The sequence below is a fragment of the Hyposmocoma kahamanoa genome, unplaced genomic scaffold, assembly GCF_003589595.1.
Source record: "Hyposmocoma kahamanoa isolate Upper Pololo Valley unplaced genomic scaffold, ASM358959v1 100021, whole genome shotgun sequence".
Lineage (NCBI taxonomy): Eukaryota > Metazoa > Arthropoda > Insecta > Lepidoptera > Cosmopterigidae > Hyposmocoma > Hyposmocoma kahamanoa.
Window position 1 is genome coordinate 18,595,349 of NW_020653200.1, and position 60,948 is coordinate 18,656,296.

Below are 60,948 nucleotides of genomic sequence, written 5' to 3' on the forward strand. Positions count from 1 at the left end.
ATTACTTGCAAGTAATTTGTTAAAACGTCAGTGGGTGCCTGTGAATTACAACTATCATCACTTTTTGAAAGACATTTAAAAAAGTCGGCCTCAATCGGAAGTTTCGGGAGGATACAGGACTGACTTTATTGATGTATCTTCGGGAATTCCGCAAGGTCCCACCTTGGACTATTATTCTACAATGTGTACATATTTGACATATACTAATGTAAATCGCATTCGAGACGCTCACTATATGCATATGATAAAAAGATGCAAATAAAAACTTCATCTGTTACAGAATGCGCACTTTTCCAACAAGATTTAAACAATCTTCATAAATATTACATTGATAACATTACCGTAAAAATCAACAAGTGTCAATGCATTAGTTTCATACTTAAGAGCAAACCACTTATTTTTCCCTATGATTTTAATGGTGTCGTGATTGGTAGGGTTAACGAAGTCCGAGACGTTGGTGTCCAACTTAAACCAAATTAACCCAAAATACCAAATTAAAAGACGCACGTTGCAAGTGAGGCTTCATACTTGACGTTGTCTTTTAATTTGGTCGCATATTACTTATTTGACAATTATTTTTTCGGACGGACGTCAGACGGAGAACGAGAGTAGACCCCCTGCTCGATTCCAAAATGGCCATGTCCGGCCACGTGGATGCGATAAGTTGGCAAGGCGTACCGTAATTTAGTGTTTATGATGCGCACATGTCAACCCTTCTAGAACTCGACTAGTTTAAAAGTAGTATATTTCGCTTTCGTTATATGTATATTAGAATATATCTGTTCGATTTGGTCACATCACCTTGATCGTATTCAGATAAAAATGTGATCGTACTTAAACTTTAAATTTTCTAGAACAGATGGGTTCTTTTTGACATTGAGTGATTGCCCTGAAATCCTGTCAAAGATCTCGCTGTCCAGGTCGAAGCGCCGGCCCAAGCATTCACCGCAATTCTGTTCCTATTTATTGCACTAGTTATGGCATGAATATTCTCTTTACGCGCATTATGTCTACTTTTAATCAAAAATTTTATGCACTGGATATGGTAGTAGGATCTAAGCTCACCTTTAGAAAGAAGTTGGAAACAGTCTTATTTGAAAATAACTTCATTGATATTATAAAAAAACTTATTTGAAAATAAGTGAAATTTGAATACAGTGCTTATAAAATTGCGTGCATTAAAATAAAAATGTTAATTAATAAACACAAAACATGAAAAATAATCCAATTTGTAAGTGATGGACTCTCACTCGTCACTTACAAATTGGATTATTTCATTTTTATTTTAATGCATGTTATTGTCAAGTTAAGTCAGGATTGCACTTACTTCACGTCGCTTTACTCATTTTACTATGCTTCACAATGTAGGTAGATGTTTGCTTTTTCTTTTTGATGTGTTAATTTTTACGATAATTTAGCTATATGATAATGAGAATATGGACAACTGTAATTGGCACTGGCTAGAATTACCTACAAGTTCCGAATAAAAGAAAATCAACTTAAAACAGGAACAGGACGCATTAACGGCAATAAATACAATAAGAGTATTATACAAACGTTAGAGATAGCATTTTGAGTTCACTCATTAATTAGTGCTTTTATATAATATACTAATAATGCCTACACTACTTGCTGACTTTCCAACCATGATTCAGTTTTTAATGGAAATCACCCAATTTGTAAGACAAACCCAACTAAAATGATTGTCTGAGATTTTTTACTGTGACAGGATGTTTAATCTTTATATACTTTCAACCTTTTGATGACATGGTGCTGTACCTTCCACAACTGATATAATTTAAGCAACCACACAATTTTTTTATAAGTGTGATAATTTATTCAGTAGGTGAATATAGATTTTAAAGTGTTACATTTTTACTATGTGTTATAAGTATACGTGTTGTGTCTATAAATCTGTGTACAATAGTCTTAAGTAGCAAAATGGTATATTTAAATTTAAATTGTACGCAGTAACATTACCTGTACATATAAATTATTGTATGCTCTTATCCTTGTGCCTCTGTTTTGGTGTTCAGGTGTCAAGTTGTAGAATAATACTTTGACAACTTGCGTCCAATTTAGTAGCCTATTAAAATAATGAAATTGTATGAAATACATCGTATTTATAAAAAAAGCAACTGAAACACCTGAAAATCACCCGTCTTTGTCAATGTCAAAGAACAATCATATCACGTTTCCCTTCCATTCAATTAGATTGTACGTTACTGATTCATGTAGTTCACTGAAAATAGAATACAATCAATGTCCATCAACTGTATTCGTTTAAATCTTTGAAGCGGTTGATTGACGTATTGGAAGCCGCAATGCTATAAATATATAATGAATACAATTAGTCTGATAGAAGGTCACGCTTTCACTTATAAATAACTAAGCTTTTAGTGGTTCTGTACGTGGGGTAATGGAGTGGCTGTAATGTTCATCCGACAGATGGCACCAAAATTAACCCGTCCGCATCGAGTATAAACCAGAAATAGAGACCAAATAAGTGCCATCTATCCCTGTCAACTCATCAGTCAAATGGTACTGATATCACTTTTAAATATCAAGTCTCGTTTGAGCTGAAATCATATATTAGAAAGCTGATATTACATCTAGTACATCGCCAACAACTGACCTATATTCCAAAAATATTCTGTATTTATTGTAATAAAGATAATAACTCTAACAATCGGAGCTATTCCACTCGGTGGTGTAGAAAAAACAGCAAAACATCTAATTACAAAGCAAACGGAATCACATTTCGGTAATTAAATATTAAATATGTAGTTTTGCAATTTTCGTAATTATAGTTACGAAAATAGCAAAGCTCAAGTTAAACTGGTCGATTTGATGTTAAACAATTGACGACGCCAATCAATTGTTTCGAATTCGGACTGGCCAATCGGAGCACAATTGTCACAGTAATGATTTGGCAGAATAGTTTACAAACAAATTAAATGACATTTCCTCTCTATTTCTGGTTGTATACCCGATGTCTAATACGAAAGCTTGTACTCTCTCATATTGTACTTACTCTCACAATACTCGTAGATTAGAAGTCTGCAGAAGAAGAAGAACTTTATGATATTTATGAGATGACAGCTGTCATCAGAATCAGTATATGCCAGGTTATATGTCACGTTATATGTCATTGCGCCATAAAACGAAAAGAATTTTTAAACTAATAGCGATAATGACAATCATAATGTAATGGACCCGAGTAATTCAGTATTAAGGGAATACGAATAAATAATCTTCTTATATTGCAACAATAAATATCTCACTGTAAAATATAATGTAATACTGATTTTTTTGAGAAATTTGTTGTCACCAACGTTTGTATCACATTATTAAAATCCTTGTAATATTACTTTGTTTTAATTGGGTATACATATTAGCTTTACGACTATTTGTTTGAGACGTAGTCATGAATGACACGTGAAATTAATGAAAACAATATCGTTGTGGTGGATTTGAGTGGAAAAACTTCACACTGCATGTTGTAATTTCCTTCTTAATAAAGGTGTACCGTTATGTGGTAAATTTACATTAATTTGTTGATATTAAATGCTGAAAAAAATGTTGTAATTGACTGTTGTTTATTAATTTGTTATTATCGATATAAGTAAGTAAATATACTGTTAATGTAACAAATAAAACGATGTTTTTGTGTTAAGAATTAACGTTTCAAAATTGTAGTCATTGATTTTATAGTACCTCAAAAATGTAAATAATTTCTGAATCATTTAAAAAGTATATAATCGCTGATAAACGTGTACATGTATTAGATTTACTTATTTATTATAATTTCATAATGAAGCAACGTAGAACAAAGTAATGCTGTTGGCGGAAACTCACAAGGTGTAATGATAATAATTATAGCTTATTTTGTAAAATTGTTTCATTTATTGAGTTACCTGTCCCCATCATGCCAGTATCACATCAGCCTAAAACAGTCCACATATAGATCGCTACCATAGAATAATTAAAAGGTAATAATGAGGTAAATTTTAGAATATGCGCGGCTTTACAATATAATTTAAATTCAACTCTATACGCTTGCCGTAAAAACGTTTCTTACTGTACCTATGTGAACGAATCGCAAAAAAGTTTCATACACAGTATCAGAGTACTTTCTCGTCACTTAAAATATTGAATATCCATATATCCATTTTCTAATGGATATATAACCTACATTAGAAAATGGATAAATAATATGCACTAAGCAAAGGTTGTGATGAACTAAATATGCTTAAATAAAGTGGTGGAAGATTTTACCAAGGGCAGTGCTGTGGTGCATAATAGACTATTGCAGATACTACAATTCATTTATTTCAGTAGCACTCGACTAGTGAATCAGTGCGTCCAGGGAACAATAATAATAATAATAATGCACACACTCATAGCCCCGCAGGGTTTCCCTAACCCTGTTTCGCGGGTGCCTGGACACACAAACACATGCTGGCAGGCAGTTAGTACTGCCACCTTACCTATTTTTGCTGCCAAGCAGTAATGTGACCATTAAAGCATTTCAGTTTTAAAGAATAAGGGTGCTGGTAAAATTATAGGCACATGGGAATTTTCAACTTATGTCTCAGGGTGACGGGCGGAGCGGCAGGACCCCTTAGATCTTTGCGATTTTAAACTCGGAGCGGCATGTGGCACTGCAACTGTTATGGGTAGGCGTTTTGCTTACCACCAGTTGCTTAGCACGACTTGTTCGTCCCGTCACTTTGTATCATAAAAAAATATATTGTGCTTACATGCCACAATTTCCTAAACAAAAATCTAAAATTAATTGGAAGTGATCATTAACTTTAACCTAATCGTAATTTCGTGAAAAGTCACCATTTCAAAAGAACGTTACAGTGCTAAAGCCTCTTGTACTACTACTAGAGAAAGCGGTGGCATATTCTACAAGATGGTCTTTAAAATATTACACTCCGTCGTATTGGTTTGGGAACTCCTTAAAATTGTACTTAAAATTAATACTTATGCATTAAAAAGTGTGAACTATATGGTTAACTCGACGCCGACTTTGCACAAATTACCAGATCAATAAGTAAGCAATTATTGCATTAGAGCATTGCAGTATGCTACACTATGACCTAAACGGGTTATATGAATGGTAACTTCAGGAGTTTGAGGACATTTTTAGAGGGCGATTCCACACGTTTATACGGACAATTATTACTAAGGAGATGCCTCTGAAATCGCTAAAACAAGTTCAAATGTTCCATACACGAGTAAAATACAAACGTTTCTGTAGGTGAGAGGGAAAAAGCTTGATAGTAATTCTTACATTTTTTTTAATAAAATGTAAGTGCGCATTTGACCTCCGTCTCACCTGATGGAAAGTGATGATGAGGTCGACGATGGAGCATGCACACCTAAATAATGCCTATTCACTCTCGCCTTCAAAAGGGTCAAGTTATAACGTTCAGGGCGGTGTTCAAGGCTCGGCAGCTTCGCCTCTACTAATTCCGAGTCGCCTATAAGCCTCTTGGCACGGGTGTCAATTGAATCCAATGTAGTCAGTTGGTAGGAAGTAGAGCCATCCCAAAGGTGGAAGCAGTACTCCGTGCACGACTGCAGAGCGTTTTAAACATAATAAGACTCTTAACGAGGCAGTTAAACCCAATGTTAAGATCAAATTAATATCTGTTAAATAAAAGACACACGACAATAGAACATCATATCTTTTACCATTGCGTGATTTTTAGTATTCTAAAGCAATGTTTGTAATAATATCTATATTTCAAAATATAAAATTAAGATTATTTACGTTTCACCAACAGATTTAGTGAGAAAAAAATGTGTTTAACTCCCCTGGAAGATGTACCATGACGAATTGAGCAACTTTCAATATGCTCGCAGACCTTTCGGGGTCCTCTGTACATCCACAAAAGTATATTTACTTCGAAGACCGAAAACAAACCAGCTGTTCTTATTTTGGTCGAGAGTCAGTAGTTTCATAGAGAAATTTTGTATAAACAACTGACGAACGTTACGCCAAATTGGTAACGCCAAAGTAACCCTTTTGAATTTTTATATTTAGTAAACATGATGTTATGAAATGGACTGCAAACTATTAAAGAGATTGTATACAATATATTAGATCACTTTGAAATTGGTTTTGTGAATTGACGAAAATAATAAAATTTGTTCCTTTTCATATGCGTTTTCATATCCAAAAGTAATTTAAAAGCTAATTCTAGCTGATGTCGTATTTATTCATATGGTAGTACAACCTTTCGTTATGGAGTAACCCTGAAAGAATCGCACAACGCTTGAACGGGTTGAATGACCGAACTTGCCCCGTAGCCTGCGTTTCACTGCATTGCCGTAAACAATATTAATTTTTAATAGTATCAAAACTTTACTATTTGCTATTTTTGTTCTCTTATATTATATAATTATCAGTAATGATAATAAAGCGTTATAAAAGTGATCACACTCATGAAAATATAACTTTTGCAAATTTCAACCATTCAGATGCTAACAAAAGTAATTTATAAGAATAACAGCCTCCAATGTTTCAATAATTTACCAAATGAAATTAAATTTCTTTATGGACGAGTGATCTTATCTGTATAAGGCTTTAAAAAAAATTACAACATGGCTTTTGGCTTCTATGATATAATATATCATATATATTATATATATATATATATATATATATATTAACACAGGACAGTTGGCTGCAGCTAGAATAATATACCAAAATTTTACTCAAGATTTTTAGTTGTATTTTTTTAACTACATTTGAATTCCTTTTTTATTCTTCCATACAAAAAAAAAGACGAATTCAATGGTGATTAGAATTAAAACTCCACGGGACCGTTTCCCCAAAGAATTTAAAAGAAAATATGTTTTTTGTAAACTATTTCTGCTTTAGGTTTTTTATTGTTTTTGTGACACCAAGTGATGAGACGAACAAGTCAGAGCTTTAAATCGCAAAGATCTGAGGGGCGCTCCCATTCCGCCTGTCACTCTGAGACATAAGTTGACATGTCCCATGTGCCCGTAATTTCACCAGCACCTTTATACTTCAAAATCGGAACGCAGTAATGTAAGCATTACTGCTTGGTGGCAGAAATAGGTATGGTGGCAGTACTTCCTTGTAAGAACTGTTTCACAAGGAACTCTACTGCTACTAAAAAAAGGTGTTGTTTGTTATACCTGCAAAGTTAATTTTAACGCTGGAATTTATAGTACGAGGAGTTATCGTAGTTTGTATTTAGTGTAATTATCTGGCCCCAGGTCATTAATATTGATATTTATAAAAATTCCACAAATCGTAAAAGTAGTAAAGTGTCTGTCCTTAACATTTCTATAAGATATTATGGGTTAAGCCTAACGGATAACACCATAATTTTCAAAGAATCTATATCATTACCTCTGATTCAGGCTTGAGTGCCACTTTGTACCGATATTAAGCAGAACTAGGTTGATAAGCTAGCTCTTACGACTAGGCATAAATAGGTCACGGTAGACCTTTACAATTAGAACTTTTACTACAATATATGTAAGCACGTCATTGTAATTACAACATGGCGTTAGCGTTTTACTTGGAATTGTATTAAAATGCACATACATTATTTGAAAAAAGGTACCTGTATTCTGTTTTATAGCTCATATCATTATTAAAGCTAATATATTCTAAGGAATCTCCAAACAAAGTTTGCAGGGTATAGAACAAGGGTAGAAGCTAATGAGACAATTAGGCTCAATTTACATTGCGGCGGAGTGGAATGGACGCAAATGTAACGAAATCGCACATCGCGTATTGATCTTTTCATCAATTCTCTAACGTATAAAATAGATACGATACGGTAGCTGAGGGAATTCCCGAATAAAAATTCTCTGGAAAAGGCGCGACCTATTTTTTTTATTTTTTTTATAATACTCAGTGACAAGACGAACAAGTCGATAGTCTAGTAGTAAGCGACACGCCTATCCATAACAGTTGCAGTGCCACTCAAAGCTTTAAATCACAAAGATCAGCCACTGCTACTGTGTATTTTATCGTTTGCACTTAATATTCAAATTCAACTCTATGCGACTTACGATAGAGTGTCTATCGTATTACATCTTACTTTTGACAATACAATGTAACCATTTTGTTGAAGATATCATAGTATTATTATACTATGTTATTACACTTACATCGAAACTAATGTACTTCCTGTTCTGTGTGATTATGGAGACAGCTTCTTACATTACTAACTTACTAACTTGTAACGACTACATTGTCTGAAATAAATTATATTTATTTTATTTTACTTTTTTATAACAAACAGTATTTAATATGAAATTATGTGAAATTTTTGCGTGACACGAGAAGGGTTAATAATAAGTGTAAAGGCTTAATCAAATGTGTACTAACGTACCTACAACGTCAAATAAAAGTGACAAAATGATTTATTTAATGTATTCCTTGTGGCCCTTGAATTACGTCAAAAAATAATATATCGATATAGATTAGAATGTAAATGAATATCGTCTTTACTAATTTATTTATGGTTTAATTTTACACTTTTCTATGTCTGCCATGTCGATCATCGTTAAATTACATACAACACTATGTGAAACATCCAGTCGGTAAAACATGGTGTTCGACATGCGTTAAGTAAATTTCTTTATTACAGGGTTTGTAAACTATTCCTTGGAAAATTGCAGGCAATGTAAATAAAACACACAGAATAAACTCAATAAAGGTCTGTGTATACATGATTGGCATACAATATGATACATTAGATAACGAAGGTAAGGAAAATGTTAAAAAACGTAGGTATTTTGCTTAAATAAATAAAATTCAACAAAGCCATATGTTACTTCAGTAACAAAAACATTATTCTGTGATCGGGGACAAAGCGCACATGAAGAATCGTCGACCGAAAAATATTTTTTGTATTTTGTAGCTTTCGAAACGGATGTAAACTTTTTGCATTCAGTAGGGTAATGAGAGACGATTGAGTAAATGAAAGACAGTGTGAGTAATAGTGTATGAGAGAAACACGGAATTGTAAAACAAGAAAGACTGTCTGTCGCCATATAGTGGCGTAGCACATGACTGGCTGTATCGACCCGACTAGGTCGACGCGCGCACTCAAATTAGCGTATGTGCGGCCGTGAAAGTAAAATAATTTAATTTGCAACGATTTGCATGATATATTATTTTTTAATTACAGTATTTGTGGCTGCTTTTTATTCTGAAGCTCCTGTATTTTTTTTGTAATTTTTAGACCAGTTTAACATGTATTAATAAAAATTCCTGATTTTCAAAAAAAAAGTTACGTTAAAGATAGTTTCGACTTTATTTTAGTTATTCTACTTCTTGACAACCACGATTGTGCTAAAATTTTTAGGCTGTGTAGTGGTGAACGTGTACATAGAGGGTTTTGAAGTGCCAATACGGCCGTCACGATAAAGCCTGCGCCCAGTAGTTACCGAGTCGCGGGATCGCGTGGACGTCTCATGAAATACAGACGTTTTTTCAAAAGAAAGCCCATTTTCAAGACGTGTTTGAAACGAGAATGGTCTAATTGTTCACTACACGAGGTGCCACATTAATTTCTCGTTAAACTAGAACTGTGCACGTACCTGATATCATGGACAGACGCTTTTAGGAGGCTGGTTTACTTAACTCATAGTCAATTATTTTTGTTTCTCACCACACATTTCAAATAGAATCATACCATTTACATTTCATTTTCATTATTAGTTTTTTGTTAACTATTTTTACAACACGCCCGTATCTTTTCCATATGGAAATTTCTGACAACACCTCGTAACCACAGCTGCATTATGCTGCGATGCATAACCATTTCATGTTTTATCAGTTTTATTAATAATATTTTATGGCAGTTGCTGATACCATCGTTGCAAATACTAGATACGAATTTAAATTAAAGTAAAAAAAATACGATCAATACGTACCTAACCTTATAATTGCTGTTTGCGTCCCTAACTTTGAATTACGTAAAAGTAGTTATTTTTCAATTTGTTATGTATGCCTGGAGTGAGATTAGAAAATACAGTGAATATTTTTGAAAATTTAATATAACTAGTGTCTGTGACGTCAGAAGGGTTTCCACGCTTAGGTTAGGTTATGTAATAGTGGTATAAAATACGTAGAGCTACTAGGACCTTAGATTTTGGGGTTCAAAAAGAAACTGTAAGGAATTGGTTTTGGGTTAGTTATTTGTTTTTCTACTTATTTATATGCGTTGAATGAGACCGTCATCGGAGAGCATGATCCCTAATGTATTTTGTGCTGTTGGCCCCATTCGCAACTCGTGTTCTTTACGTATGTAAAATATTTTAGTATTGTTAGTAAGATGAAAATACTTGACTTTTTTAAATACCTGTGACTTGTTTTATCAATTCGGAAGTAGTGATGTCAGTTATTGGTCGTATTTAATTTAAGTAATGGCTTTGGCAAATTCCTTGTAATGACATACATATAATTACAAGGAATTTGACAAAGTAAATAACAATTGCACCGAGAGGACACTACAGGTCTTTCTCAAGGAACAATGGTTTGTAAGGACGAAATATTAAAAACAATGTTTTTAGGAAGTCTTGCGTTAAATAAAATAAATGTTTTTTTTTGCGTAATTTGTATCAAAACGTTTATTGTTTTCATTGAAAAAATTGTAAGAAGTTTACTTGTTTTTCTGAACAGATTTGAGAAAACTAAAGAGATATAGGTTATTTACTTTAGCATTTACCTTGAAAATATTTTAAACTGCATACGATCTTAGAAATGTATTGAGAATGTGAAGTGAAATAAAAAAATACCATATGTTTATATATATATATACATACTAAAAAATTTTCGTTTTTTTCACACACAAATGTATAGGTATTAAGAAATATATAAGAATATGTAATCCATTGTACCCAGTATATAATTTAAAATCATGTGCAAAAGAAAGTATCTGCAATTTCTATCTCTTCAGTTAAGCGGTAACACCGCTTGGCAAGATGTGAGAATATAAAACTTTTACAAGTTTCTCTTATAACTTTGTTGGTTATTTATTGTTGATGAGGTTGTCAATTAATATTTCCGTAATAATATCAAACAAATGATTTTTTAAGGCCAAAAAAGACATTACGTACGGGTATCCATCTTCAAGGACTAATCTGCCTAATCGTTTACGGAATACGGTAAAGATTCGATCTTCAGTCACACCAATCTACGTGACATCTATCTATCTAGAGACACAATTGCATTTTGAACTCAAGGCTTACTTCCTAGGTGGATCTTGACTGTCGTGGTGAATGTTCACCAGCCCCACGGCGCCGACTCAAACGGCGAGAGGTAAACCCGGGGGGGGGGGGGGGGTCAGTGGGGTAGGCCCTCCAGTCTGGAGGGACAGTCCCCACATAACCCCTGAGCTCAAGGGTAAGAGATCATGTGTACCTTCTATGATAGGAACTTTTCATCACGATAATTTCATTCATCGTTAAAACTTGTAAATGTAGTAGTAAGCGAATCAAAAATAATCAGTACTGTATTTCCCTTCGATGGTAATCGATCTTAGGATCTCCTCTTTCACCTTTTAGCAAGGCAATATCACATTCAAGGCCCTGCACTTTTTTGGTTTTAAGAAGCGTAAATAATAAGTACATTTAAAAAAAAAAGAAAGTGACGGGCCTAACATATCGTGCTTGTCGCAGTAGTAAGCAACACACTTGTCCATAACAGTTGCAGTGCTACTAGAGCTTTAACTCGCAAAGATCAGCCACTGCCACTGCGCCAATCATCCTGAGACATAAGTCCCATGTGTCTGTAATTTTAGCAGCACCCATATCCTTCGCAGTAATGCTCACATTTATGCTTGGCGGCAGAAATGGGTAATGTGGCAATACTGCGTTCAGATCATACTCAGATTACTGCGTATTTTGCAGGTTTTGAAGGGTAGGGATGCTTGTGAAATTACAAACACATGGGACCTGTGCCTCAGGGTGGCGGGTCCAGTGGCAGCGCTACTCAGAACTTTGCGATTTTAAGCTCTGAGTAGCACTGTAACTGTTATGGGTAGGCGTGTCGCTTACCATCAGGTAAAAAATTACATACAAAAAAATACAAAAACTTTATTGACTTAACTTAATCTAGGTTACACATATTGTTGCAGGTGAACTCCTTTTAAGTATACAAATACTTATGTCAGAAGTCACCGCTCCTCCACACCGGTAACAATCAACTGATTAATTATTAAATATTTAAAAATATCATAACTTATTGAAAGATAGTACGGATGAATGTTGAAAAAAAAAATTGCATTGTGAATCGCGTGCACATGTGTGCATGCGTGCATGTGTGTGTGTGTGTGTGTCTATGTGTGTGTATGTGTGTGTATGTGTGTTGTGTGTGTGGGTGTATGTTTTCTTAAATCGAGAATTGCAAAATGTTTTCAATTTCGTTATAATCTTTGGATTTTAACCATTTAGTCACCCTTCTATTACACTCGTATGCAATTAATGGATACACATTTAGCAGCTTATTAATGTGGTTATAAAGATTACTGGATTGGTTTTTGTATTGTCTGGATGCAAAAGTTGTTTTTACAATACATTTAGGGGCAATATTGTGTTTTCTTCTTTTCTGAAGGAAGGCGGCATTAAAACACGTATTTTTGTGGGTTCTAAGAACTACATGCAGTACATACAGTTTTCGTACATATTGTGTGTTTACAAACTACAATTACCTAAACAAAAATCGAAAATAAATTGTAAGTGATTATTAAGTTTAACCTAATCATAATATCGCGCAAAATCACCATTTTATAAGAACGTTACATAGAAAAAAAAAAATGGCTTCTTTAGATTCCGTTGAGCTGACGTATTAGACCGAGGATCGAATAACTACGCTGTCCTATTATTTCTGGACCAACGAAGGCTAAAGATGGCCTGCTTTGCAAGTGTTCAGGATGTGCTCATACTTTCTGGCAGAAAGCCCGAAGAAGGCAATCGTCTCAACTCTATGTTTGAAAAGGAGTCGAAATGTTATCTACAGTAACTACCTTCGATCGGACCATCTTACTAAACAGTATTTCCCTTTTATTAGCTGTCTGCCTTCAAAAGGGCGCAAAGACAGTGCATCCGCACTAATAGACATCTGATGACGAATAAAGTGCTGGTCGAAATTTCCGATATGCATCACTTAATAACTTATCCTCGAAGCGTTTATCTTCGAGCCCATTGGCAACTGTTACAGAGACGTTAAAAGCCATAACAGTATAAACCCAATGGAAACTGGGCAATATTGTGTTGGATGAAATCAATATAGGCCTGCTTTCATGTCCATGTAGGCATGAAGCACGGGTGGCGTAAGTAATAACTGAAAGTAATGAACTAAAATAGTATACTTGTAGAAGTGTTATAATTGTAAAAGTGCCAAAAGTAAAAGCGTTCAATAAATATTGTCTCAATTGAAGCGAAATTTTACTTTACATTAAAAATTCGATTTCAATTCAAACGGAACGATGAATAATTTTTAAAACAAATAATAAACCATATTCAGCGAATGCATGCAATAGCGCAACTATTAAAGGGAAATGGGGCGTTATGAATTTTTTTTTTCGAATGTTCGAGATATACATACATGTCGAATCAAAAATTCCGCAATATCGCTCAATGCAATGTTCGCTATGCTAATTTTAGACTAAATCAATACAATGAGGCAGCATCTGGTCCAGACTGTCTGGCGCCTAAATACATGTTTGTCCACGTATCGTGGTGTCAAATATAAGGAAAGAGACATAGCATTAAGATTATAAGCATATTTCATTAATTCGTTTTGTGTTTCATAAACAACTATCTTAATAATATTTCGTTCTTACAAACAACTCTTTCTCTCTCCCCGGCTCTCCGTCTCTCTTGATTCTATTAGGTCATAAATACACCACGCATTGTACAACGCCAAGAATTTTATGGTACAAAAATAACTGAGCTATCAATCTTTGTTCTGAATAAATGGCACTTTTTTGCGCGTTTATTAGTAGGACGGCGTCAAGTTGCAAGATACAATGTACCTAAGGGATTATCGTTAGTTTCCCATGATTAATGGCTATCTCTCGCATTTAAGAGAAGTAACTAGATTAATTGTAAAAGAAAATAAAATCCGTAACATTGGTAGCGACTATGTAGATGGAATCGTATCAGCCAAACAAAAGTTACATTATTTTTTTAGTTAGATAAATCTCACCTCCCTAAAGCTGACGTGTTCTCAGGTTCTTGCAGCAAAAATATAAATGAAGGAATACAAAAATACACAAGCTTTTTCTTCAACGACATTCACATTTGCAAAAAGTGGCATGGGACTTTAGATGAAATGACACAGCCGAGCTGAAACAAGCGCTATGGTCGCTACTAGCGTACCCTCGCCAACATGGCCGAAGAAGAAAAACTGCCGATACCCCCCACATTTCTCGAGAAGCTACTGTTCTACACTACAGCAACATTTGTATTACTTGCCACCTTCAGCCTATTTGCCTTCTTATTCTTAGTCCCCTTCGTGATAGAGCCTGCATTTACCACTATATTCATGCAATTCGATCCAGTGGGGGCATTATGCGTCACCGCCCAAGTGAAGCACTTGGTGGGCGCCAGTAACTGCACTTGGGCATCATGCAGAGAAGGATGCACCAAGGATCTTTATGAGTGCACGCAGATCAGAGTTAACTACAAACTTGGAAACGCGACTAATTTAACTGACTCCGAATATGAGAATCTTGTGAGGGAGGAGCGGTCTCTAAGAAAGGACTACGATTATAACTACGAGATATCGGCAGATAAAACATATTCTGAGATGGAGGAGCCGGATCTACCCGAAGCGTTACCGACTGGTTTGCAAGGAAATGATTCAGAATGGTACTTTACTGGAGCTCGCCTCTTCCCGAACGTGAAAGGCTGTGGTTATCCTCCTATTTTGAATTGCACAATATTTCTTGGCAAGTATCGAGCTCTAGGCACTAACTACACTTGCTACTACAGTCGCGTTGATCCCGGCTTAGTCATCACAGATTTGGATATGTGGCAAAATACCCTAAATCTGGTGTACGCAATGGCGATACCGATTCCATCCTTTATTATTTCTGTCATTTACTTGACATTTGCTTACTTTAAAATCTATAATACCGAGGAGGAGTCTGAACAGGCTCCGTTACAGAGTGACGCAGAAGGCATGGCGACGGGAGACGACGAGAAGCCGACCACGCCAGGATCGGACACATTTAGAGAAGATCTAGCTTGCTTCGGACACCAGCTAAAGATGCAATTGGCGAATGAGAAGCCTAAAGAAGGCTTCGAATCCAATAGTCCACCGATTTCCAATTCGGCCTCGTTATCTGGGTAAGACTTTTAAATCATTCCGCTGTGTGTTTACGTAGAGTATTAATAAATAATTACATAAATCAAAGCTGAAGAATAACTTAATAATTTTATATAATTTACAAACTAAATTATTACTTAACAATATCAGTGTATTATGTTAGGTTTTCAATCTACGGTATTTATGTCTAAAACATAAATACACATTTTACATTCAAGCATTCGTAGCAATCGCGTTAATTACACATATATTGAAAAATCACAATTTATTGTAATTAAGCAATCAAAGATTTTAAATATTATGTCATAATTAAACACATTTTCATTACATTCAAAATTCATTGCCATAATGTTAGTTCATTACTCGATAAGTCAATTATATACATATGTATGGTAAATATATACCGCCATGGTTATTCATAGCATTATTTAAAAAGGAATTTAATTTGTATTTTAACCATTTTTGAAAATGTTTGGAGTACCGAACAATTTTCTATAATGTAAAAGGTTGTTAAGAAATGTTGTTGTCAATCCGACAGGACCAAGTCATCGTTCGTGAACGCCTAATGTGACACTTACCAGCTTTAGAGAGGTATGTCTGAAGGCTTCAGCTTCGTTATATCGCTTCCCCACATTATAGAAGGCAAAGCTAAATAACAAAAACTACACGCAATTTTCTAGTACTGCACAAGAAAAATCAATATCGAGGTGCGATATTGTACAACAGCATTTCATCTGAAGCGATTTATTAAAAGGAATGCTTTTTAAGATCGTAATTATTTATGCATTCAAAAATACCAAAACCATCTAAGTATGCCCAATCTGAAGTATTTTGAAGCTTTATAACACAGTAGGTAAACAATGTATCGAGTAAATAGACTAATTATAAACTAGCTTAAAAACTCAAAAATGTACTTTTTCTTGTCAGTTGTATTTTTTTAGTACAATGTCATGCTCAGAATACTTACAAATTAAATTTGTGAATCGATTTTCTTATGACTATATAGGAATAATAGCTTACTAATTTACGCACATTGCATTTTTTTTACTAGTAGTACCTATTCAAAAAATATACTTACTTTTTGTTGTACGTAACCAGAATATGCAATGAATATGTACATAGTAATTTAAATTCAATAATATATTATGTAATGTTATACCAACATTAAAATATTAGAAGTTCTTCAAAAATATCTTTTGAAAACTTCCGAGGAATATAGACATACAGATGTTTTGAGAAATAGTTATTTTGAATTCAGAGGAAGGTAAAGGTCACAATCAAGAAGGTAAATGATACAATGAGAAATAGTGACAAAGAGCCATGATTTATGAAATATATTGCAAAACTAGTATTAGTAACTAGTATTAGAAATAGGTACTAATTAAGTGGTGACATGACAAAGTACTGAACGAGAAACTCTCTCTTTTGCAGATGACAGGACTCCTGAAGAGGCGGCATCGGCTATAAAGTGCATCACGAAAATATAACGTGAAGAATAAACATTTAGGAAGAAATTGTGCTCGATATGTGATTTTGTAAAAAAAATAGCAGTTTCCATTCTCAATGATAAAATTGTTGCGTAACAAAGCAGAGACGATGGGAGCGATACAACAGGAGTGGGCGAAAGAAATTTTTATAACGCGTTGTGAAAATAAAAAGAAATGTTTCGTGACAGTGTTTTTCATTTTAAATAATAATTTTCATAGCAATATAATCAAGAGAACATAAACTTTAATACTAATGTTACCTGTATAAAGTCGTTATATAAATATAAACACACGAGTTCATGAATTTTGCTCAAATTAAAAAGTTATCAATGCATTTGTTTTGTAATGAAAAATAGTGTCACGAAAATAAATATATATATATTTAGGCATATAAAAGATTTTGTCTCCTATAATAATTAAATATATATATACACATATATATAAGATTTTATTATGCTCGTATGCTAATGGTGTCAAATTGCACGCGTGCTGATATATAAATTTAAAAAAATTAAGCAACGTGTAAATTATCATTTGCGTTTACTGTTACCGTATGCGTCCGTCTGTCAAATTTTGTATATTGTGATTAGATTAGATTTTATTATTAATCAACTGATTAAATGAATTCAGAGGATATGCACACGTTAAATTTAATAGTTATTTGTTAAGGCTGCAAAGTTGTTGTTTGACGCGAGTGCTTGTTTTGAAATTTGAGCAAGCGTAGGTGCCTAAGATTGATTCGAAAATAGAATCCTGAGCGCAGCGAGGTTTTAAGGCACGAGACGCAAAACAACTTTGCTACCGAGCGAAACACACTACTTTTCACCTCACTATAGCGAGGAAAATGGTAGATGACAGAAAAAGAATTGAACCATAACAAATCAGTTTTAATAAATAAAATTAGTTATTATTGTCAATTTAATGTCAACAATAATAAGAATAAAATATACCAACGGATTTATATTACATAAATAATGTACGCCACATTGCGTAGTTGAATATGTCATTACGTTTTTTTTTTTCATTGAAAGAAAAAGTTAGGTGCACCACAGTCCATCGTCAAGTTCGAATTTCAAAAACTTTTTCCACGCTAGCGTGGAAGAAACGCTTTTGCGCGCAGATTTCTAACGAGAAAGGAAGGAAGCCTTTCCGAGCTAGTGAGGTGAAAATATATACTTATATATAAATGTCATGTAAAAGCTGTATCCAGTGTAGTCGCCCGGCGATCCCGCCTAATTCCCAATGGAATCTCAAGACTGTATAATTGCTGACACGAACTATAATCTCGGTGTTATGTATTTAATTGGTAAGACGCTCGTATAGCAATAACCTTTACAAACAAATTGCCTGAATGAATTCCCTTAATGATATTATATAGTAAGTGTTTAAAGTAAATGGTATTTTGAAACGTTATACGTCGACGATATTTATTGTACATTGAAGAAATTATTTGTAAGATAATCCGTAAACATACGCCGACATTATAGGATAATCCATAGTTCATTTTGAAGAGCTCAGTAACATACCTGCAGACATAGAAAGTGAGAATATACATATATTATAATTTATAAAAAAGAAACTACGTATTATATTTAATGACGACAATTACGCATATAAAATTGTACATCGACAAGGTACTATATTAAACAAAATATTTATAATACTAAATTTCATCCGCAGTACAATTCACGATATCATTTTAGTTTGTAAGTAGTAATGTAATATTTTTTTTATTGTGAGCATTTAGATGTTAAAAGTTGGTTCGCTTAAGACATTTTTTTCATATATTCAAATTTACAAACGCTAGATTTGTTCATAAAATTATAATAAGTCCCAAGTACATGACGCTTAGTGCATGCGGTCAGTAAAATAATTATTAGATAGTAGTAAAGTTAACACGTTCAAGAATAATAAGTAAACAACCTAATACATTTTCACGTTATAAAACTTTTTCGAAGCTACATAAGAAACTTGAATATGATAATATCGCGTTTAATATGCAAATAATAGTACCTGCCAAGTTATTTATTAGTCAGTATCGATTCTTCCGTCCTGTGCCTCAAGTTTTAAAAAATTCATCAATACTCGCTCACTGTTCAAACTAATACAAACAAATGAGATTCATGGTACACATCCAAAATAGAGCTGAACAAGTAATCAATGTTCCGAACGAACATGTTTAGCTTTGCGACGTTTTATTAAGTTTGAATTTCTAGATTTAGCGTGACATTATAGTGGTTGCTAAAAAGGCATTCTAACGGTTGTCTAGTGTACTAAATGGTTGCGTATTTTTTAAACATTAATAAATAAAGGCTTGTGAATAATGCGTTAATGATGAAATAATTACCACATTTACGATTATGAAATTCTCGCTGATTTCGATATCTGATGTATCGACAATTTAGTTTCTACTTTGGGACCATAAGATAGGTTCCAACTTGTGTAAATATATAAAAATTTCAAAGATTTATTGACATTACTATTTAAATAGCTGCATAAAGTTTATTTTTAAAATTTATTCATTTTGTTAATTAGCAAAATTTATATTCTTGTTGAGCCATGGAAACAGATATAATTTTATAAATTATGTGAGTAAAAGTTATAAAAAACACGTTGACTGGAAGAAGAAAAAGTAATAGTTAGATATTGCTAAAACTCTACGCACATATTTAGATTAAAAATTTTATTGATCACGAGTCCGCCTGCACCGTAAGTGGGGTTGTTGGGCTCGATATCGAGTAAGATTAAACAAGTTCATGGAAACAGTAGGATTTGGGTTTATTATTGCTGCATACAGTAATCAACTCAACGTGGGACATGCAGGTTGCCGTTAACACATTACTATTATCAGATGGCACAAAGTCAGTTAGCTTATATTTATCTATCACGGAATAATGGATTATAAAAGTACCTGCAAACATAGGGCAAAATTGTAATATCAATAGGTCAATAAGTGGATTTGGACAATCGCCGAAGGGTGCCTATTGAAACTATCGATCTTGCGCCATCTACTGAAGTGTCCTTGGTAATCGTTATGATAATGTCGCTGCTGCAATAAATTGTGTGTAAGGTGCATCACTGCAAAAAATCTATCTCATGAATCAAACGCTGTAGCCAAAAATGAGTGCATTAAATATACAACACTTACGCTTCAGGGTGTAGTCATGGGAGCACATCGATTGCATCTGCAACTGTAATATAGTAGTTGGAGTGCAGATGGAAAGCAGTTTGTATGAAATCTACTATCAGCATAGTTGAAACTTGACAAGATTTACTTTCTACCGGACATCGTATTTTTTTGTGAAAACAGCTTTTTCACGAGTTTAGTCAATTTCTTCTGGCACATAGATCTTGGAAGTCGTCATAAACGTGAGTTCATCGACTACAGTAGCAATAATTTTAAACAGGAATTCATCCGTACAGTAGTGGCAAACATGTGTTCTATATTGGAATAAGCGTGTGCTCGCTATATCCAAACTGCATTCCAATTGCCATTTTGCAATCAGAATGCAGCCCATGTGATTATGATCTTACTAATCTATAAATATTGTGATGACTAGTAAAACTTTGGCGGATGTGAAAAAGTGTTTCAGGGGCTAATTATCGCCCTCAGTATTTCTTCTTTATGCTCCGCTACCAGAGTGATGCAGTGCAATTAATGTGCGGTAGTAGTGTGTGACTTATGCCGTGCCACTTAAGCCGTCGCCAAAAAAGTCAATCATGTTAGCTGGTTGGGATTGATAGTTTCACAGGATCGCGTAACATTTGTCGTAGCTTGCGATCATGATACCTACACGATAAAGAAGTGATACGTCAAAGTGATACAAGTGTAGATCCGGCCTTATATAAAGCAATTAGTTTAATAGAATAATCACTGACGAAGAATATTTGGAAATAAGAACTAGCGAGGTTTTCTAGCAGTAATTTGATAGACACTTCTTGGAATGTCGGTTTGCTTAAAGTGAGATAAATTTGCAATAAGTGTAGACCTTATATAACACCAAAGTGTGTACCTGTGACTGTCGTAGGCATTCACCGATGTTTAGAATTAGAATATTTAGAAGTAATATTTGCAGAATTGTACAAAAAGATGTAGTAAAACGTTATTGTGAGGTGTATTCTGAAGTCGAAGCTGAACAATAATATTTAGTTTCGAATTTGAAATTAAATATATACATACGTTTTTTTTTAAGTTCTAACCTACATGAGATACGTATTATTACATAACCGAGCGTATTATTTATCAGACTTTTGTAAAAGAGTCCTAAAACCCATTTTTTTTGTGATACGCCAAAGTGATACAAACGTGATCAAAATACAATACTAACTACGTCTTCTTGTACGTTCTTAACGTGCTTGATTTTTAAATATTTCACAAATAGATATTGTTTTCTGGTTTTGGTGTTTATGTGTTAAGAAATGATTAACTTATTTATATTGAAAATTACATTATACATACTATATGTAAGTGTTTTAAAAGTCGTGCAATACGTTTATATACTCACTGTGTAATTCAGGACATATACATGCAGGAAAACTACTAGATCGAGCCAAAACTAAAAGGTTGATTAAGAAACTCTAGAGTTTACAAAACTAGAGATATTTCTTTAGAAAAATAGTTCCTTATTTATAACAAACCAGACAATAATGCTCCATATTAATTTGGGAATTACACTAGAATTATTTCATTACTCGGAAAGTAAAACGCGTGGCTACATAAAGATTTGTAATTTTGTATAGCTTTTGTATAGTTACGGGAGAGTACTTTTTCAAATATTATTCTAATGGAGTTTCCACATGGTCAAGAGCTTGAGGAGACTTTTCCTTAGTACATGTCATCTTTTTACTTAGCTAATTGTGAAAACAATTAAAATAAATTTTTAAATACGTTGTGTACTAAATAATAGTAATGAGATGGATGAATATATGAACTTCTTTAGTTTTGGTGACGATTATGTAGTGTATTTTAGTATTTACTTAATATAAGATAGCTTAACTAAAAGTGAGAAGCAATCTGTCAATATCATGACGTAATTCAAAGTCAAATTAATTTTTAGGTATGTTTCAGATTTTTTTACAGTTTTCGGTTATACAGAAAAAGTTGGTGTAATTTCTACGTGATCATAATTGTATCTGGCTTTGCTTCGTTATTTTCTGAGTATTGCTAATGCGAACTTCGACTGTTATTCATAATTGTAAAGATAAACTGTGAAATTTTACGTTTTTTGTTTGTGTGAAACGTCATTAGTAAGTACATTTGTATCTGTACTCGAATGAAAGTCGATATTATGAATAATAGTCTATATTATTGTATGTGTACAGTAAAATGTAAGGGACTAGACAAATACAACCATAAAAAGGTTGTATCTAAATAGGCTTGATTTACATAAGTAGAGATTGCATTTTTAAATATCACGGACTGCTAGTTTCTTATATGCAAAGCTACCGCGTACATTACAATCAGTTCACTATATTCCAAAAATATTAAATACATAAATTGTTATTTATGTAATACAGTCTTAAAATAATATATACGTCATCTTCAATAAATGGTTATACGTCTCAAGGCTGGGCAAGGGTCCCCTCTCAGGCGAGGGTTCTGAGATCACCACGCAATGCGGATTGGGGACCTCACACGTTTTCTCGGGAGTTGTGAACCATCTTCGACGTGCAGGTTTCATCAAAGTGTTGTTCTTCACCGACACTACATTGATTAAATGTACTATTTTATATGGGGTCAACCATTACCAAAAAACCGCTTGGACGTGTCCAAGTCCATTATCATTAATAACATTCTAGTTATGGTCTTGTAACAGAGATGAAACGTGATGGCTGGTTTCTCATTCTGTACAGATTGCTTAGGTTGCACAGCAATCTATGCCTATGAAAACTCTCAGGAGCTTTAAGATCTTACGCCCCGTGGCTTCGCATATACGCTAATACTTCCGTATATATATCGCAGTTAGACCATTTCTTTGCCGATTCGTGAATATATGTGAAATATTTTACTGTACAAAAACGCATACAAAAATGAAGTGTATTTTGAATGCACTACTCGCTGTAAAACTAGTTCATAAATGTCACTGCGCACTGCATCCGATTCGTATTATACAAATCTAGAAAACTCGGATGCCACTTGTCCACTTAGTCCGATCCGAATACGAGAAAATAATATGAATATCCCTTGCTTGTACACTTAGAGGTAAAATGATCGCTGTGACATTTCGGACAGTCATTGCTCGGATTCGAAACAGGGGGTCTACTCTCGATAGGACTTAAGACATCCGTCCGAAACAATTACTGTTAAATAAGTAATATTCGACTAAATTACAAGACAAGTATCAATAATGAAGCTTCATTCGCATCACGCGTCTTTTCATTTGCTCAAGCAGTGCTTATTTGGCAGTAATTGTTTCGGACGGATGTCGGACGGAGATCGACAGTAGACCCCCAGATACGAATCGGACGTAGTGCACAAATGCTCTTACGTTTTTGCCTTTCTGATCACACTCTTCAAATATTCGTCCTGCAAAGCGAATTGATTTACAAGGCTACTATTACCTACTTACTTTGCGAATAATTTAAAAATATTCCAAAATCTGTCTGCGCTTGTTTTGAAATCGATATTTGTCATAGTATAAATTTTTTGTCACGTGTTTATTAAGCCACGCTGCAATGATTGTAAAATATACGAGCTTAATACTTTACGCAAATTTCTCAAAATAAGCGTATAATTACAAAAAATGCATTGACCTTAAATCATTGACCATGCCTTAAATAAATATTTTGAAATACTTCAAGTAAGTAAACGTGGCCTGTCTAAGGAAATGTCAATGTTGAAACTCGCAAAGTTTCTAGACCAATGCACTGACATTGCAACAAGTGATTTTAACCTACATTAATGCTTTATTTGTGCCATGGGAAATAAACCTACAAAGACGTCTTATCTAATTGTTCGGTACACCTGTACGCAATGCAACAAGTGACCTTCTGCAATGCTAATGACTGATGCAATTGTAAACTTGTGTTCTACTGTTCAATACTAAGGTTGGCTTGACAATTATGTTGTTAGCAATATGACATCATTGTTGTAGGTGAACTACAATTTTATGACAAAAAACTACTATCATGAAATAAAATTACAATATAGTAAAAAAGACGATCTCCAGTAGTTACATTTTCAGTTTAGTGCGAAGTCGCCAGTGCTGCGTCAGTCGATATTAATAGCAAAATTATAGCTTTATTCTGAAAATTAATACACGTATTGCTATGTGTGTGCATTGTACCTAGTTTATTCCAAATTCAAGATTATTCTTCTTTTGTCATCAGTTTTTAACCTTAACTACGAGTAAATAAAAGACAACCGATTGAAATCGGCGTTGAGGTTTCCGACAAAGTAGCAACGTATTACATGACGTGCCATAATACCATACGAGCTTATGTTAACTTCTTTTGCACTATTATTATTATACAGGTATATATTGACTTCGAAATTTTTGAATAAATTAAACGCATCGTTGTAGTTTTAAAGCAAATGTCGAGTATTTCCTTCAAGAAGTATACATAGTTGGAAATGAGCTTAAAAAAGGACGTGAAAAAAATTGACACGTTGTTTTTTTTAGATTCATCTGCAAAATGTATTGTCTTATTCACATTTTTCAGATTGTTGTCCTTATGTATCGTTGCGGCTATTAACTTTAAGACATGGCGTGAAGCTTGAAACAATGATGATCATGGCACAAAAATAATAAAAAAATTGTTACCTAGGAATTTTGAGTACCTATATCAAAAAGAAATTATATACCTCCTACCTTATACCCGTTTAAACGGGATTGTTTACAATTTTTAGATTTTAAAACAAATCAAAAGAGTGGCTAAACAGTCTACTTATGTTTTGTAAAACAAACACAAATCACTACGATTTGAAATAATTACACATTTGTAAAAGATTTAACTTTAAGAGCAAAAACTACTTGTACTAGCTTGCGTTTACGCCGGTTGTACACGTGCTATCAATTTGTTCTGAAATTTTTGGCGATTTCCTTACGTCTTTCCGTTTTGTAAAATGCTATAAGTGGAAACAATGGTTGCATGAGAGAGCCCCAAATAATTTATTTCGTACCTCCACAATATTCAAGAATTAATAGTATCTAAGAGTGTTTTTATTGTTCGCTTAGGTAATAAAAATAGGGGCAAATTTCTTATTTAAAATTCTTACGAGACGCTAGCACTTGTGCAACAAGCCCTACATCTTTAAAGTTGAGGCATAAAATCTCTTGCTATTAAATGCGAAATGTTTGAATTAATATTAATATTCATCGTAAATGCGTTTTCATTCATTTGGAACTGTTGCCTTATGACCGTTTTGTACATAAAGAAATAAATAAAGGTAGTAGGAAATAAAATACACTTATTGGCTTCGATGCTTTGTTTTATTTATTCATGCGAATGACCTTTACGTGTGTGCCCGATATAGGAGTAGAGTGATCGATTAGCTTGAATAACTTAAGCGTGAAACACACAGAGAGCGGGTGCGGAACGGGCTTGTGGCGTGTCGGGAGCGCGGCGGGTCTAACTCCCGTGTATTTATACGGAGGATGACAAACCGAGCGCGTTTCACACTTTAAATGGGTTATAGTGACTAATTGATGTAATGCCGCTGTAATGTAAATTTCTATATTTGATACTGAATCTAAGATTATTTTCCATCCAGATTTTATTCCTTCCATCGATCGCTGCCGGATCTGTATATCTCGGCTTTAGACCCCAAAAAAAGGATCAGTCGCAAATTTACTCCCTCTTTGACGTTTAGTTCCACGCAATCGGAGTAAAAGTTCGTTACATGAATTAGTTAATAATATTATGGTTATGTTTCTAACGTTCATTTATTTGTACGTGTGATTGCTTTTGTCAAAAATATAAATTAATTGCAAACATTCAAGTATAAAATATTTAGTACGTCAAGAATGACGTGAATTTTCGAAGAACCGAACGGAACGTCTATTGTCAAACGTGTGTGACGGCCTTAGACTATGGAAACTAAACTAACTTCTTTTATTTTTTTCCATCCTCTAAGGTGACGGCCGAGGAGCTTAGAGGATGAAATCTAAGCCGAGGACGGAAAAAAATAACAAAAAATAAATAAAAGGACGGCGCGCGGCGGCGGCGAAATGCCAGGGTCAATTTAGAAAATGAAGAATAGGCTGTATAGCATTATGCCAAAGTCGTTAAAACTCTACTTAAAAAAAATGTTTTGTTATTGTTTATTCGTATTCGTGACGTGATAAATAATATAAACTATAAATATATCATTTTGATTTGAAATGGAAAATAACTAGGAAAAAAGAAAGAAGAATCAGTCAAATGCGATGAAGTTTAAATAAAAATACGTAAGTGATAACAAATAGAACATCTATACTCATTTTTGAATTTTGGAGTCGTTCCAATTTATTGAGCAGCATACAATTTAAAATAATAAACGAAGTCCAACTTTATACAATTTAAAGTTATAAACAAGGTGAAACTTGAGAACACAAGGAGAAAATGAAGTACATAGACGTACATGAACATAGACATTACTTTTCATTTTAAAAGTGATGTTGTAAGTGAGGTGAGTGATTGTAAAGGTCATAAACCGTATTATCAGTAACGGACGAGTTTAGTAATAATAGATAGATTTTTTTACAAAAAAAAAACCTACCTGAAAAGTTCGTGGAATTACATCTATTTGCAGATGTTATTGAAATCGGTTACTGGAAAGTGAGCGAAACCGGATTCATCCCCTAGTTTGCTACCCTTACAGGTGGAATATTTTCTTCAAATTTAAATGAGACCAATATTAAGGTACCCTCTTTCCAACAAAAAAAGAATGATCAAAATCGATTCACAAATTATCGCTAACATATATAAATTTTGAACTTTCTCCTTTTTGAAGTCGGTTAATTAAATAGTAATTAACACATCTTAAATTTCTCAAATATTAACAGATTTATTGTGGTTACCTTTATAATAAGGTATGTCATTGGCATCGAGTATGTAACCAGGGGGCCTACTATGAGCTCTCAGTACAATCCTATTTAAGCCTGTAAGTTGGGTTTCCTTGTCAAATTTGTACTATGACCTCACAAAAACAATTCACTGTCCATGCAGTTTACGTTCCCCATTCGAAATCCGTTCAGCTTTCCTTTCATAGCAAACTCGTAGCATGACGCGCCATTTGCCATGCAAACGGCGGTCTCATCTGTAAAAATAAGGAATTCCAAAAAGTTACTCCGTGACTAACTTTTTTAGATTTTGTTACATTTAAAAAAAATTCGTTTAAGTTTTATTATATTTTTAGCTTCCTAATTATTTATTGTCTTTCTAAGCTATATAGCCAATTGTCAGTAAATAAATATACTGCTCAAAATAATTAGGGGAACAAAACTTTAAAGTAGAACATTGTAAGTCAATGAGTAGAACTAAACTTTTTGCCTAAGGATTTAATTATAACTGGCCACTAAATAATGTAGAGGCATTTACGAAGAAATTAAAAAACAAAAGAGCATCCGCGTTTTTGTTAGTAGGTCCCAATAAAGTGGCCAAGAGTCTATAAACACCTAAAAACAAATTGACGCCATTGAGTTTTCTTTACTTTGTAATCACAGAAAACTCATTTTAAGTCATTTCTCAGGTCTTTTGAGTATTAATAGAGATTGAAATGAGTTTTTTGAGTATTGTTATTCATTGAAACAAGTGAGTTTAGGTCATAATGCCAGATCTGACTAAATTGTATGTCTCCAGAGCTGTCGCTTTGCTGGAGGAGGGTCGAACTATGCTTATGTTATCTACAGAGTTTGGAAGCGATACTGTAAGACGGGAGAACACTCACGGAGGCGTGGTCAAGGTCGAAAGAGAAAAACTATATGTTTGCAAGATTCCTACGTCGCTGTGCTTGACGTAACCGCATCACAACTGCAAGAGATCTTCAAAATACACTAAGGACGGCTACTGGTATAGAAATTTCCGACCAGACGATAAAAAATAGGTTGATGGAAGTCAATTTGAGATTACGCCGACCAGTTCGGGCTGTGCGTCTAACTATTCAATATAGACAAGCTCGCCGACGGTTCGCGCAAAATCATGGTAATAGGCACGGCAGCAACATAAAGCGCGAGATACTATGTTCTATGTCGCTCTCGCGCGAGTCGCGGCTAACCCTCCATTATACCGTACGTTATAGCAAAATCAATAGTAAACCCATTATATTGATACCAGAATAGCGGATATACCTCAAATTACCAGTTTTTATTTATTTTTACGTATATAAATCTGTAATTCCAAATACGAACAATAAACGAAAGCGTGGTCATAACCTCACTTAATGTTAAGCAACAACGTCTTCAAGTGCACGTGGTGCACGAAAGGAGTCACCCCACACGTTCCTTTCTAATACGTCTAGCGCACTCTGAGTAAAAATTGGCGAGTAGGGGCCATTGGCATATCCTTTCATCTCAATCCTTTCACCTCGTGTTGAAAGATTATGCTGTCGTCAGCAAGCATTATAGTGTTTTTTTTAATAATATCAAGTGACGGGTCGATCGAAATGAACGGTAAGCTACACGCCTGTCCATAATAGTTACACTACTACTCAGAGCTTTATATTGCAAGATCTGTGGGTCACTGCCACTGCGCCTATCACCCTGAGATATGAGTTGATCAGTCCCATGTGCCTTTAATTTCCCTAGCACCCTTACTTACCCTTCACAACCGGAACGCAGTAATGCTGACATTAAAATTGTGTAGATAGAGTGTTAATAAATATATTGTAATAATATTTATTTATTGATCCATAATAACATAAGTATTTGACACAGTTATTTTATGTATTTCATCATCAGTGTTTTTTTTAAATATATCTATACTAACAGGCAGGCCTAACTAGGCGTGTTTTAACTGATCGCTGGAACTTTCGCCAAATACTTCACTCAAACCAGCTACAGCAACAGCACGCAGAGGTCTGAAAATAGAAATCCTATAAAATACTACCCTGCGTTTTGGGTAATTACAGTTTTTGCTTTACAGTAATGATTATTAATATCTAAATGAAATGTTCTACAATGAAGCAAATAATGAATGAATGAATGAATGAATGAATTAGTTTTCTAAAGCTTTCCAGTCCTTGTTATTTTATAGATAAATAACTTACTTGAAACCAAGCTCCTGAACTGGTACTCCTATCTTGGCAAGCTTAGTTTCGTAAGTCGCTACAAGGTCGTCGTGTGCTTTACGTAACCTTGCTATTTCGTAACGAATGTCTTCCATTTGAGTCTCTCTAAGCCTAATAAGTTCCTAAAAACGGAATTACCAATAACATTATTAGGGTTATCAATATTATGTCCCTATTGACTTAACAACGCTGAACTCAAATTGCTGTGAAACAAACAATGTCTTATTGGTATAACCGTGCAGGAATACTGAGAATACTCCAAAAGCTATAGTTGATATTCTGTCACTAACAAAACCAGGTCAGCCCTAAGCTTAATTCTGAAACTTCATTCACAGCAAGTTCCTCCATAAGTTATGAAGCAAGTGACGACTTACAGCTATCTCGTGAGGATGCATATCATTACATTTCAAATCTTTGGCTTTGAATTGTAAAAGTGCGGTTTTCAGCGCAGCTTTTTGCTGCACTTCTTGTACAGCTTTCGAATATCTGCATTTCAACTGATCTCTTTCTCCTTGTATTCTGTCAAACCGCACTTGTAAAACTTCGGCCTCCCACTTCAGAACTTCAAATTGTTGTTCAAGCGATGCGAGCTCTTTTGTTTTGATCTGGACAAAAATTCAATATTAGCTGTATTATATAGAAAAAATATATAATGTGTACGGAAAATGTCAAATCAAAATTTCTGTCTTAACTGTGACTGAGAGCTAATAATGTATGGTTATTCGAATATAGGACATAATGAGCAGGAATAGACAAAATTAAATAATGCTAAAGTTGGGCAGCTAGTGACTAGAATCTATGACTAACTAGGCAGATGGGTAATTTTCGGGCAAGTATTTGCAACCTACTTCAGTGGCAATTTTTATTATTTAAATATTCTACAATATTATCATGAAGTTGGATGATACTTCATATTCTTGTGTAGTACCCTGGAATAGTATTTAATATTACACGATAATATGCACGAAAACTTAAATATTAAAAATTGCCACCAGAATTAGGTAGACAATAACTAGATACGTAGTATTTTGGGTTTAAGTATTTTAAGCATAATATTATGAATAATTTACTGCTAATAAGGCTTTGTCTCGAGCGTAATTAGATAACTTTTCTGTCAACTCCGCATTTTCTTTCAGGGATGTTTCTAGGGGTTCCACGAGACTCTTTGTGTTGTTCGTTGCGTCTTTTGCAATTTTTTCGGCTCGTTCTTTTGTTTTCTGCAGTTCCTCTAATTGTACTTTAAGACCGCTTATTAAACCTACAAAAACAAATGAAATTTAAGAAATCATCCAATTACTTTGTTCTTACTAAATGCTGATAAAGAACTTACCTAGATTATTTAAAGTTATATCATTGTAATAGTTTTTTAAATCGAGAAAAGCTTTTTCATGAGAAGTTATCAATTCAGACAACTGTTTACTTTTTCGATATTCGGTATTTTCAATTTCTGATTTTTGTTTATCAGACAATTCCAATTTGGTTTCAGTAAGCTTTTTTTCAGCTTTGTCTTCTATTTGTCGAACCCTCTCTTCAAACTCTTGTCTAACTTTTGATAATTGTTCGGCGTGTATAAGCTTAGCTCTTCGCATCTCATCTTGAGATGCTATTATTTTCTCACGCATTTCTTGTTTCAAATTCCGTTTGTCACACAGTAATTCCATTTCTTGACAGGTATAATCTTCTTTAGCAGCTTTCAGAGTCACTAAATTTTCGGATCGCAAAGCTGCTCCGGCTGCTTGTTGTTCGTATTTTAAGTGTTTGATTTTTTGCTTTTCGACTTCCAGAAACGCTTCATTTTCCTCCAGTGCTTCTTCACCAGCTCGATCTCTATTTCTTAACTCTGTTTTAACTTCCTCTAACTGCTGTCTTGCGATCTCCCAGAACGTTCTTATTTTATCTCTTTCAATTTGGAAGTAATTTTTTTCGATTCTCTCTTTCTCTAGTTCCTCTTTCACTTTCAAGATAAATTGCTCCAGTTTATCTCGTGTCATCTCCGAAGTATCAACGTCATCGATGATAACCACTAAAACAAAATTAATAAATATAGTTTCCTTTTTTGCTAGATAGATTATAAACTGCTGAAATGGATGTTAACACATTCGCTACTAATATTTACCTGGCGGCTTTTTGCCAGCTTTCCCCTTTGGCGGCTGAAATAATAAAATGAATTTGTTAGTAACAGTGTACTATAACTATCTTGCGATAATAATAAGTCTACGGTTCCCGTTTAGTAAATCGATACCATTAATCTTCCCGCGAAAAATTTGGTCTATATAATAGTCCTTTACAACATTACTAATTAAATTGCACTGCTTACCATGTTTACGTTGTTAAATAACCCACGAATGTAGTAAATTTAATAATATTCCAGGATAACACTGATGTAATGATCTAGATTTTAACTAATTTATGCTACTTTTAGATTAGACGCTGGTATTTGCAAAGAAGATAAAAATGTACAAAAAAAATACGCTTGAACGAGTTGACAAGTGTTGTCAAGGAAAACAATTCAGTACACCGGCTGGTGGTCATGGCAACTGATATCTCTTTTTGGCTTGAAATCATAGATTTAGGTACTTATATACCAAGCAACCAAGGAAATCGTACGGAATTGTGCTTGTTATTTCCAATAACATGTTTCTAATTTATGATGTAATGCCCATCTATCGTTGCATCTACCGAAATGCAGACGTATACTTTTGGTACTTCACGATTCTTTTAATTAGACATCGCTAAGATATATGTATATGATACAATATATGGTATGTGTGATATATTAAATTAATGAATCTTTTAATTTCGGTAAGTTGCGTTTGGCCAAAGTCGCAGTGCGTGCACATTAGCACCTAGGGTATCTTAGAATAGAATAGAATAAGCTTTATTGCACACAAAATAATAAACAGTGACAATACAAAAAAGATAAAACATAGTTAAAGATACAATCGGCGGCCTTCTCGCTAGATAGCGATCTCTTCCAGGGAACCTTACAAATTATTACGAAGTTTTAGGTGAAGGGCTGTTAATGGTGCACAAAGCAGCAAACGATGTACAAATTGAACCGAATACTTTCTTAAGCAAACTTCACAAAAACTTACTACGGACGTATTATAATATACATACACATTGCTATATATCACATATATATAACTATATACACATATAACATATAATATAGAATATTCCTGTGATACATATTATATATACACACATATATATACATTATTTAGTATCTTAGTCTGAGCTTTTAATGTAGTTTCCAAATCGGCCTTGACTTGACTTTAAGGTTATCGTCTATCATTCCGTTTTGTGAAAAGAGAAAATTCGAAATTGGAAATAAAAATGAAACTTTTTCAAGACCCAATGACGAGGGTGTGTGATGTAAGCTTTGAGGATGGAAAAAAAAGGAAGATTCCTCTACGATTGGTAAATTAAAATCTATTTATCTAGGAAACATCTCTTATAATATGTGATAGGTTTAGCAAATTCGGTGGTGGATTGGAATATCCTAGAAATATACACAAACTGACTAACTCTTATCCCAAAAGTAAGGTCGTCTCCGCTCCGTAAAAACAGTAAGTTACTACGCAATTAATAACATATTTATACTTACGCCTCGTTGGCAGTCTGCAGAATCAAACTTTAACAACAGCAAGAGTTCTATACTTTTGCTCTCATGTATTTGAATTTAACTTTATTTTATTTATTTTTTTTTAGTTTATTGGGGTCAACAAACAGTTACACATTTAAAAATAGTACTTAATTATACTAACAAATAGTGACTTAATGAGTAACCAACACCGTTAAGCACAGGTTATGTAAACAGTTACAAATATAAATGCTATAACTAATTGCCCACTAGTTGTAATGATTTTTGTTTATGAATTATGATTATTATTTATTTGCTTTAATTTATTAATAATCAATTTTTTTAAAGTGCCAACACGTGTACCATGTATATCAAATTCATTAAATGTATTGTTAAAGGATTTTTTTAACCTAAACAACGGTGATCGCTTACCAGCGTTAGTGCGACATGTGTTAGTAGCAAACAAGTGGTGAATCCGTGACGAACGCATGTGGACTTTGTTGGGGACTTTATATGATATACTGTTAACAATATCAGAGCAATCATATCTGTTATTGCATAAGTCATACAGAGTCATGCACTCCAACTGTTGACGCCTGGAATGTAGATCTAGTAAATTATACTTTTCAAGAAGTTGGTCATACTTAATTTTGTAACCTTTACACCTATAGTTTACGCAACGTAAACATTTTTTCTGCACTCTCTCTATATTGAGTGTGTATTTTTTGTAAAATATTCCAAATTGGTACAGCGTATTCTAATTGAGATCTAACAAGTGACTTATATAAAATCAAAAAAGATGAAGGCATTTTAAATTCTACACTGGAGCGCATGACAAAGCTATATGACCTACAGGCCTTGTTGATGATACTCTCAACATGTGTGTCCAAATGTAACTTGGAATCAAGCGTAACTCCAAGGTCTTTAATAGTATTAACCGTCTCCAATCTTACTCCACAAAGCTCATATGAATGTCCAAAGTACGATTTTTTCTTAGTGAATGTTACCTTTTTACATTTGTTAAGGCTCAGACTTAATTTATTTTCAGTACAGTAAGTGGTAAAGCGATCTAAATCTCCCTGAAAGCTTTCAATGTCCTGAGTACATTCAATTTTATGATAGATTTTTAAATCATCGGCGTATAGTAAGAAATTGCAAAATTTAAAACAGTTACTAATATCATTAATATAAAGTACAAAAAGTAATGGTCCGAGAATAGAGCCTTGAGGTACACCTGAACTAATTCTGACTGTCTCTGATTCATAGCCTTTGATCACTATTTTTTGTGTACGATTGGTTATATATGATTTGAACCAACGCAAAAGGTTACCACGGATACCATTAAAAGCAATTTTCTCAAGAAGTCTCTTATGGTCAACTCTATCAAATGCCTTTTGAAAATCAGTATAAATACTGTCAGTTTGCTTATTTGAATCCATATTGTTAAATAAATGATTTGTGTAAATAAGTAGATTAGTTACAGTTGACCTCCGTTGCACAAAACCATGCTGTTGTGGAATAATAATATTGTGTAGCGAGGGGTATATAGCACGATGTACTAATCTTTCAAAAATTTTAGACACCGTAGGCAAAATAAAGATTGGGCGGTAGTTTTTTACATTTTGCTTCGGCCCTCCCTTATACACGGGCACGATACGAGCTGCTTTCCATACATTTGGGAATACTCCTTCACTGAGGCATCTATTAAACAATATATGTAATGGCTTGTATATGGTTTCAGTATTTAACTAAAGTATTTTCAATTTATCAAAACGTTCCGATTGGTTACATTGATGGGTCTGGCCCATTGGATCTAAAGGGAATGATCGGAGGAGCTATCATCGTTATAAACTTCGGATGCCTCGATTTGCGACACTTTATTATTACGAATTCATACATCACAAGAAGTGTAAAAGCGATTTGGGCCTTACGAAAAATTGTTGTTAATAGTTTTTTTTTTTCATTTATTTAAGAAATCAACATCCTAATACGAGTAAATTGTAATTAATGCTAGTCAGATTTAAAAGTTAAATGTACGTAATTACAGATTTTCTGGATTACACATATACTTTAGTCGTAATAAACAGGCTGTCTCTCATTGCCAATCCGAACAGATAAGTGCGTATTAGACATCGAGTATATAACCAGAAACAGAGACGAATTTTTTAAAATTTATTCATTTAATTTGTTCGAAAACTATTCTGTCACATCATTACTGTGACAACTGCGCTCCAATTGTTCCCGTCCTGTGTCCCGTGTTCGAAACAATTGACGGGTGTCGTCAATGGGTGTCGTCAATTGTTTCATTTCAAATCGACCAGTTAACTTGCGCTTTGCTATAATGGACGAAAATTGCAAAATTACATATTTAATTACCGTTGAAATGTGATTCCGTTTGTTTTGTAACTAGATGTTTTGCTGTTTTTCCTCACACCACCGAATAGAACAGCACGGCATTGTTAGAGATATTATCTTTATTATAATAAATATAGAATATTTTTGGAATATACGGAGACGTACACACAGGTCAGTCAGCCTGTCTATATTTCAGTTCAAACGAGAGTTGATATTTATAAGAGCTGTATCGCTAATGTGTTACCAGGAATATATGGCCGTTATTCCGTCTCTGTTTCTGGTTATATACTTGATGGTATTAGACGATGTTAAGTATCTAATAAAAAGAAAGAGAAACTTATCACTTGGCGTGTCATAAAATCTAATAACAATAAACACGGCTTGTCCTACGAAAGGAAAAAAATTAAAAACCTATAAGTAAAAAGAAAAACAAAAATAAAACACAGTATTAATCAAATAATGGCAAACATCATAACTGGCTCTGCGATTCATTTCATACCGCAATTTTCCTGTAAGCCAAGTCCTTGTAGGTACTTTTTGACTCAGTGAACAAATCTATATCATGAAAGATATTGTTATATGTACGGCATAACCTTGGGAGCACTGCGTTTTGTCCATAATTAGTTAGAACATAAAATAAGCCTGTATGTCTTGTGCGATAGCGTGGGACCGAAAATCCAATGCCAGTGACGAGTTTAGGACAATCAAGCCAATTTTGAATAATGTCATATAGTAAAACTAAATCAGACATGACCCTTCTATCTTCAAGTGTCTTCAAATTCAATTTTCGACAACTATCGGTATAGGAATCAACGCTATATTTAAACTTAAACTTTAAGAATTTTACATATTTTATCTGGATGCGTTCTATATGGCTTTGTGAATGTTGTAAATCGGAAACCAGATGGGGCTAGCGTATTCGAGCACACTGTGCAGTCTATGGGTGGAATTAAACTGCGAACTAAATGGCGAAAATAATTGGCCCCAAAAGTGATCCCTGTGGAATACCTCTTACGACCATACGAGATTTTGACAATATTTTTGATCCATTTTCATCAGATAGTTCAACACATTGAGTCCGGTTTTTTAAGTAACTGCTGAACCAATGGATAGTGGATTCGCTGAAATCATTCGCTGAAATCAGGCTTTGCCCGCAGCAAACCAATATTTATACAATCAAAGGCCCTAGAAAAGTCAAGTAAAATTAGCAGAATACCTTCTCCATTATCTTGAGCGTGTAATATATCATCGACTACATTTATCATTTCAGTCGTTGTGCTATGGTTTTTTCTAAAGTCTGACTGTACAGGTGGAACAATATTGTTCTTTTCTAAGAACGTGGTAAGTTGTTTAACTACGATCTTTTCACGAATCTTTCATGCACAAGATAATATGCTTATTGGGCGAATATCCTTTAAAGCAGATGGATTGTTTACTTTAGGTATAGGCCTAATAACCGCAAGAAGCCACTCATTTGAAAATGTGCTACTTACAATAGATCTATTTACCATAGCAGTGATGACCGGCAAAGTAGCAGGCAATAAGGGCAATAGCAAGTCCAATGATGTAGCATCGAGACCAACTGTCTTTGACTTTAAGGAATGAATAACTTTCAATACTTCGATTTCCTCCTATGTTTTAAGTGTAAAGGTTTCTGACACAGCAGTTATTTTTGAAGTAGCACATATCGCATGCGGAGGTCTGTACATTACCAGGCACTTGTAAAAAATGATCATTTATTAAGTCGGGATCTTTAAACATATGCACTGGTAATTCAGATTTAGTTTTAATTTTTACAATATTTTTAATGTGTACCCATAATACCCGCGGGTCTCTCTGGTTATTTACATAGGTGTGACAGTAAGTTTTCTTTTCAATATACAAAGCATTATTAACAACTTTTTTAAATTCTTTATAGAAAGTCTTTTTCGAGCTAGTGCAACTGCTTGTACGTGCCCTGTTAAGTGCTTCGTCCCTTCGTTTCATAAGTTGTTTAATATTATACGTAATCCAGGGGTAGCTGAAATGTCGTGGGTGTCAACGTCGAAGTTGCCGATACTGATGATGGTACTTTGAAAACACTCTCAAAAAATGAGTTAAGGACTGTACAGATACTGACGCCACTGGTGTATATGTTACTGCCAAGAGTAAACTGTGCAGGATAGCTCGAATCACCTCTTTTTGATTTTACGTACGTCCAAAAATATTTTGGTGAATATCAATAATATTTTGATAGTGCATAGTAAATTTTTTTGAAACATATATCTTGCACCCGTTTTTGTCTCCATCAGGAGAACGAATTCGTCGTAATCTCGCGATTATGACGAATTCGTGAGTACACAGAAAATGGAAAAAATGGAACAATCCTGATTGTTCCATTTTTTCATTTTCTGTGTACCTTAAATTTCTCACGAATGATTTTAACGAAAGCGGGACAATACCAAACTGGATAGGAACTTTTACTAACAAGTTTTTTGGAACAAACGAATTAAAACCATCATTCACTTTCAAGTAAAAAATTTTCACCGCCTCGTCAATGGTGCGTGATGTAAACAAAGAATGCCAGTCAATTTTATCAAAAAATGAGTTAATCTCGTCATAATTACCTTTAGAATTTAAGAAGCGTTCCGAGTGTGCATTCTTTAAAAGTTTAGTAAATAAATCTTATACATGTAACGGGGGGTGGCAAATATCTTGCGGTAAAATCGGGTTTTTAGTTGTGGTAACAATTAGGGGTAACGTACTGAAACACAAATATAGCACATCGTCATTGTGGTTTCCAATAAGATTATACTGCTTCAGTTTTTTTATATATAACTTCAAGTGACGGGACGAACAAGCCTGAAGGTAAGCTTCACGCCTGTCCATAATAGTTACAGGGCCACTCAGAGCATTAAATTACAAAGATCTGAGGGGCACTACCACTGCGTCCGTCACCCTGAGACATAAGTTGACAAGTCCCATGTGCCTGTAATTTCACCAGCATCCTTACCCTTCTAAACCGGAACGCAGTAATGCTGACATCACTGCTTGGCGGCAGAAATAGGTAAGATGGCAGTGCTTCCCTGGACGAACTCTTTCACAAGGAGATATACTTATATTAAACACCAATCTTCAGCAAATTTCATCAAAATTCAGTCCACAATAACCAATCTCATCTGCAAACTCAAAAAGAATACTCTCCGAAGTTTGATCACAGGCAACAGATTGAGAGTGTGTGAAACATCAGAATTTCATTTTATGGATGACATATTAAAATCACCTAACAGGATATAGTGATCTTTTGGTTTTGTATTTATAAAAGATTTGATTTTTGCTACAACGTCTTCTAAAGCCCTAGTGGTTTTTACCTTATAAGGCGGCACGTAACATACGAATAAATGCAAGCTGATATTATTATTAAGTGACTTTTCAGGTATAGTTGCACATTAATTCGAACGACGTTCGAACTAGACTAAGTTAGCACCGCGTTACGCTCGCGTTTAATACAAGTCATAACTCCACATCCACTTTTCCTATTAGTTTTTACTAAATCTCGATCACATTTTAGAACATGGTACCTACTATCACATAATTCTAATTTAATACGTCCTTCTGAAAGCAAGTCTCGGTAATCATAATAATATCAAAGTCATTATAAAGGATATTGTTAAATAAATTGAGGCATTTAGTTCACAGTCCGTAAACAGTTTGGTAGTATGTAACTAACTTCGCGTTAGCCGTCATTTTAGAGTGTTATGTTATAAATAGGTATGTTACAAGTAATGTATTTCAATTTATTACAACGGTGTCAGTGTTATTACAGTTAGTACTGACTGCAATAACACTGCCACCGTTAGTTGAGAGGGCGCATGTGACTTTATGTAAATATATGTATATATATTGCTGTGTGCATTTAAAGTGCAGTACACAAAACTCAGACACTAAGTAATCGAGTCCAAACACGTCGAGCAGCTTATTTAAAGCTCTGTCCATTGAGACAGCAAACTTAATGTATTTTGTTAAGTTAAAATAATACAATGAACCTCTATAATTACGCATTTCGGAGGCACAGCGTGACTATTTTTGCGTGGCATGTTTTGTATGTGTTGTGGTAATGTGGTAAATATTAAATTCATGAGATTAAGCTAATGCTTATACGGCTATTTTAGCACTATAATTCCGCAACAACATTTTCTGAACAGTATTTATCACAATAAAACGGAAATCGCGATAGTACCATAAGATAATTAAATTATTTACTTCCTGCCTTACTACCTGATTCATTCAAAGCGATTGTGGCTGAGCCGGATCGACGACGACAGGTTTCGCTGACAATAGGGAGGTAGTGAAATATAAACGCAGCACATATACGAAGGTATTGCTTTATGGAAAGCGATATTGTAGTTTTCTTTTTATTACAGCATTGTACACAAAAGAAGATAAGGTTAATATAATGTTTTAGGGGATGAACAATATACTGTGATGGTTTTGGGTTAATAAGTTAACGGTTTTGGAATGTAACGCAACAAATAATAAGTGGTAATGATCGGACATGTAAATAAAGCATAATTTTTTTAACGTTTTAGTTCAACCACTTTTATAATTTGTTCCAAATTCAAAGATCTGGATTCGACGTGTGTATAATAACGTAGATATTGCGAAAAACTATCAGTACATTGTCTCATCACAAAACGTTAGGTCATTGCAAAAATTATGCAATGTTTAGAATAGTCTAATTCTAATATATTATTATGGTACTTTATAAATTACAATTTCTTTAGAACTTCTTTTAAAGTAAAACAAATGCAAAATAAGCAAGAATTGCTTTATAAACTTATTATTTACATAATATTTCGTATACATAACATAGTTTTGTTATCTTTCCAAAATGGCACTTTTTATTGAAAGATAATTAAATTAAATTAAAAAAAAATTGTCTTCCTTCTAGGGCCGTTGAAGACGTGGTCGTAGAAAAATCACATGGCTTCAAAATCTTTCAGAGTGGTTCAACATGAGTACACAGAACTGTTTCGAGCCGCAACTTCACGGACCTAAATAGCCATAATGATTGCCGACCTAAGGTGGAAGATAACACCCCAAAGAAGAAGTACAAACGAAAAAGAATGCGAATGTGAAAGAATAGTACAAACTCTTCAGGTTCTTTCTATAACAATGTAATTTCTTTGCCGTTCGACACCTGTCATCGACATTCTGCAGACAGAGGGTAACGGCTTAACATTATAATTATTATTCAAACAGATTTCTTAATTAGCGCTTGCTACAAATTGCTTTTCATTTATTTCTGTGAACATTCGCAAATGGTTGATTATACTTTTCCTTCATACATTGCACAAGAGACTACAGCCGCTGAATACAATGTACAGACGTTAGTAAATGTCAAGAAATTGTTTGTCGCTTTGTAACTAACAGGTGGACCATAAAAACACATGAAAATTATTTTTATTTCAAACCAATTTACGTTACGAATAGATGAAAGCGTAACATTAAACTTATCATAATTTTAGTATAAAACAAAAGCTTTGAATAAATTCTCTATAACTATTTACTTTTAACAAAATATCAGATTTTTTTTCAAATCATGGCTCAAACGACACTTCTGAGGGTGGAATAGTCTAAGATCAATACTCACTCACTCACTCACTTCATACAGTTACGTACTCGTGCGCGATCACCTGTTTGAATTTTTTTAAGTTAACGTTCTTTCGCGTATAACGAGCTATAGAGTGTCTATGTAAAGCCCGCTATTGCAATGTACCTTGTGATATGAGTATGTTTTTTTCCATCCTCCAAGGTTCAGATTAGACTATTTTTCTATCCTTTACTATTCATTTGGCAATGAAAAAGTCGCTCAATTACGTTAAGAGTTATACCGGTGTTGGGAACATTTTCGAAATTGTTCTTTTTAATTACCGTCTATATAAAACAATTTATCTCCACTTCAGTATCACGATCAATCAATCAATCAAATCGTTTATTTGCATAAAACATGGTGGTCATGATAACACAGTAATATACATATAAGTTCAAGCATGTTTCGCCCGAAGATAATTTAGGCATGCAAAATAAATGAAAAATAGGTCGTCACATGATTACATTTACATTAAGTTATATATAATTAATTTAAATTCTTTTACATAAAAATTATTGTAGAAATTCCCTAATACTGTAATATACTTTATTCTTTAACAATTCATATAATTTAGTCTTAAATAATGTAATGGGCAAGTGTTTAATGTCATTTGGTAATCTATTGTAAATTCTGACACACATACACAAACAATTTTGATTATATTTTTCTACCTTAGGTACGTCAAAAAAAATTAGTCTATTGGGATTTCTATAATTTCGATGGTTCACGTCAATACTCTTAATAAACAAATGTAAATTATTTTTCACAAAAATGCTGGCTTCATAAATATATAAGGCAGGCAGGGGTAACAAACCAAGATCTTTAAATATAGGTTTACAGGATTCAAGCGGAGTCCTACCAGTAATTGCACGTATACATTTTTTTGCGCCAATAACACTCTGTTTATATTCGTACCATTTCCCCAGATAAGAAGTCCATAACGTAGGGTCGAGACTACATATGCGTGATAAACTGTTAACATGGTTGACATATTTGTTATATTACGCAAACATTTCAAGGCGAAGGCAAATTTGTTAATTCTTTCACAAACGTTTTCGATGTGAGATTTCCAATTTAATTGTTTATTAATGATTATACCTAAAAATTTAGTTTCGTTTAGCTCGTCAATATTCAATTCCTTATATCTAATTTGTAGTGATATTGATGTATTATTAAAGTTTATATAATTAGTTTTAGTTAAATTTATTTGCAAATTGTTATTGTCAAGCCATGTAGTAATTAAATTAATAGTTTTATTTATGTCAGCTTCGTGAATTTTAATTGTGTCAGTACAGATTTTACCCTTGGTAGTCACTATTATAGAAATATCGTCAGCAAACATTATACATTTATGATTGGTTACGTCAACTATGTCATTAATATATATAAGAAATAAAAGGGGACCTAACACACTACCCTGTGGGACTCCGTATCTGTTAAACTGGTAATCTGAAGTAAATGAGACCATCTCATTGTTTTTATTTAATCTAGACAGCACGACTTGTTGTTGTCTGTTACTTAAGTAACTTCGAAACCAATTCAAAGGGATACCTCTCACACCTAGAGCTTCCAGTTTTTGCATAAGAACGTCATGTGAAACGAAATCAAATGGTTTACTTAAATCAAAGAAGAGCACTGTGGTCAAGATTTTATTATTAATTTTGCTTAAAACTTCTTTCATTAAGGTAAAAGTGGCAAGTGTAGGTAAAAGTGGCAAGTGTAGGTAAAAGTGGCACGCACGATCGCACGCACGCACGCACGCACGCATGCACCATCCACGCACGCACGCACGCACGCACGTACGCTCTCCCGATGACCGAGCACCCGACCGCCCGTCCGCACGCAACACGTAGACACGCACGCACGCATGCACGTACGCACATACACACACACGCATCTGGTACTACTACAGTAATGTACCTACTACGATTTGTATTGTTTTGTATTTTGTGGTGAGGAATTAACATATTTATTATTGTTTACTATCACGATGTTTTTTGTGCAATTACTCCACTAGTTTGTTGAACGCAGAGAAGTATTCATTTGACCCGGCTGGATTCGAACCAATGTCTTCAGCATACCAGGCAGACGCTCTCCTAACCAAACTACGGAACGAACCAGCAAATCCCACGAACTTTTCTAAAAAATACGCTTAAGTAGAGCTCCTTGTGAAAGAGTTCGTCTAAGGAAATATTGCCACATAAACTATTTCTGCCGTCAAGCAGTAATGTGAACTGTGTTTTGGTTTTGAAGAGCAAAGGTGTTTTGTGACGGGACGAGCAAGTCGTGTGCCTGGTGGTAAGCGACACCGCTGTCCATAACAGTTGCAGTGCCAGTCACTAGCGCCCAACCCTAAATTACAAGCACACGGGACTCGGCAACTTATGTCTCAGGGTGTCTTGCGTAGTGGCAAGACATATCTTTGTGATTTATAGCGCTGAGTGGCATTGCAATTTCTATTGAAAAGCGTGTACCACCAGGCGCACGCCATGTTCGTCTAGTTTCTTGGTATCGTAGTAAAAATATTTGAAAACGACTTATTATTACACGTAACCAACCAACATCAGTGTCGTTATGCCAGTGTCGGCTAATGTGAAAACACGTAAGGCGTGGTGAATGTGGAATGCCATACATTTACTACTAAACGTATTTTCATGGGGTAGATAGCACGACGCGATAACGATAATGATAAGGGAAATAAATGTTTTGGTATTACGGTAATTTGATGAATGGATTATCAAATTCCCCATATTTATTTATTTAAATTAGCGCTATCTGTTTTATTAAACCACATATTGTCATGTTAGTCATCGTGGGGTGTTAAGAATATTCTCTTTTTTCTGCAATATTGAGAATGTTTTGTAAAATTAAATTAAAACAACGTCGAATTCGAAGTGTTCTCAGTAGATTTAGGAAACTAAAAAGTTAAGGTAAACGGGTTAAAATAAGAAAAAGTAAAAAGAATATTACCTATTCTTTGAATAAATTTCAAGTTTTATTTTATTAAAATATGCCTAATTTTTGTTTCAAATAGATTAGATAAAAGGTTAGGACGAGCCATTTTGAAGTGATACGCGGACTTTATTTTAAAATTATTTGTTTATTACGTAATGTGATTGTAGGTCAATGCCTAATGTCCTCTTTTTGACTCAGTAGGTTGGGATTTGAAATTATTGTCTCCGTTGAAGCTTAACCAATTATTTAAATTGTTTTTCAAATTCGTCATACTTACAATATAATAAATCGTTAAACATGATGTTCATTTCTGAATGACTTAATTGCATTATGTACCCAACCAGCGCGCTAATTGTCAAAGGTAAAACCAAAACCTTAAACCTCGCCAATGTGACACGTTGCCTACATTTCGTATCGCGCTAACTGTCAAAACAAAAACCAAAACCGAACAAAAAGGAAACGTTTGACGTGTGACATGTTACGCACATTTGGTATCGCGCTAATTGTCAAAGGTAAAACCAAAACCTAAAACGTTGCCAATTGGTATCGCGCTAAATATTTTAACGTTTGAACCACTTATGTAACCTTGGGGAAATGGATTTACCTTTGACAGGTTAACGTTTCTGTGGTAGTTAATGGAGAGTAACTTTTCACTACGTTTATCGTATATTAAAGATGTTCCACGGTTACTTAAATGTTTCGGGAAGTGCTTATGAGGTGGATGTGGCCTAAGAACGGGCTTTTAATGAAAGAAAAGCATAGAAAGACGATCACATTTAATATGTCTGAGGAGAAATTCCGCAAACGATATACCGTTTTACCACGGAATTCATTTCAGGATTGGTGGAAGAACTATGCCTACATATTCCCGTTAAAGGACGGTCTGTTGCATTGGATGTGGAGACAAAGGTAAGGGTTAAGTGAAATCCGATAGTTCTCAGTTTTGCATAATAACCAAATTTCTATACTGTGTAAGTCATTATTAATTTTGTTACAGATTTTAATAGCTCGTATTGTTATATATATTTTAACAACTGGGGCGTACCAGACCCCCCGTTGGCAAGTTCGTATCACACTTTCCCAAGCCAGTGTCAGTAAGGCACAAGCGGTAGCTGCTTCAAATAAACCAGTTATTATGAATGAATATGCAGCTTTCCTAAATGGCATGCTGAAAGGGATGGTATTAAAAGGTGGTGAGAAAATAAGCTTTAAATGTACATCATCTTTGTTAGTTCTTGTCTTATTTCCTGTTATTATTATCAAATAAAAATGACAGATATAGGTAAAATATGTATAGTTGTATAAAAATATATTACAAGGTTACAATTTATCTCTTTTAACACTTGACTTAATACAATATATCGTCCCCTTACAGTGAAGCCTCACATATGCATTTTCACAGTTTGTTTTTACTGATTTTTATTGAATAAAAATTAATAATGTAATATTATAGTATCTAAAAGAGGTATAATTTAAGTAATTAAAATGCTAACTACACACATTATTGCATTTACTATACTTTACACCATATTTTTATCTTCATCCTGAAAAATTACATAGAAATCCCATATGAGGTATTCATTCTAAGATGACGATGTATACCTATTGTAATTGTTTATTACCTAAATATCTAAATAGATGTATACTTTTAAGAGGTTGAAATAAAAAGAAGAGTGTATTTTTAGTTTATTTATTGCCTCAATCTACCCCAAATCATCCTTCAATTCTAAAGCGATCTTGCTTTTATTCTTCAAAGAAGTCGGAAACAAAAATATGTATATAGTAGTAGTAGAGTGGAGACCTAAATTTAAGACTGAGCCAGCCTATGATGAAGGGTGGTGAAGCTCTATACTCCTATGTGTAGTCTTGCTTTCTGATAAAGAACAATACCTCTCATGAGAGTAGTGACAGATAAAGCAGGATGGGTAGTTATATACATACAGTATGAAGCCAACATAAACGCCAGAATGTTTAGGGGCCATTTCAAATTAGATTTAAAAAAATGTTTATATCACTGTGGAAATATAAAGAGGACAAAAGTCTACAGATTAGACCTTCGTTCCTTATGTTCTTTCAGATTTCCACAATTGAACATATCATCAGCAGGAATTAAGAAAACATGTTGAAAACAAACCTTAAATATTCTATCAAAGGTTAACTGCCGGCACCAACTCGGTAATTGCTTTGCAAATGGCAGCTACAGATTGGGCATACAGATCATCTGCTTTGGCAGAAATAATAGCTGCCTCAGCCAGCACCCTGCCAGCATTCACTTGCTGCAAGAATGCTTCGCATGCTCGCAGCTCCTCAATGCATAAGAATTCTACCCGGCTCTGCTCCAACGCTCATTAGCTCGCTGTCAACGAAATAATAGATGTGATGTAATAAAGAGTGGGAAAGAATTTGCTCAAATTGAAAGTTACTTTGTTTTTTAATTAATAATAAAGAGTGAGAAAGTTACTTTGTTATTGAATTGTATGTTTGAAGTTATTTAGTTACTTTGCGCTAGAGTTGGTGTCCTTTAGAAAGGTTGAAAGGGCCTCTGCCGCAGTCGTTGCCGCCGTCGATGTGGCGTAGATTCTCACCCTGCTTTTCATACCATTCCATACCTGAATAACAATAATAACATTGCATATTATAGTGATATGAGTTCTGGTACAATAACGGTGAGTGATCCACTCACTGTATCCTATTACCTCTCATTATGACTCACCTTTTGGGATCTATTGCGGGGCTACAAAATAGCCACACACTCGCACCAAAGGGGTGCTGATAACACGCGCGAACAACGCCGAGCGAAGTCATTCTCAAGCCAAATCTTTGTGCGAATCGAACTCCAGCAAAGATGGAGCTGGCTTATAGTGGTCGCTCGCCGTCCGACCACATCCACATTGGCTGAAATACGAGCATCATTATTAATTCTACATTGCTAACATTTCGAAATTAATAGTAGTTAGCGTACCTATTTGATTGTATAAAAAGATACTATTTTATTAAATAGAATATTAAAACAGGAAAACAATGTGTAGGTACTTGCCTCTGCGTGTTTTATCTACAACAATAACACACTAAATTCAATTAATTTGGCTCAAATCACAACTCACATGTTTGTTTACAATAGAATTTTATGACATTTCTTTTACACACTTCTTTAAATCGCTCTTTTATAGACTTGAATTCGTAGATATTGACATTTCAGTGCGTTTTACGGCAAATTTTATCGGTTTTCAGGTAGTCAAGACACGTCTCTTAACGTTTCGTATGAGGTCATAGTTTTAGGTTTTGTTGGGGTTTTGGTTAACCCTTTAAAATTAATAGCGCGATTGCATTTTGTGCATCGGTAAAACCATTTATTTACCAAAACCAAAACCTGTACCGTTGAATGGTTAAACCTTTCGAAAATAGCGCGATTGGCCCCCTGGAAGTGCACTGACACGTTTACCCGACACATGTCTGCCCGAAAGCATTCGTATCGTGTACATACTCATCATTTTTTGTCTGCAATAGACACGACATATCTTCGTAGCTAGATCCGAGATAATTCTTGTCGTGTACAAGGCCATTCTCGTCTTTTCTGTTGCAGACTCGACGAATTTCTTAGCGTATACACGCGCCCTTAGTTTGTGAACCTTCGTCGACATGTAGTTTTATGTATACATATTATACATTTTCATTTTAGTAAAAACCTTAAAGTTATTTGTAAGTTGTAGTTCTTCCATGCACATTTGTGTGTAGGTAGATGTGTCTAAATATTGAATTTTATTGTTATCTGTGTAAATGCCAGTTAGATATGTCAGAATATGTTTTTTCGTGGTTAAGTGCATAGGCGTAATGTAAGTTATAATAGGCAAACTCCGTTTTTTGTCTATTTCTTTATTGATGGTTTAGTAACTAAGCCTGCAGGACCCTGACCCACAACCGGATTGAAACCAGCCACGGGAACAGCACGTAGAGGTCTGAAAAAATTAAAAATGTGTAGGTAAGAGCACATCAAGCTTAACTCTGGAAATTAAGGCGACATCTACCAAAAATTGCTTGCAAAAATAAGCCCACTGTTGCAGCTAAGTATTCTCTTTTCACTACCGACACTAACATCTGTCGAATAGCAAAGAAGTTGCAACGCTGTGCTCAAGAGGTTCACTAAATTTACACTAGATGGAAATTTTAGACTTGTAAAGTTAATAGTACGCATATCTACCGCAAGAGGGCATTTATCAACACTTAGTAACTCTAGTGGAACAGTTACGCCAAGTAAAGGATAGATGGCGCTTGCATAAATTGCCTGGGGGTTTGTTTAAATATATCACAATAGCTTACTTGAATCCAAGCTCTTCACGAGGTACGCCGAGCTTGGCAAGTTTTGCTTCGTAAGTAGCCAAAAGGTCGTCGTGGGCTTTACGTAAACGTGCTGCTTCGTAACGAAGATCTTCCACTTGCTCATCTTTCAATTTTAGAATTTCCTGAAAACAATTACTTATTTGTATTATTTAGCCCTAAATGAAATTCTAATTAGGCATGATGAAAAGACAAAGTGCTTCAGTCACTTCCCACACGTCTATCCGAAAATTATATCCTTGCAAGCTAATTGTACTCAAGACAAGTTTCAAGAAACGAGCGTTACACAACTTACTGAAAGTTCACTAGGTCCACCAATTTTTGATTCCAAATTCATAACTTTCTTTTCAAGACTGTCGGTTTTCATTGCTGCTTTCTGATAAACTTCTTGGATAGCTTTAGAGAATCTTGACTTTAACTCGTTTCTCTCGCTCACTAGTTTGTCAAATCGCTGTTGCATAATTTCATACTCCCACGTAAGAACCTCGAAGTGTTTTACAAGTGATTCCAGCTGTTTTGTTTTAGCCTGAACAGAAAACATTACTAATTTAATAATGTGCACCAACAATCTGTATAGGTAGATACAGTCAACAGCACATCAAGCGACTTTGTTCGAATATTGTCTACAGTGCAACGGAACAAGATCATGTTAGTTATGCACATTTACTTCGTTCATTGCGCAAGTCGTTGTAATCCAATCTATAGTATACATACAATAGGTAATCTTATCTGACTAGATACTTCAATATGGAAATTTAATTTAGAGACTCGGTTCTTTAGTGCCAAAACTAAAGAAAATAAGAAAAACCAAATTGACTGGAATTGAGTCTCGACAGTAACATAACGTACAATAACCGTAACCGACGGGTTAATTGGATTACGATTTTCTTTTTTTACGGATACTAAATGTTTGCCCAATTTATTTTTGAATAGGTAAATTGAGTTAGACATATAAAATTAAATTAAATAAAGTAAAATTCTCTGGCCAACATTTTGTGAACTTTTAACATAATGTTGTTCTTAAAATATAAAATAAATTACTCACTGCTAAAGACGCTTTGTCCCGATCGTAATTAGACATCTGGCGTTTAAGTTCCTTATTTTCTGCAATGGCTATAGCAAGAGGTCCTCTTAGGCCCCTCGTATCTTGATTTGCATCTTTTGCAATCTTTTCTGCTCGCTCTTTCATATTTTGCATTTCTTCCATTTGCTGCCTCAAACTGCTAATTAGACCTGAAAAATTTTTAAAAACCTATACTAATACCGTTAAATTTTGTTTATATTGAGTTAAGGCGAAATGAATTTACCTAGATTGTTTAAAGTGATATCGTTGTAATAACTTTTCAGATCCGTATATGCCCTTTCGTGATAAGCCACCAAATCTGACAATTGCTTATTTTTTCGCTCTTCAATTTCTGCAAGTTCAGTTCTATGTTTAACTATCAATTCATATTTGGTTTCAATGAGCTTATCTTCTGCTTTCTTTTCTATTACTTGTGCTTTCAAATCAAATTCTTCTATTGCTTGAGCTAGCTCTTGAGCTTGCTTCTCTTTAGCCCTTTTCAACTCTTCTTGAGCTGCGATAACTTTCTCTTTCGTTTCTTCTCTGAGGTGCCTTTTATCACATAATAAATTTAACTCCTGTTGGGCGTGTTCTTCTTCAGCGGCTTTTAAAGCTACTAAATTTTCAGCTTTTAAGGTGGCTTCAGCTGACTGCTGTTCATATATTAAAGTTTTGATTCTTTGCTTTTCTGTTTGCAATAATGCTTCATTTTGTTCTTGTGCTTCTTCAGTAGCCCTTTCTTTATTTTTTAGCTCAGCGTTAGCTTCTTCAATCTGCGTTTTTGTTATCTCCCAGAAAGTCCTTATTTTGTCTCTTTCAAGCTGAAAGTAATTCCTTTCTTCTCTCTCTTTGTCTAGTTCCTCTTTTACTTTGGTGGCAAATTGTTCAAGTTTTTCTCGAGTCATCTCCATAGTATCGACGCCATCGATGACAATCGCTAAAAACCATAACAACGAACATTATTGACATATCCGTTAAAACAATTTACATACAATCCACTATTATTTTACTAATACATACACAATGGTTTTTTGACAGCTTTTCCTTCCTTTGGCGGCTGAAATTATGAATGAAATGTTACATTTTTACAATAAATTGTGCCAAGCAAGACAAAATTCGGTATGGCTAGTCATATTAGGGCACACGTTAGGAAATAATCTCAGAGGGTCGCTGTTATCGAAATCGATAAGGAGGACTACATGTACCAGACAGAGAAATTCACTATTGTGACATTATTCGGAATACCCTGACCAGAACTAATTTAGAAAAGTTCATTTCCCAAACTGCTCTTATCGCGAATTGAACCCGGGGCTGCACCCAGCGCCCACAGCACATACCGTTGGGCCACTAAGGTCGTCGATTAAATGTTTTTCATACAAAATGAATAAAATTGACAATTTTTTTTAATGCTGATAGACTCAGTTTCACGAAAGATTTTATTGATTGTAAGAAAAGAATCGGACGTAGAACAGTAGAAGTTGGTCAAATTTAATAAAATGTTACCTATGCATTCTGTATGAAAAATCATTATAATAAAGTAGGTGTATACAATAATTGCCACTTACCATGTTTATGCTTTTAATTAGTGCGAGTAACTAAAAAAATTGATTTCGTTTCGTATCAAAACGTATTGTAACAAGTTTCCATTAGATTTAAAAATGAAAACACAGGCCTTTAATAAGAAAAACTTTTGATTTTTATGAACATCTATTTCAACTTGGTATTGATAAAGCGTTGTCAAGGTAAATGATGACGACCGGTGTAATTATTATGACGATCACAAGTTGGTTGTCATGACAACTATGGATACTATTTTGTAGCGAAAAACTTTAATGTACTGTCGTTGAAATGACCCATGCGCACTGCGATTCAAAAATCGCAATGCAATGATGAGCGTTTCCACATTACTGTGCACGTTTGTATTACGCAACCAAGCATATAATATCATATGTAACCGTACTCGAGAATAGCGTATTGACCAGTCAAGGGGTTTACAAATTTTCGATATTCGCATTCACATTGGTTAGGTAAGTCCATAAATTACTAACGATAATCTAACCATTGTGTTTTTATGCTCTGCTACTATTTGTTATTTATTATTCTATGACAAAATCGAGAAATAATGTTGCCAGTATTCTGGGCACATTGCCCCAGGGTACGGTACACCTCGAAGAAATTTTCTGTTTTTAAACTCTAAAATACTTTACTACCATGTTGAGCTTATTGCTATATTATTATCAGTTAGTTAGTAAAAAGCCGATCAATAATAATAATAAGGTGCACACGCTCATCGACCCGCACCAGGCAAACCCTGTATAGCGGGTGCCATGAACACACACATGGACAATCACAAATTACACTGAAACTCACGAGAGAAATAATAGGGGTTAAAGTATGAAATTGCCGATTTGTACTGAAAATCTAAATTGTTTATTTTTTAAATTTTTAACAAATTTATTTAATCAAAATAGTTGCCATTATTATCTATACATTGCTGCCATCTAATGGGAAGGTTATTAATGCCTTTGCGATAGAACTCCGACGATCTAGACTGCACAAACTGTGTGAAAGCATTTTGTATTGCCTCCTGGGAAGAAAACTTCTTGTCACGTAGATAATTGTCCAAATCACGAAAAAAAATGGTAGTCCGTTGGAGCAAGGTCTGGTTAATACGGAGGATGACGAATGGTTTCTAACTGCAGTTCCAGAAGGGTCAAAATGGTTTCTCGTGCTGTGTGAGGTCTCGCGTTGTCGTGGAGCAATAATGGTGAAGATCGATTCATGAGTCGGGGCTGTTTTACTGCTAGTTTTGTCAACATGGTTCAGAGTTCGGCACAATAGACATCTGCCGTTATTGCTTGACCAGATCGGAGAAAACTATAGTGAATAACACCATGCTGAGACCACCAAACAGTTACCATTACCTTTTTATTGGTAAGTTTTGCTTTAGGACACTGTTGTGGCATTTGACCTGGGGTCAGCCATTGCATTTTTCTTCTCCGGTTATCATAAAGAATCCACTTTTCATCACATGTTACAATTCGATCCAATATTCCTTAATTTCTGTACCGGTTCAACAAGGCAACACAAGTTTCAACACGCGTTTCTTTCTGCAGATCAGTCAAATCATGAGGCACCCATTTTTCGTATTTTTTTATTTTATTGATATGACGCAAGTGAGTCAAAATTGTGGGTAAGGTAACGTTAAACCATGCCGCTAATTCCTGGGTAGTTTGACTAGGATCGGCTTCCACTATCTCTCTTAATTCATCGTTATTCACCTGTGTGGGCGGTCTTCCTCGTGCCTCGTTCTTTAAGTCGAAATTTCCATCACGAAAGCGTTTAAACCAAAATCGCACGGTGCGTTCATTAGTAGACCCCTCTCCAAACGCAGCATTGATATTGCGGGCTGTTTCTGCCGCGTTAGTTCCGCGTCGGAACTCGTATTCAAAAATCACTCGAATTTTCGCAGTATCCATCTTTCTTGTCTAAATTGAATAACAAAAACAATTGAAAGTCGATATTCAAATGTTTCAAATTAAAAAAAATAAAATCACAGAAACCATTTGAAAAAAGTTTCATTCGAAAACCTCAAACCATGAAGATTCTATGAAAATTCAAAGAACCTATTGGAATAAAACGGCAATTTCATACTTTAACCCCTAATAAATGTAGGTCATACAAATATTTCTCCCGGCACGGGAATCGAACCCGGGACTACGTGGCAGTCCGCCAAGGTAACCGTTCGGAAGCAGTTAATTATAATATTATGTACGTAATCGAACCACTTATTTTATTTGTAAAATGGCTAGCACGTTCTTCTTCTTATCTTCCTTATTGGCGGTGCCCTTTTTGGATTTCGCCTGTATTGAGTTTTCCGCTTAGTAATTTTCGAGACTCAGCAGATTGTGCTTTTCACAGGGGATGGTGAGCTGAAAAATTTTCAGCTTTTTTTTTCAAGTACCTACTATAAATACAACAATAAGCAAACTCGTCCGTTATTTAATGGTATTTTTTAAACATCGAGCGAACGCTTGAATTCTGCCATATTAAGTGGCGCTTGTGAAGGCGCGCCCTAGGTACTAGTGTTCACACACAGCGCCGGCGGGTTTGCACACATACAAGCCGCGCTGCTACATTTGTATGGAGTTATGCTACTTGTTTTATCAGCTTGTGAGAATTGACGCAATAAAAAAGAGATATATGTCCTGCAGTGAGTTGGTGTGCACAAGTCGTGCGCCCGGTGGTAAGCGACTCTCCAATCCATAACAATTGCAGTGCCTTTCAGAGTATTAAATCGCAAAGATCTGAGGAGCACTACCGCTGCGCCCGTCACCCTGAGATATAAGTTGACAAGTCCCATCATGCCTGTAATTTCACCAGCACCCTTACTGCTCGGCGGCAGAAATAGATAAGATGGCAGTACTTCCCTGGACGAACTCTTTCACAAGGATCTCTGCTACTACCAAGTATGAAATATGCCTCATCTAAATTAATTATATCCTTTAATACGGGTACTTTCTTAAATGTTACAAATGTTGAAATGCTTTCTATGTATAAATATCATTTTAATGTAAACAACTATAAAAGTTCTGTCCGGAAATTATTCACTAACAAATTCAACCGCACAAATGAGTTTGTAGTGTCGTTAAGCAGCTGAATAAGGTGTTATTTTAACAAGATTGTAACATACAATAATGGCTACTTGTCAAGCAATCCCTGGATGCAAGTTTCTTATAACTCATGCCTCAGTATTTCATTGCTCGTGAATAATAGTAATCGTCGTAATTTTAATTGTATTTTCTCAAATATGTTCGAAAATGTTTGCATTACTTTCAAAAAACGAACATGGAAAGTTTGACTTCAATTCAAGGCCTGCAAAGTAAGTATGAAAATCCATTAGGCTCAACTCACACTGGCGCAGAGTCGAAGCGTCGCGACGCGTCATGTTTTTCAACTACAACGCCTGGCACCTGACGCCTGACGCGCGTCGACGCGTGACGACGCTAGCAATAGTGCGTTGAGACTTACTGTCCTCTTCTCTAATCTTTTAAATCTACCTATTATGAATGAACTATGTAAACAGGCAAAAGAAAAACTCATACAGTCAATTGCCTAGTGTTCATAATTGGGAGAATTAAAAATCCTGTACCGTTTACTTAAAAAAAAAAACGAAATGGCGTAACTTTTCAACCAACAAACTTAAATACATTTAGGCTTCTTGATTTAAACTATAGTGTTTAGGTAGGTATTCTTTTGTTTTGTCTTTTTTGTATTTTGGTTGCGAAAACGAGTGCTAATGAGAAGAGCGATCTCGTCCAGCAATCCCTTACGTCCCAGCCTCTACAATAATGTACTATTTCATCACACTTGTTCGTAAACAAAGTCGACCGTAATGTCCTATAAATGGGCTTTTGCATTACATTATCGCCCCATGGTTTACGTCAAGATTAATCAAAAAGTTCTTTTGCTCGAAAAACCTGAACGTATATTTCGCACATACTTGAAGTACTTATTAAAAAAAACTAAGCATTTACAATATTTTTACTAAATTTATTTTATGTATTCAAAATCTGCGGTATTTTAGGATATGGAAATTATTTATTTTCTATATTTAATTATTTATATCTATACTGTGCAATATATTTTAACGTACTGCATTAGTACATGGCGCCGCAAAAACAATATTGTTGAAACTTGAAAGGCTCAAATTATGTTGTTAAAAAATTTGCCTTTTTAAGCCTAATTTATATTCGACGGAAAATTTATACAAGGAAGTGAATTTGTTAACTGTTAGATAGCTTTATTTATTATCCATTACACTACATCAACACTCCAAAACACCTCGCCAAAACCGCAACATTGAACACATAGGTACACGGGATTTTTTTAATAAAATAAGTGTATTAAATCAAAACAAGCTACACAAAACTAAAATTGTTTTATTGTTCAAAGGATACTGACAAACCTTATCTTTCTCTAATACTGTATCTAATATCTTAATTATTATTTTTTCCATTCTTTCCGTAAAGTAAAAGACAAAGATTTGACACCATACAGCCAAGTCTTGGTGAAATTTTCTTTTTCTTTTTATATTTAAAACTGCAAACTTGTTACGTTTACATTCTCTTTGTTCACGTCTTTATTCACGTCAGCTTTGGCACACGATGCTGACAACAAAGTTTTAATTATTTGCAGTGATTTTATGAAACCCCTTAAAATCTAAATTTTCCTCTATGTGTACCTCCTCTTCCATGTGCTATGTAATTTGAATATATTTAGATAGTTTCCTCTTGGATGCTGAGCGAAAAAACAGCAAAATGTGGGGTTTTCAGTTTAATTTTGTAATGTACTCAGTTATTCTGTTTAGCCTATTTGTAATAGACTATGCGCTAGGAAATGGTTTAGTGGATACCATGCAAAAGTGGTTTTGTAATATTGTATGCTTCGTAAGGAGTGCTCTGAAGGAAGAAGATAAGCATTTTGCTCAGGTGCCGGGGGCCGAAGACAAAATTAATTTATTGGTGGTTATAGGGGAAGTAATTGTGCTGTCCGTAACTATGATTGTAAGTTTCAATTTTAAAAGCCACCAAACTAATAATTGTCCCTGAGAAAATCCTTTAGACCTTAACTACTTTCAGCTCTTGAAAAAATATAAACGGCGGCGTGGAATAGACCGCATTGATCAACTCTTGCAAGAAAGCAAAGAGGCAATACGCCAAACCAATGAATTTTTGGAAAAATGGCGTTTGAGACGGGTTAGTTCTATTTAACCATTCAAATATTGAGAGACTACTATACCTCTTTTAAATTATATTATTAAAAAGTTGCTTGCTGTATTTGGTGCCTAACGAAACGGAATTTATTACTTACAGCTAAACTGGTATTTGCCACCAGATTATACCTATTTAGATGAAGAGCCGCAAGAGATCAAACCCCTAAAATTGGAGGTGCCGGTTCTTCATATGGCTATTATTGATGTACGTCAGTCAGTAGATGCACATAGCAAGGTTTACATTGTTTACAAACTTTAGAATAAAAAATTGGAAAGTAGATTTTAGACAAAGACAAATTGTAGGTGTTGTAGCAGTAAAACAAATAATTGTTCTAGAATTCTATGGTATTTTTGCCTTTGCATGTAGTGTACGTACTCGTAGGTATATAAATATTTTTAAGCATGGCTGTTTTACCTTACTTTTCATCAATTTATTTTTGTGCTTGAGAAACATAACATTATTACAGAGGATATACAACTAACTATACAAGTGCATTTTCATAACCGTAATATGTAATTTGGTAAGAAAAGAAATGAATGTAAAAGCGAATAAGATGAAAGTATATGCTATGAAATTACAATTAGTGGTGAGAATTCAGAACAGTGGAAGAGTTTGAGTATCTAGGTAGGTAGTCATTTAACGAGAGACGATGGAAAATGATGATGATGATGTTGAAAGTTATAAATTAGAAGGCTGAAGCTTAGCACGCTTTCATGGATAAGGAACTGTGGTGAATGGTGGATAAAGCAGAAGAAACACGAAAGTTTGGAATGGAAGAATGGTTATATAGAAATGTGACGTATTACGTGTGGTAACTCTGAGAAGCACAAAGAGTTATAAAGTGTTATAAAATAAGGTATGTTGTGGGTGAAATGGAGTACTTAACTAAGATAGAAACGGTTATATCATGTGGAACTGTGGATAATAGTCATAGCAAATGATTTACGACAAAGTTTGAGTTTCAGACTATTTTGTGACCGCAATTTAACTCGGTAACATGTCAAGATTAACCGTTTGTGACATAGTTTTTTTATGGTGATTAAAATAAAACTTTATTAAATTATTAATTAACTTGATCTTTTGCGGTAAATTATTTCTAGAATAATTACCACAACTAACGTAGCCATTTTAATGTAATTTTGATACAAAATGGTCAGTCCTGTAAAAGCATGCTTAAGGCAATTACAGTTTGTTGCCTCTGAGGTACAAAAGTTAAAACTACAGTATTAGCGGTATGCTAATATAACTGATAATTGAGTTGCAACCGTTTTGCAGACACGAGGTACAGCCAGAAGTCAACCGGAGAGTGGTGACGCCGGAGATTCAATCAATTTCACAGATTCTGCGCTTCTTTCTGTTTCGTCTATAATGGACGATGATTCTGAATATATGGCTGAACAAGGCGTTGAAGAAAAAATCAGTGAAGAAACGCAACCAAAAAATTTAGAATTCCAGAATCGATATTTATGGGACGTCATGGAAGAGGACTCTAATTTGGAAGACTAATAAAAGTGATCTTTTGTGCAAAATTCATGTAAAATGTGAAATTAATTGTTCATATAGTAATCGTTCGACAATCAATAAATTTTTTTGGATGTATTTGTTACGTTAAGTGTTTCAATTAGTCATTTGGCGTTCAACTAAACCTTACAAAACAATACTCTTGATACCAATAATAAGTAGATACTTTGTGCGTAGATACGCACAAATGCTACTTTTATCCTGTAATCCTCAAAAAGGTGTCTGCTGTACCGCACACTTCGAGTGTCAAATGTTCATAATAATGACAGGATAAAGGACCTAAAAGCCGGCAGATATTAATTTATACCACAATACACTTATAGACATAGCTGCCTAAGCTCATAGCTGTTAGATTTAAGTTTTATGTGTATAACATTAGAGCGGTATTCCGAACTGCGCTTTATTTTCGATTGATAAGTTATTAACTAGGGTGGGCATTCGTATTCACTTTGATGTCATTTTGCCAGCAGGGTTACTATCATGTGATGTGATTAAAATCTACGATAATACACCAGTCTTAAATTTGCATCCAGGTAACGCTATCGGTACATCTACAAAAAATTAAATTATGTAACGAAAACCGACTTGGAAAACATGAGTTTTTATATTTTCAGATCACAGAGTCCCGGTTTGACTAAGTGCCCGTTATGATTTTTAATTTTCTTTTTAAAAATGATATTATAAAAAAAAACAGTACTATATATTGCCTATTATAATTTGGATCCCAAACATTTTCAAACAAAAGACACGTGTCTATTCCAAAATGCGGTATCGTCGTCCATTGATCGAGACGTAATTATAGTATAATGATGCGGTGCAGCGATGACGCAGACTTTATGATGGATTAGACCCACGCCTTTCTATTTTGTGAAGCAATTGCTTTTTAGGGTTAGTTACCCCTTTGGTGAGAATAGGATAATTACCAGTCAAGATTTATCAAGACTGAATGGCACTAATGCATTGATTCTGAATTTAGAAAAAATATTATTAAAAGTGAATTATTATATGTATTTTTAATTAACCGATTCTACCCTCTATATGGTTTCTACTTCAAGAGATTTAGAAACGGGTTCGATGGTTAGACGGGCTAGGCGGGTTCCATCGTTTATCACTTTATCCTTTGGTTTGATATTTGGTATCGAAACCTTGGCTGGAATCCTTTACACTTTTATTTTTAATTTATAAGTAGTTTTTGATCATTTGTCTGATATAAATGGTTTATGAAAAATAATGCCCATAGGCTTTTCGTAGGAATTGGCAAGTGTGCTAAAATTATTAGTATTACACTCATCACTTATATATACACTTTCGTCATACTTCTCATTCATTCAATATATTTACGAGTATTATCGTTTTACTAATTTTCTACCTCTTTCGAATTTCTAGAGATCAAACAGTACTAAACATAATTAAACAATGAACTGTGAAGAGTTCAAAACCTAAGTATTAAAGCATCTAGTCAGAAAGTATCACCCAAGATGATCACCCTGGCGATCCATTTATCACTCACCAAACCTTTTTGTCCCGTTCTATTCAATACTTTTTGTGCGGAAGATTAAATTTCGCACGTCTCGTTCGAGGTCCAAACCATTAATACTTCACCACCAATTTTCAGAGAGCTCCTATTTCTACCTCAACTGCAGGTAAACATCATGTATCCTGAACAACTGCGAGGGTTCAAGTAATATGGTCATGTCTGTCCCCATCTCGTCATTGACTTTTTTATTTTTAGTACGTCTGGTGGGTGTTACATTGATTATGATTTTTGCGGGTTTCTGAATTATTGATACAAAGGGAACAAAATCCGTTGTAGATGATACATCTATACAGTACGCTTATGTTTATTATTTACAAACTGTTTGGTGGTTTCACAAACTTTTAGATTATTCAAAGAAAAGCTGCAATTATGTACGATAATATGACATATCATCAACACCCTAAAAGCAAATATTATTAGCATTATGTCCATCCAAACTTAACAATAGAAGACAAATTACACAAAAAGCCAATACACGATACCCAACTAGTTTTAACACCAAATCAGTATATTGTTTGGTATAAAATATGTGTTTCAAGTACACAATTTCGGCTCTATCGTACATTCACTAAAGTCTATTTCGGTATCAGTGAGTTGAGACACGCATTTACAAAATCAAAATTCAACCGTTTGAAATAATGATAGGTAATACGACTAGTATTTGTACAAAGTATGTTTAGAACATAATCGTGGCAATGTGGGGTTTATTGAAGTGGTTGTGAGTTTGAAAATATCGTAGCCCTCTCGCCACGCGCTGGCCACGTGTAGCTGAAGAAAAGCGAAAGCGTTGGTTTGGAATAACTACTTAAATGCCGTCATTAGGGATTTGATTATATTGTTTAGCACCATTGTTTGCCGAGATAGGATTTGTAATAGATGAGGGTATGATTTGAAAATTTTTGCTTGTACATTTTAGCGTTTCTTTTCGTCTTAAAGTGATGTTAAAAAAATATTCTTATTTGAGAAACGATAAATACAAATACACATAACATTCATCATCCAATGGCTCTATGTGTAGATGGTATATTACAGGACAATCAAAACCTTGTCTTTTGTATACGTAATATAAACTATTTGATAAGCTTATACTTTCTACGTAACATTCTTATTGAACCTTAAAAATAGCTTCCCACATTTAATCATCAAATATAATTTTAATTAATTTTCAGCACGTGTCTCTAAAATTAGCTCTTTTGTATAGTATAAATGAACGTGCAATATATGAACTCAGGTCGTTTACAAAGTTTACAGATTGGGACCCTCCAGGGAACAACACTGATGCCGGTGTTGTTCATTAAATAGTTTTAAAATCATTTAATATTTTTGACAATACCCGAATCGCTTTTTAACTGGCTTAATATAATATACTCTTTTTTGGAATAGATTATGGTATTTCGTACCAAACGAGGGTTACCACCTGCTGGTTATAGATTATTAAAGCGATTATTGAAACTTCTTACACGTTTTGTTCCAATATTTTCGGTTGTAAATAATAACCTCGTCAGTAAGTAGTTTTTGAATAAGTATGTTTAGTTTGCCCTGATGATATGCTTAAAAATCGGTAAATATGTTACAGCCTTCGCGTCGTAGAAATTCTAAAATCATACAATTTCAACTTGCAATTAGTCTGCGTGAAGCAATGGTATGGCTATCTATTTCACTCATGTTAATTTCCTATCTTTTGTATCGTAATTTTGTAAATATATGTAGTGTCTATACTTACATTGTTTAATTCTATTAAATTCATCTTACGACTTTAATTTATAATAAGTCTGTTTTGCTGTTTTGTTGCCACTAACATCATGTAATATTATTTTCAATATCACCGATCCGCGATTACACATTTGTAAACATGACATCAACACTCAGACGTTCACCCTCACTCGTGCGAGATATTTGCATGCATATTGAATGTCCAGTGCCTACTGTGCCCACAATTAGGGGATGATTTTACAATGCATAGAGTAAACATGCTTTAGAATCGCCATACGAGATTCGAACGTGGTCCGAGGCGGTGCGGTTCCTATATCGTCGTCGTCTATAGGCATTCCAAATTCGTCTGCGTGTGTAGCTATTGTGTATGGGAATCACTTTCGTTGCAGATCTCTTTACTACAAAGTTGAGAGGTTAAACACGGTGGTATTAAGCAA

The 60,948-nt window shown here is 34.4% G+C and overlaps 4 protein-coding genes across 6 annotated transcripts; 2 read left to right on the forward strand and 2 right to left on the reverse strand.

Annotated features, from left to right (window-relative positions):
- Positions 1-13,832: 13,832 nt before the first annotated feature.
- Positions 13,833-17,119, forward strand: LOC113226525 (protein tipE). Its single transcript, XM_026459177.1, has 3 exons — positions 13,833-15,363; positions 15,882-15,934; positions 16,775-17,119. The coding sequence occupies exons 1-2, from the start codon at positions 14,402-14,404 to the stop codon at positions 15,907-15,909; spliced, it is 990 nt and encodes a 329-aa protein (XP_026314962.1). The 5' UTR covers positions 13,833-14,401; the 3' UTR covers positions 15,910-15,934; positions 16,775-17,119.
- Positions 17,120-26,894: 9,775 nt separating this feature from the next.
- On the reverse strand, positions 26,895-36,204 carry LOC113228368 (dynein regulatory complex subunit 4-like). Its single transcript, XM_026461644.1, has 8 exons — positions 36,196-36,204; positions 31,155-31,188; positions 30,369-31,061; positions 30,109-30,296; positions 29,413-29,643; positions 29,018-29,160; positions 28,738-28,828; positions 26,895-27,070 (listed from the first exon to the last, which is right to left on the reverse strand). The coding sequence occupies exons 1-7, from the start codon at positions 36,202-36,204 to the stop codon at positions 28,750-28,752; spliced, it is 1,377 nt and encodes a 458-aa protein (XP_026317429.1). The 3' UTR covers positions 26,895-27,070; positions 28,738-28,749.
- Positions 36,205-47,431: 11,227 nt separating this feature from the next.
- Positions 47,432-50,697, reverse strand: LOC113228376 (dynein regulatory complex subunit 4-like). Its single transcript, XM_026461655.1, has 7 exons — positions 50,530-50,697; positions 49,985-50,021; positions 49,209-49,901; positions 48,947-49,134; positions 48,197-48,427; positions 47,884-48,026; positions 47,432-47,522 (listed from the first exon to the last, which is right to left on the reverse strand). The coding sequence occupies exons 1-7, from the start codon at positions 50,530-50,532 to the stop codon at positions 47,432-47,434; spliced, it is 1,386 nt and encodes a 461-aa protein (XP_026317440.1). The 5' UTR covers positions 50,533-50,697.
- Positions 50,698-55,179: 4,482 nt separating this feature from the next.
- Positions 55,180-57,308, forward strand: LOC113228616. Of its 3 annotated transcripts, none has more exons than XM_026461972.1 (4): positions 55,180-55,530; positions 55,606-55,722; positions 55,840-55,974; positions 57,016-57,308. In XM_026461972.1, exons 1-4 carry the CDS (start codon positions 55,285-55,287, stop codon positions 57,244-57,246), a joined length of 729 nt encoding a protein of 242 aa, XP_026317757.1. In that variant the 5' UTR covers positions 55,180-55,284; the 3' UTR covers positions 57,247-57,308. The 3 variants fall into 3 exon arrangements, with proteins under 3 accessions (XP_026317757.1, XP_026317762.1, XP_026317768.1); XM_026461977.1 differs by having other exon boundaries at positions 55,840-55,944; XM_026461983.1 differs by having other exon boundaries at positions 55,840-55,914.
- The last annotated feature ends 3,640 nt before the right edge of the window (positions 57,309-60,948 follow it).

Bases quoted from the DNA above. Each gene is read 5' to 3' on its own strand.
- LOC113226525 (XM_026459177.1), top strand. From the start codon at position 14,402: ATGGCCGAAGAAGAAAAACTGCCGATACCCCCCACATTTCTCGAGAAG. The intron at 15,364-15,881 runs GTAAGACTTTTA...TCAATCCGACAG, and splicing joins AATTCGGCCTCGTTATCTGG to GACCAAGTCATCGTTCGTGA.
- LOC113228368 (XM_026461644.1), bottom strand. The intron at 29,644-30,108 runs GTAAATTATTCA...ATTTTTGTCCAG, and splicing joins GAGACAAAGCCTTATTAGCA to ATCAAAACAAAAGAGCTCGC. The intron at 28,829-29,017 runs GTAAGTTATTTA...TTCTATTTTCAG, and splicing joins GTTCAGGAGCTTGGTTTCAA to ACCTCTGCGTGCTGTTGCTG.
- LOC113228376 (XM_026461655.1), bottom strand. The intron at 49,902-49,984 runs GTATGTATTAGT...TATGGTTTTTAG, and splicing joins AGCTGTCAAAAAACCATTGT to CGATTGTCATCGATGGCGTC. The intron at 49,135-49,208 runs GTAAATTCATTT...AAAATTTTTCAG, and splicing joins TATCACTTTAAACAATCTAG to GTCTAATTAGCAGTTTGAGG.
- LOC113228616 (XM_026461972.1), top strand. From the start codon at position 55,285: ATGTGGGGTTTTCAGTTTAATTTTGTAATGTACTCAGTTATTCTGTTT. The intron at 55,531-55,605 runs GTAAGTTTCAAT...AACTACTTTCAG, and splicing joins TGCTGTCCGTAACTATGATT to CTCTTGAAAAAATATAAACG. The intron at 55,723-55,839 runs GTTAGTTCTATT...TATTACTTACAG, and splicing joins AAAAATGGCGTTTGAGACGG to CTAAACTGGTATTTGCCACC.